The 72089-nt window shown below is 37.9% G+C and overlaps 1 long non-coding RNA gene across 1 annotated transcript; it reads right to left on the reverse strand.

Moving 5' to 3' along the window:
* Positions 1–30158: 30158 nt before the first annotated feature.
* Positions 30159–32000, reverse strand: LOC140893557 (uncharacterized). Its single transcript, XR_012153199.1, has 5 exons — positions 31786–32000; positions 31552–31699; positions 31382–31468; positions 30388–30598; positions 30159–30292 (listed from the first exon to the last, which is right to left on the reverse strand). It is a non-coding gene; the product is annotated as an uncharacterized lncRNA (long non-coding RNA).
* Positions 32001–72089: the final 40089 nt, after the last annotated feature.

Consider the following 72089-nt stretch of genomic DNA (forward strand, 5'->3'; position numbering starts at 1 on the left):
TAAAAGTAGTACTTACATTATACTCACCTGACAAGTCTAATTTGTAGGCATTATCATTTATCCGCTCCAAGACTTGGAAAGGTCCATCACCTCTAGGTAACAACTTAGAACGCCGCTTCTCCGAAAAATGCTCCTTCCGCAAATGCAACCAAACCCAATCACCTAGTTCAAATACAACCTTCTTTTTACCTTTATTTGCTTGCTTCGTGTATTGCAAGTTCTTTTTTTCAATGTTTGCCTTAACCTTTTCATGCAAATTTCGCACAAAAAACTCAGCTTTATTCTTGCCATCCATATTAACCATTTCACTCATAGGTAACGACATCAAATCCAATTGAGTCAATGGGTTAAATTCATACACAATTTCAAACGGTGAATACCTCGTAGTAGAATGCACACTACGATTATAAGCAAATTCAATAAATGGCAAACATTCTTCCCAACTCTTCAAATTATTTTTAATTATAGCATGCAACAAAGTTCCTAACGTCTTATTAACAACCTCAGTTTGACCATCCGTTTGAGGATGACATGTAGTCGAAAACAGTAATTTAGTACCAAGCTTGCACCATAATGTTTTCCAAAAGTAGCTCAAGAAACGAGTATCTCTATCAGAAACAATACTCCTAGGCATGCCATGCAATCTAACAATTTCATTAAAGAACAAGTCCGCAACATGAGATGCATCATCAGATTTATGACACGCAATGAAATGAGTCATCTTAAAAAATCTATCAACCACCACAAACACAGAATCCCTCCCCTTCTTAGACATTGGTAGTCCTAAAACAAAGTCCATAGAAATATCTACCCACGGTTCACTAGGAACAGGAAGTGGAGTATACAATCCATATGGTTGTGTCTTAGACTTAACATTCCTACAAGTCACACACTTCTCACAAATATTCTCAACATCATGCTTCATATGTGGCCAATAAAAATGTTCATGAAAAGTATCATAAGTTTTAGCCACACCAAAATGTCCCATCAAACCACCCCCATGTGATTCCCTAACAAGTAACTCATGTATGGACGATTTAGGCACACACAACTTATCTTCCTTAAACAAATATCCATCATGCACGAAAAATTTATCTTTTGGACCATGCAAACATGACGCATAATTCTCTCCAAAATCAAGATCACTAGCATATAACTCCTTCACATACTCAAATCCCAAAAACTTAGAATCTAGAGTAGATAAAAGCACATACCTTTGTGATATAGCGTCTGCTACCACGTTTTCCTTCCCTTGCTTATACTTGATAATGTAGGGAAAAGTTTCTACAAACGCCACCCACTTGGCATGTCTCTTGTTCAGATTTTGTTGTCCTTTGAGATGCTTCAACGACTCATGATCCATATGAATCACAAATTCTTTTGGCCTCAAATAATGCTGCCACGTCTCAAGCACGCGAACCAAGACATAAAACTCCTTGTCGTATGTAGGATAATTCAACGCTGCTCCACTTAGCTTCTCACTAAAGTATGCAATTGGTCGTCCACCTTGCATCAAGATACCGCCAATTCCTACACCTGATGCATCACATTCAATTTCAAAAGTATTAGCAAAATCAGGTAATACAAGTAAAGGAGCATTAATTAATTTTTGCTTAATAATATCAAAAGACTTCTCTTGCTCCTCGCCTCAATGGAATGGAACGTTCTTCTTGATCACCGCAGTCATAGGAGCCGTCAAAGTGCTGAAATATTTTACAAGTCTCCTATAGAAACTTGCAAGACCATGAAAACTCCGAACTTGACCAATAGAAGTAGGCGTTGTCCAATCTCGAATTGCACTTACCTTGTTCTCATCAACTTTGACACCTTGAGCACTCACAACAAAACCAAGAAACACAAGTTCTTTTGTACAAAACACACACTTTTTCAAATTAGCATACAAATGTTCATCTTTTAGTGTGATTAGCACAATTCTCAAGTGTTCAACATGTTCATTCAAGTTCTTACTATACACCAAAATATCATCAAAATACACCACAACAAATTTTCCAATATAAGCACGCAAAACATGATTCATCAACCTCATAAAAGTACTCGGTGCATTAGTTAACCCAAATGGCATAACCAACCACTCATACAATCCATACTTAGTTTTAAAGCAGTTTTCCATTCATCACCTTCTCTCATCCGAATTTGATGGTAACCACTCTTAAGATCAATTTTACTAAAGATGCTAGAACCATGCAATTCATCCAACATATCATCTAGTCTAGGAATAGGATGCCTATACTTGATGGTAATATTGTTAATGGCTCTACAATCAACACACATTCTCCATGAACCATCTTTCTTAGGTACTAACAAAACAGGTACAGCACAAGGAGACATAGACTCACGCACAAATCCCTTATCGAGAAGTTCACTTACCTGCCTTTGTAGCTCTTTTGTTTCCTCCGGATTACTCCTATAAGCTGAAAGATTCGGTAATGCACTTCCGGGCATAAGATCAATTTGATGCTCAATTCCCCTCAAAGGTAGTAATATTTGAGGTAGATCATCCGGAAATAGTTCTTCAAATTCCTGCAAGAGAGAAACAACACTGCTCGGAAGATTTCCGGCTATATCACTTGTGTTAAGGAGAATCTCCTTATAGAAAATCAACACAAGTGGAGTATGCACATGTAAAATCTCTCGCAACTCACTCTTTTGGGCCATATATTTTTTTTATCGGCCTCTTTCCTCTCATTTTTTTCTTCATCTTTTTTTCTTTCATTTTTTTTTCTAATGACATCTCACTTTTTTTTTCAATCTTTTTTTCGGTCTTTTCTCTCTTTTTCTTTTTTAAATGATCCTCCAATACTTGTTTTGGAGTCATAGGAAACAACACAACAGACTCTTTTTTCATAATAAAAGAATAACGATTCTTAAAACCATCATGTGTCACCTTCCTATCAAATTGCCCCGGTCTACCCAACAAGATATGACAGGTTTGCATAGGAACAACATCACACAACACTTCATCCTCATATTTACCAATTGAGAAAGGCACCACAACTCGCCTAGTCACTCTCACTTCAGAACTATCATTAAATCACTGCAATTTATATGGTTGAGGATGCTTTAAAATAGACAAACTCAATTTTTCAACAAGCTCACTACTCGTGACGTTGGTACAGCTACCCCCATCAATGATGACACTACACACTTTGTTTTTCACAAAGCATCTAGTATGAAACAAATTTTCCCTTTGATTTTATTCCTCCTCCTTTTGTTGCACATTCAATACTCTCCTAATTACCAACAACTCACCAACAACTGCATTACATCCCTCGTCATCGGGATCCTCCAACGCAGGCATATCATCATAATTCTCCTCCTCACTCTCCGATTCAATATCACCACCATCATTCACAATCATTATTTTTTTATTAGGACACTGACTAGCAATATGAACAAGACCTTGACATCTAAAGCATTTAATATCCCTAGAACGGTTATTGGGAGTTTCAAATTTACCTTGCACTCCTTGCTTTGGCGTTTCTTGCTTGGTATCAACTTTTGGTTTGGACACCGTCTTGACATCCTATCGTTTGCCAACGTTTGGACGCCAAGGTGTAGTAGCTCCACCACCCGAGGACACTCGACCAATGCCTCTCCTTTTAAGCTGTAGCTCCACTTTCATAGCTAATTGTACCATATCCTCAAGATCCACACAATGTCGTAGCTCCACTTGGTCTTGAATATCTCTATTCAAACCACACAGAAATCGAGCCATGGTTGCCTCACTATCCTCTTCAATGTTAGCCCGAATCATAGTAATCTCCAACTCCTTGGAGTAGTTCTCTACACTCCTCGAGCCTTGCTTCAAATTCTGCAATCGCTTAAACATATCACGATAATAGTAATTAGGAACAAACCTTTTCTTCATTATTTTCTTCATCTCTTCCGATGTTTCAACAGGCCTCTCACGATTTCTCCTCCTAGTTGTAACAAGCTGATCCCACCAAATTAGAGTATAGTCCACAAACTCAACAACCGCTAACTTTATTTTTTTCGAATCGCTGTAGTTGTGGCAATCAAATACCGATTCCACTCTCATCTCCCACCCCAAATAAGCCTCCGGATCAGATTTCCCATGAAACGATGGAATTTTCATCTTAATCCCACTAATATTCCCATCTTCTCTACCCCCTTCAGTATATCTCCCTTGCATTTCTTCTCTTCTATTTCTTCCATCCTCCTGACCTCGTCTATTCCTACCCGAATTCTCACCAAAACTCTCATCATCCTCACTAACTTCAAGTTTACTTATTCTTTCATGCATCGTTTCCATCTCAGCTCTCATTGCTTCCCTTATCATCGTACTCAAATCTTCCTTTGAAAAATTTTGACTGTTAGAACTCATCGTACCTGCAAGAAAAGTTAGTAATAAAATTCCTCACACAAATTCTCACAAATCCCTCCAAACGAATTCACTCAATCACTCTTTTTTTTTCACTCAAATATAAGAATAGCTTATGCTTTGTGACATTAAATATCAAACTCAAAAGTTTAAAACTTGTAAACACTTGTCAATCGACTCACGTAGATTGCACAAAAACAAGAAATTAACTTTATGAAGATTGAAATAGACTTGGCACCCAAGACTCACAAGACACAAGAAATTTTGACCACAAGTTATTTTGATTTCTTTTTTTTTATTTTTTTTTAATTTCGAATTTTCTCTTTTTTTTTTTTTTTGAATTTATAACTTGTAGCACAAGACACGAGACTTGGATAACAAGTTTGAAAGAATGGCACAGAAATTTGAGATGAGATAGATGAAGAATGAAGAACGAAGGATGACGAATGACGAACACGAAGAACACGAAGAACAGATGAAGATAAGATACTTACATGATTCAAAACCTTGGCTTTGATACCAAATGATATGAATTCTTAATTTATGGAAGGCAAACACGATTATATTAAAATCGTACCCTCAATCCAATAACAAAAGAAATCAAGAAATTGCCCAATCTTGAAAACAAGTAAAGGTTTTGGATTATTCACCTCTAGTTTACTTGAAACTAGCAACAAACAATCACGAAGAGAAAAACAATTGATTACAACGGGACCTTCAGAAAACCTGTTTCTGACAACCCACGAGGATAATCAATCGACAAACGCCACAAAGTTGAAAACTTTGATAAGTTTGATTTTTGGGTAAGCAAAAGCTTAATAAAATTCTAGAGAGAATTTTAATTGATAAATATCAAAATCTGAATTCTATATCAATAATGAATGTTTTTGTTGTATTTATAATACAACTACAAATAATAAAATATATTGCGAAATAACTCAAAAATATATCTAAAGATATGATAATATCTTCCTAAAAGTTTCCTAGTAGGAATAAAAGACTCAAAATAAGAAAATAATGCCAAAAATATCAAAAGTCTCGCACACACACAAATATGCCGAACTGTGTGTAAAAACACGAGGCGCGGGCGCGCAAGGATGACCCGCGGGCGCGCATAGCTCTATGTCCGTCAGGCGCGGGCGCACGTCAGGAAGGCACGGGCGCGCATGGGCTTCTGTCCATCCTCTTCAAAACTCACACAGACGCACGCGGGTGCGCATGCCTCTCGGGTCCTGTTACCTATTTTTGTGTTTTCTTTTATATTTTCTCCACTCTCTTGACTTCTTTGGACTTCAATAAGATTGTAACATTTACCAAAGTATTTTTCAGACATTCCAATGCTTTCTTGACAATTCATCATCAACGATTGAAGTGCTTCCTTGAACTTCTTAGCTCGACCTCTCGTAATTGGTCCTCGAGGCATCTCCAACGGCTTCTTAACCTTGTGATCAATATGCGAGCTATCCGTAATCGCATCAAACGTCCACCAATACTGCCGTGACTACTCTGATCATCACGATCCGCCATCTAAAAAAATTACCTCACGGTTATCTTATGCAGAATCTAAATTCCCAAGAATACTATGCATGCTCTGATACCATAAATGTAGTGACACTTACCGAGATCACCTACTAAACAAAACTTAGGCATGCAATTAACTCAATCAAACAGTAAACAAGAATAAGTTGCGGAAACCATAAACAATAATACAATCCCAAGAAAAGGAATCTGTAAATACCCAAATATTTATACAACCAAATCGAAAGTTGTATCAACCTAATACAACAGAAATAAAATCCTAGACGAAGCTCCAGCTGGCTAACCACTGCCTAGCCCCGCTTGGATCCACCCGCCTCGTCCAATCGCAAACCTGCCCCAAGGAATAGGGTGTCCAGAAAAACAGAGTACGAGACGTGAGCATAAAATGCTCAGCACGAGAGTATGAGTATACATGCATGCAAAGTGAACTCCCTATAAACTCGAGGTCAAGGATCAGATAATAAAGACAGATCGGGCCCTGGTATGTAGCACGCTGTGCCGTCACTTCTGGAGGTGGCTCCCATACCGAAATACCAGTGGATATGCCGGACCCAAATCGATGGAAGTTCAACCACTAACAGGATAGGGTAAAACCCTACTATAGACATCTCGAACGAGATAGCTCAATATGCAAATGTATGCAGCATAAATCAATGACATATAAATCATGCAGTCACATAATACATGCATACTCAGTCAGGATATCTCGAACAGTACTTTCTTACCTCACACCGAAGTCTAAACTAAGTTGGAAGAAGACAACCCCTAGCTACCTTAGGTCCAAGCCCCGACCCGGCCTGGTCTCAAGACTGACCCGACCTGGCCTCTCCCTTCAAGCCCGACCTGAACTGCTCTTGGTCAAGCCCGACCTGAACTGCTCCTTGACAAGCCTGACCTGAGCTGCACCTGGTCAAGCCCCGAGCTACTCCTTCCCGAACTCCCGAGCTACTCTTTCCTGAGCTCCCGAGCTACTCTTTCCCGAGCTCCCGAGCTACTCCTTGGTCCGAGTAGAACTAAGAAGTGAGATGAAATGATGTAAAATGACCGAACCCTCGACTCCTATTTATAAAGGATGAGCCGGGACAGGTGTCAACCTAGTGCATGACACCTGGCAGGACACTAATCGTGCTTTAGCTCCAGCCATGTGTTCATTCCCGACCTGAATACCATGTGTTCTTCCCATGACCGAACACTACCTTGGCCTTGCACATCACTTTCTTGAACAACCTAAGCCCCGACCCGAGCCAAGCACAAACACATGCCCGAGCCCTTGCTCCATGCCCGAGCCCCAAAGGAAAGACCCGAGCTCAAGACAAGCTCCATACCCGAGCCCTTGCTCCATGTCCGAGCCCTTGTTGATCAACCATGACCGACCCGAGCTACTCATGACCGACCCGCAAATCCATCAACCCTTACTCATTCTCATGCCATGTGTTCTTGACTTGTGCTCTTGTTAATAAAATATTTATTAGATCTAAACATAATTAAACATTTAATCTTGTAAATTGGAACTAGGCTACTACAGGTACAGTCTCAGAGCATTCGGCAATTTGGATGATTTAGATTCTCTAGGATTGCCGGAGACGAATAATTTGGGATTGCTGAAATCGGGAACGATTGCAAATTAGACTTGTATGGACAAGTTAGGTGATAACTTGACGGTGGAGACAAGTGAAGGAATTTGTAACTCCCTGGATAGTGTTCTTGTGATGATGTCTTAGTACCGTTGGGTTTGAGATCCAACAAAAATTGTGAACTCGTATGGGCATCAGTTGTCTGATCGTGAGGTATGACATTAGCTGGGATCTAGTTTTCGAGATCCAGTAGGTTGTATCACGAATATTTCAGCGAGTGATGTGCGATATCTCTGAAGTGACTGAGATAGTCAAGGATCGACTTAGCCAACGAGGTTTGCCTTTGGGGTAGAAGATTTCGCAAGATCGTGACGGATCAAATTTGTTCTTTCGAGTCAATGAGTCACATCCATGCAGACTGTTTGTCAAAGATATTGCGTTTTAGCAATGAACAACAATCAGAGGTGCTTTGTGTGACAAGTTACTTCGAGCGTAAGTGTTTTCCCGGAGTGACTAGGGAATAGATGAATTAGTCCTTTCAGCGCTAAGGCTGACGCTCTCAGCAAAGGAGCGATTTGACTGTTGAGAATCATTTGGGATTTAGTTTCCAGAGTCTTTATGATCAACCGTGGTAGGTTAGGACAAGCGATGATGGTATCACCAGAGACTCCGAGTTGAGTTATATCAGGCGCATGTAACTGTCAAGTTTCGAGACGGAACAGGAAATGTTTCCATATGTCTGTGTAGTGTGGAATGTCCCAGTCGAGCATATTGGTGGGAGCTTGCCTTAGTCTTGATGTGTGCACAGTGTTTGCGAATATGTATAACTATCAGGAGGATGTCTATCGATTGAATTCGTGGGTGAATAACCTATGGTTGAGATGATTTAGACCATCAAAGGTGTAATAACTTCTATTTCAATGTATGCGTGGCTTCACAGACCAATGGTTAAAGATGACTTAGTGTCATTATCGATGAGTGATGATGGTTTTCATCAAGGCATGGTGTTGAGTTATACTAAGAAACGTGAACTATGATTCGCACTGGACATGGTATTGGATTCCCAGTATTGCTTGGGAAGCTCATTGCTTCGGTCGGGCATGGGAAGGATGACCAGTTTGGGAATCGTGATAAGCAGTTATATTGAATTATGACTTTGTGGCAACTAGATTCTCTTGAGGATAAATTCGGACATTGTTGTGTCAGCACAGTGTTGGGAATGATGTTTCCTGACTAGAGGTGTTGAGCACCGAGAACTTTTGGAACCATTAGATGGTTAGATCTAGCTGGTAATTCGACGAATGCAGTAAACCAGTCAGGTTATGCTTATTCTTCATCAGTCTAAGATATCCCTTGGGATGATGATCTTGATCAAGCGGGTGTTTGTATCCTTTGTGGTTAGAGAGATCGTGGTCAGTATAGAAGACGTATCAGTGTTGTGATACATTAGTGCCAAGAAAGTTTGAATGTCAACCAACAGCGCAGTAATCTTCAGTTGGGAGGATGTTAATGCGGTTCAGCATTAATGGAGCTTGCAGGAATTCGACGAGAGTCTGAGAGTATCGAAGGATATTTCGACCAGGCACTCGAGCAAGGGTTTCTAGTACGTTCTCGAGGTTTTACCCTAGATTTCGGGGACAAAATCTTTTAAGGGGGGGGGGGGGGAGAATGTAGTGACCCGTATCCAGAATTAATGATTAATGAGTAATTAATCATGCAATCATGTTTTGATTTATTAATACATGATTAAGGAAGTCTCTATTGAATTAACGGACTTCAGAAATTGATTCAAAATGATCGAAAATGGCCCGAAGGGTGACCAAGAACGGAAGCAACATTCATGAACGGAAGCAACGTTCTGGCAGTAATGTCATCAGTGATGTCAAAAATATTACGTCATTGCTTACGCACTTGATGGGACATCGGAAGCAACGATGGGGATCGGAAGCAACGTTCGTCAGGCAGAACGGATGCAACGTTGAGTAACGGACGTTCAGTTCCGTGTCTATAAATAGAGGGTCCGAGAATTCATTTCTTGCACCTCTTTCCTCTCTTCTCTCTCAATTACTTAGCCTTATAACTCAGATCTAGGGAGATATAGGCATCCTATTGGGATTCCGGAAGTGGCATAGCGATCCAGGCATCGTAGCGGAGCTGTGGCCTAGTTTTGAGGCAATTGTCATCATTGGGCTGATGACGGACGCAGGTATAGCTATGGTCTCCATAAATTATTTAGGAGTATGCAATAGCTTAGTTAAGGCTTTATGAGCTTAATTAATGATGCATGGGTATTTGCATTATAGAGCTGATGTAGGCTTGGAACCTAGAGTGGGACTGCTAGGACTGCCTGTAGAAAGGTACGTAAGTACTGACTGAGATAGCCAGCGTGTTTTGAATGCTTCTATGTTGCATTTTTGTGTCATATTATTATGCGGCATGTGCATATCATATTGTGTCTGTACATCTTTTGAGATGAGCTATGGAGGGCCGCTCAGCCCTGTTCGGACGGTTGATGTCGAGCGCTCCGCTACCGACGGGTTAGCCGGCACTGGCATCTGTAAGACACGGTCTACGTCCGATAGGAATGAGCAGTGTACACAGGGTTTGCTCCCCGGGTTGTACCACTCATTTCCTAGGCGCCATTACTGAGCAGTTGTATACAGTTATCCCAGATATGGATACCCTGTCATTTGCATGCATCATATTCGTATGTTTTACCCGTGCTTTCGTATTGAGCTTAGAGCTCACGTCCAGTATTTTCTGTGTATCTTGGACACCCTATTCGACGGGGCAGGTGTAGGTGCAGGATTGAGCACCAGGAGCTTGGAGTAGCCAGTGATCAGTGAAGACAGCAGGATTAGCTGTAGGTTTTGCCCTTTAGGCATATTTATTCGATTGGGTTGTATAAACGAATTTCTTTAACCGGTTGTATTCTTCCGATCTGTTTTTATTTAAGTCTTCCGCAGCGATTTATTTTAATGCATGCTTAATTATGCTCTTAACTCTGATTAGGTAGTGGATCCGATTTGGGTCGCTACAGAAATTGAGTTGTTCTACTAGGAGTTCTTGTTTAGGCAGTGTATAAGTCCTAAACTGGATCGGGGTTTTGCAAATTACTTGTAAAATTCAAAGTCTTCTAGTGATATCATTCCGAGGTGGAAGAAGGGGTGACGTAGGAGTATTTGAAATCTCTGAACATCCATAAATATTTGCTTGCGTTATTTCAGTTTACTCACTATAATCACCTAACCTAAACTGATACATACTCAGTGTTCAAATCTGTAATTTGACATATTTTCGCACATACTCTTGTTTGTCAAATTACATTGGACATCAAGATAATCTTATAATTCAGTCACTAAACCGATCGAGTTCAATGATTTTACACTAGTTTGTTTATAAGTATATTCACCCCCCTCTACACTTGTAACCGATCCTATCATTCCTTCTCCTTCTTTTCTTTATTCGTGCAGGCCTATTTCTTCTTTGCCACTTCCTTTTCTCTTTTAATATTTTTTCTTTTTTTTAAAAAAAATTCTTTATATATACGTTTCAATTTACATATATTTTTTAAGTTTAGCTTAGTTTTTATTTTTTTATTTTTTTTCTATACAAATGTATTATTATTTTTTTAAAATTATTATATAGGTATGCTACTATTGTTATATACACTTGCACATATATACACGATTTTTTTCTTTTTAAGTTTTGTTTTGTTTTCTCTTTAATTTTTTTTAAAAATTATTATTATTATATGCATACTTATATATACACGTTTATATATATATGAGAAATTTTCAGCTGCCCAACCATGTTTTTCCACTTAGTCCGCGACCACTAAAACCCGTGGTTTTTGTTTTTTTTTCGCATCACTAAAACCTACTACCGGGTTTTATTGGTCGTGGACCAAGCGAGAAAACATGGTTGGGCAGCTGAAAATTTCTCAATATATATATATATATATATATATATATATATTTATAATTTTAAGTCTTTTTTTTAGTTCTACATATATATAATCTTATATATTTTTTAGTTTTATTATTATTTGTTTTATATATGCACATATTTTATTGTTATTATATATGATTATTCTTACTGTTATTATTAATACACTTACGCAATTTCTATTTTTTTTTTGTTTTTTGTTTTTGCTTTATTATTGTTATTATATTATTATTAACATTATTGTTATTATTATATACACTTGTTATATATACACGTTTTAATTATATAAATATATATATATTAAGATTTTATTTTATTTTTTGTTTTCGTTTACGTTTTAGTTTTTTTAAAAAAAATTTATTTTATTATTATTATTTAATATTATTTATATATGAAAATGTTATGTACACACATGATACGTATATATATATTTTTTATCTTCACATTTTTATTTTATTAATATTACTATCTTTTAGTTACATATATATAATCATATGTACATTTTTTATTATAATATTAATTATTATTCTTACTGTGATGCCTACGTATTTTTTTTTCTTTTATTATTATTGTTATGAATTTAGTCATATACGTATACATATATATCTGATTACCTTTATTACTAGTTTACAATTATTTATATACACGTTTTCAAAACATTATTATTATTTACAATCTTATACGTATTTAAGTTGTTATTTATTATTATTTTTTTATATTATTATTTACATATACACATGTGTTCACAATCTTTTTTGTTTTTGTTTTTGTTTTTGTTTTTTGTTTTAGGTAGCACAATGTTCTTCTTTAGGGATGGCAACGGGCCGGGTTTGGGCAAACCCGAGACCCGCCCCGCCAACCCGTGGAACCGCCCCGCCCCGTGGACCCAACGGGGTTCAATCCGGGTTAGACCCGTTGGATCCGCCAAATTAAATATAATTTAAATTTTATTAAATAAAAAATTAATTAAGTTAAAAATTTAACAAATCATCATTAAATTTATTTTTTAAATTTATATTAATAATATTTAGGACAAAAAAATATTTCCACGAGTTAAAATATATTATTTTTTATTTAATTAATAATTAATAACAAAAGAAAAATCATAATAATATATTTTCATATTAAAAATATCATAATATATTTAAATTCAAAAATATTATAAACTCAAATTAGGGATAAAATATTGATTATGTAATATAAATAATATAATTATATATTATTAATATATATACATGTATATTTTATATTTATATTTAATATATATATTTGGCGGGGCGGGTTCGGGGCGGGTCCGGCCAAACCCGAAACCCGCCCCGGTCCCGCATGTGGACCCGCTTGGCCGGTTCTAAACCCGCCCCGCCGGGCCGGATTCAATATGGGACCGGGTTTAGACCCGATCCATTGCCATCCCTAGTCTTCTTCAAAGACATCTTCTTCTTCCGACTCCCAATGCTTGATGATTCTTGATGAAGAAAATCAACCCGAAAAAAAAGGCACTATTTTGGTTGTTGACGAGCCCGTGGCTCGTCGTTATGCAAAACCATGGCCGCGATTGACTAACTTAATTTATGCTCCCGAGTGGTCCATCGAGACTCCTTTAATCAAGAATTCCAAAGTTTGGGCTTTGAGGGAACTCACCATCAGCAATTGCAAGAGCATATTTCATTGCCATCATTGGGAAGACGTATTATTGAAGGCAAGGCAAGGTGGGACAACACATTCCAATTTATTGGTGAATTTCATTACATCAAAGGTTTATTGGGAGTGGACTGAAGATATTCTTAGCCGATGTGATCATAGGCTTCGAGCAGCGCAAATATACGACCCGGTTTATGCTTCGTTATTCACATATGATCGAGATCCCAACATTTTGAAGGCATTTTGCGAGGCGTGGCGTCCACTCAACAATACACTATTGACTTCACTTGGCGAATTATCTATATCTTTGTGGGATTTTCATTCTTTGTTGGGCCTCTCCATCACAAGACATATATATATGATGAAGTCATTCGATGTCATTCGATGTGTCAAAGAATTCACTAGCATTGATGAAGAGGATATTAGACTTTTTTTTTTAATCTTGCGGCTGCACATCACATACTTCGAGAGATTTCAAAAGGTGGGTCAGGTCCAATCAACTCAAGATGGTGGAAGCCCATAATTTGAAGGCTTGGTGATTTGAAGAAGTGAAGGAAAAAAATATCATTCACTTTCTTGAAGAGACAACGATGAATGTTTTCCAGTGCCCAACCACTTCATAAGATTGAGAAAGAAGATACTTCGATTGAAAATATTTCTTCTTTCGATGATGACGTTATAAAAAATTTGAACACGTCGATGATCCATCTTGAAGTTTCCTAAGAATACTTGAAGATTTTTTTTTTTGCGATCTTTTGATTGTGTTTAACTTTCACTAAAAATATGAAGCATATTATTATTTCATGTGAAAAAAAAGTTCATGACTGTACTCAGAATATATCTAAGTTGCCTACGTACCCAATATAGAGATCAAGTCATAACGTAATTCAAAAATTTGATTGTTTGAGATGGGAGGTGTCGTGCACAGTTTATACTCATGCGGGCCAGGAGTATATATTTCTTAACCATTCTAGACTAGGTGGGGATTTAATATTTTATTCACATAAAATACCATAAGTGGGAGAAATACAGTTTAACCACATGAATTCACTATTGGTGGGTTACATAACAGTTTAGCCACGTGTAATACCTTTTGTGGAGTACATAATAGTTTAACCACATGTAATACCTTTGGTGGATACCATTCACAATTTATACTCTTGTGGGTCAGGAGTATTTCTTCTTTTTTTTTTTTTTTGCTTTTTTTTTCAATTTTTATATATATAAATTTATATATTTTTTATTTTTTATATTTTTTTATGCGTAGTAACGCTTCAAGAATTTCCCATTTATGAGACCAATCCTTAAACCATCTTCGGCCACTAGTCTGTATGCATCATTAGTATACACTTCTTTGACAACATACGGACCCTCCCACTTTGATGTAAACTTTTTCCGAGTTCGATGAATTGTGATGATAGGCCTTCTCATTGTAAGTACCAAATCACCGGCTTGAAATGAGCGCGAACACACTTTCTTGTTGAAATCTCTAGAGAGACGAGCTTGGTAGCATTCAAGTCCTTGTTGGGATTCAAATATTTTCTCTTTGAGTACTTCTAATTCATGGATCTTTTGGCGAACGACATGGAAAGAATCACATTCGATTCGGTGACATGAAGCTACACTCTCTTTATAATCTTTATCTTGATAATATTTGAAACATTGGTGCCACGTAGAAAGAACTATACCATTTTCATGAATCCATGGTCGGTCGAGCAACATTTTGTATGATGTTTTGGCATCTATGACATGAAATAATATACTTGAGGTGGTGTTTTCCATTTTTGCATTATCGTGTCTTTCATCATCATTCCATGAGACTTCGACTTGGTTTGCAGTTGCACTATATTCTTCAAGTGTGATTTTTCCTTGGCGAGATAACTGCATAAATTTATCTTTGAAAATAAAGCAATCATGAATAGGGTGTCCAATAAAACGATGATATTTGCAATATTTTGGGTCATCCACTCGTTCAGCCTCTTCAGGTCGCTTCATTTCTGGCAATTCAATCAAATTTTATTTAACCAAATAATCAAATATCCCAAAAACATAGGAGTCAAGAAAAGGGTACTGCTTTGCTTGCATCTCTTTCAAGGTCAGCAATCTCTTATCTCTTTCTCCAAATGTTTCCTTCATTTGGTTGCTCTTATCACTTGTGCTTCTCTTGAATTTGATGGGCTTTGCATTAACTGCCATAGATTCTTTGGTCAAGGTCTTGGTGAAATACTCATCACCTTTCTTGGAAATTTTTGTTCCTCTTGCTCTATGATATTCTTGAGTTGGAGGCCCTTCCGCTCCACTTGTAGTTATGCTCAACTCCATGTCATGGGCTCGAGTAGATAATTCTTCAAATATCTTTGGCTGGATTCCTTGAAGGATATATCGAAATCCCCAATGCATACCTTGGATGCACATCTCAATTGCAGAAGATTCATACAATCGATCTTTGTAGTTAAGGCTCAAATTTCTCCATCGATTGATAAAGTCAATGACGGTCTCTTCTTTCCATTGTCGCGAGTTTGTTAGTTCGATCATGCTAACTATTCGTTGAGTACTATAGAAGCGATTGAGAAATTCTTGCTCTAGCTATTTCCAACTATTGATCAAGCAATGGATCCAGATCAGTGTACCAATCAAACGCATTTCCTTTTAGTGAGCGGACAAATTGTTTGACCAGGTAATCTTCGTATGTCCCAGCATTGTTACATGTCTCGAAGAAATGAGCCACATGCTGCTTTGGGTTTCTTTTGCCATCGAATTGCTGAAACTTTGGAGGTTGGTAACCAGTGGGCATCCTCAAGTCATCGATCTTTTGTGAGTATGGCTTGGCATAGGTGAGAGATGACTTGTAGCTTCCGTCAAGTTTTTCTTTGATAGCATCCATGATGAAGTTTTTTAACTGGTCCATGGGAACTGAACCATCAGGTGAAAAATTTAAGCCTCTAGTATGCTCCTTTTTTTTTCTTCAATGAGGACTCAGTTTCACCATTAGTTTCATCTTATTTGTCCATGTGACTTGCATCAGTATGGTCTACCTTTTCCATCAAGTTCATAATTTCAGAGTCCTGTTCTTGAACATGTCTCGAGAGTCCCTCAATTGCCTTCGTCAGATTTGCTATTTGATCTTCTAAAGTTATGGCATTTGTCAACATCACGGGTGCTATGTCCGAGCTTTGATGGGTCTCTAAGAAACGATCTTGCTCATAAGATTCTTGTAATTACTTAGACATGCTTCTTGTGATGACTCCAAGACTTCCAGTTGATTTTGTAGCAGACCGAGCGCAGCCAATTTTTTCCCAACCCGAGAGTTGGGTTAGGGGGGGGGGGGGGGCGAACGGTCTGCTCTTTTTGACCGACCTCGCGCACCCCCCTTTGAAAAAAAAAATTGTTTGATCTTATTCCTTCCTTGTTTAATTAATGATGTTTAATTACTAATTTCCCTAAGAATGAGATTAGCAACCCAAGGCCCCACAACAGGTGGTATCAGAGCTGACGTTGCTCTTGGACCTAGATTGAACTGTAGTGAGTGAGCGGGGTAGATTGAGTTTTCAATCTGATTTTTTATCTATTCTTGAAGCATGTTTATTATCTGAACTGATTTACAGCTTTGAGAATTGCATGCTACCTGCTTATATGATTTGGATGGAAGCATGTCTTGACTGAAACTAAATCAGAACTCAATCTCTTGAGAAGGCATTATCCTGCTAATCAGAGGAGGACTGAAATAGAGTTATTATATCTGATATTGTGTGTACTAATCTGTTTCTTAATCAGTTATGCCTCGAAGACCAGTGACTAGACAGACTGACCCAACTACGTTGCCAGAACAGGCACTGATGGAACCGACAGTGCCACAAGCAACTGAAGCACTGAGAGTAGAACCGATAGTTCCACCGACAACAGAAATGCCTAGAACTGAACAAGGTAGTACTTCGAGAGATATGGGGGATATGACTGCTACTCCGATGGAAACTCTGTTGAAACGCTTTCAGTCGTTTAAACCGCCAACACTGAAAGGAACTGAGAACTCTGTGGAATGTGAGAGTTGGCTCGAGGATATTGAAGAATTATTTGAATTCCTTGATTATGCAGACAATCGTCGAGTCAAACTTGTTATACACCAACTACATGAAGTTGCCAAAGGTTGGTGGATAGCAACACGAAGAGCACTAGAGCATCGAGGTACGGTCATTACATGGGCTGTTTTTAAAACTGCTTTCTATCAACGATTCTTCCCAGTATCTTATAGGAAGGATAAAGGAGCGGAATTTGCTAGCTTGCGGCAAGGGCAATTGAACATTGAACAATATGTTGCCAAATTTACGAGTCTGTTGAAATTTTCTCCCCATATAGCAAACAGTGATGAAGCTCAAGATGACCAATTCATTAACGGGTTGAATCCAGATGTTTTTACTCTTGTGAATGCGGGATGACCGAATAATTTTTTTGATGCTCTTGATCTTGCAAAGGAGGCTGAAGCTGGGTTATTAAGGCAACGAGGAGCACCGTTTGTGCCAGCACCAGCTATACATGTACCAATTGCTGATCAGCCACATATTCCACCACCACCTTGATTTGAAGGAGGATGTTCTAGTAGTGGTAAGAAGAATTTCTTTAAAGGGAAAGCAAAACAGTTTAAGAGGTCTGGAGGTAGTTCTTCAAGCTCGATTGGATCTAAACCGTACAAAGCTGGACAGAAGTCTAGTGGTTCTGAGGTGTATTGTTCAAAGTGTGGAGGTCGTCATGTCAGCGACCAGTGTCGAGGAGTTTTTGGCAGTTGTCATATCTGTAATCAGACTGGACATTTTGCGAGGGTCTGCCCACAGCGGGGTGTTGGAGGTTCACAAGGTGCGGGATCATCGAGATCAGTGGCTCAATCTGCATCTTTTGTTCATTCATTCTAACCATTGACTAAGCAGCAAGGTATAGGAGGAGGAAGTCAGACTGTGAGTCAACCTCCAAGACAACAAGCTCGAGTGTTTGCACTAACTGAAGAGCAAGCACAAGATGCACCTGATGATGTGATTGCAGGTAACTGCTCTATTTATGGTTACCCTGCTTATGTGTTATTTGATACGGGTGCATCACACACATTTATTTCTGAGCAATTTGTTGCATTACATGAATTGCATGTTGAACCCTTAGCTACTGTAGTGTCTATTTCATCACCTTTGGGAAGATGTATTATATCAGTAAAATCTGTATGAAATTGTACATTGCAGTTTGAGGGTCGTGATATTGAGCTAGATTGTATTGTTCTTGGTTTATCTGATTTTGATTGTATAATCGGTATCGATATGTTAACCAAGTACAGAGCGACAGTGGACTGTTTTCAGAAGATTGTGAGGTTTCGATCAGAGATGGCTGATGAGTGGAAATTTTATGGTAAGGGATCACGAGCCAGAATTCCTTTGATATTTGTTCTTTATATGACTGATTTATTGCAGAAAGGGGCAGAAGGATTTCTTATTTACGCAGTTGATGTATTGAAAACTAGCTCGAAATTGGCTGATTTACCAGTGGTTAGTGAGTTCGCTGATGTTTTCCCTGACGAGATTCCGGGATTGCTCTGTTTCGAGAGGTAGACTTCAGCATAGAATTGATGCCAGGTACACAACCAATATCGAAAGCACCTTACCGTATGACACCAATTGAATTGAAAGAACTGAAAGAACAACTAGAATATCTTTTAGCCAAATGATACATTAGACCGAGTGTTTCTCTTTGGGGCGCTCTGGTATTCTTTGTCAGAAATAAAGACGGATCGATGAGGTTATGTATTGACTTCCGGCAATTGAATAAAGCAAAGGTAAAGAATCGCTATCCTTTACCTAGAATCGATGACTTGTTTGATCAATTGCAGGGTTCGTCAGTATATTCGAAGATTGATTTGAGATCCGGTTATCATCAATTGAGGGTAAGAGATGAAGATATCCCTAAGACTGCTTTTCAAACGAGGTATGGTCATTATGAATTCATTGTTATGCCTTTTGGTTTGACCAATGCCCCGGAAGTATTCATGGGATTGATGAATAGAGTATTTCAAAAGAATTTAGATGACTTCGTGATTATATTTATCGATGATATTTTGATATACTCTAAGAATCTGTGTGATCATGCTGATCATTTGAGAATTGTATTGAAAATTTTACGAGAAGAGAAATGGTATGCCAAGTTGTCAAAATATGAGTTTTGGTTGCGGAAAGTTGTTTTCTTAGTCATATTATTTCAGGAGATGGTATTTCAGTTGATCCGAGAAAAGTTGAAGCAGTGATCAGTTTGTAGAGACCGACATCTGTGCCAGAAATTCAAAGTTTAATGGGCTTAGCAGGATATTACCGTCGATTTATCAAAGACTTCTTGTCTATTGCAAAGCCTATTACTCAGCTTACACGTAAGAATACACCATTTGTTTGGTCTGAAGCTTGTGAAGTTAGTTTCCTTGAGCTGAAGAAAAGATTGACTACAGCACCAGTCTTGACAATCCCTTCAGGTATTGGTGATTTTGTTGTGTATTTTGATGCTTCTCATCAAGGTTTGGGATGTGTTTTGATGCAGAGGGGACATTTTGTTGCGTATGCCTCACGACAACTGAAACCACATGAAGTTAGATATCCAATTCATGATTTTGAATTGGTAGCTATCGCCTTTGCATTAAAGATCTGGCGACATTACCTGTATGGTGAAAAGTTTGAGATATTTTCTGATCATAAGAGTTTGAAGTATCTGTTTTCACAATTTGAACTGAATATGCGACAAATAAGTTGGCTCAATTTAATGAAAGACTTCGATTGTGTAATCAAATATTATCCAGGAAAGTCAAATGCAGCAGCGGATGCCCTAAGTAGAAAGGTATGTGCTTTATCCTTGTCTACTATAGGTGTATATCATTTGATTGAATATTGCTGTAGTTCTGGATTAATATTTGAGACAGATAGAAGACCAATGAGAATTTGTGCTATCAGTGCTGAGCCTGAATTGTTGATTCGAATCAAAGAAGCACATAAATCAGACTTAAGTGTTCAGAAGTCGATTGAAATGATCAAAACAGGGCATCAATCCGAGTATAAGGTCAGTAATGATGATATTCTGTATGTGAATAACCGAATTGTTGTTCCCGGTCTTTCAGATTTGAGACAGAATATTTTGAAGGAAGCTCATTGTAGTCGATTTAGTGTACGTCCTGGAGGCAGAAAAATGTACAATGACTTGAAGAATCAGTACTGGTGGAAACAAATGAAGTCTGATGTGACTGAATTTGTATCTAAATGTTTGAATTGCCAATAGGTGAAGGCTGAGAGAAAGAATCCTGGAGGTCTATTGCATAGTTTATCGATTCCTGAATGGAAATGAGATCACATTTCCATGGATTTTGTGACGAAGTTACCCCGATCATCCCGAGGATGTGATGCTATTTGGGTGATCATTGATAGGTTGACGAAATCTGCATGTTTAATTCCATATCGAATGACATATCGTCATGATCAAATGGCAGATTTATATGTTCGAGAAGTGGTACGATTACATGGTGTGCCAAAGTCGATTGTATCTGATCGTGATCCTAGATTTACGTCGCACTTTTGGCATAGCCTACAGCAAGCTTTAGGTACGCGTTTACATTTGAGTACCGCTTATCATCCTCAAACCGATGGAGAATCTGAACGAACTATTCAAACTCTTGAGGATATGCTTAGAGCTGTAGTACTTGATTTTGGTACTACATGGTAAGATTCCATACCACTTGTGGAGTTTTCTTATAACAACAATTATCAGACGAGTATAGAGATGGCTCCATTTGAAGCATTGTATGGGAAGAAGTGTCGATCGCCATTGTATTGGGATTATGTGTCAGAGGTGCCTGAATTGGGACCGGATATGATCAAACAGATGAATAAGAAAGTAAAGTTGATACAACAGAGAATGAGAACAGCGCAGCATAGACAAGCCAGATATGCGAATATTCGACGACGGCCTTTATGTTTCGAACAGGGGGATAGAGTGTTCTTGAAGATTTCACCGTTCAGGGGCACAGTCAGATTTGGAAAGTGAGGAAAGTTATCTCCATGATTTATTGCGCCGTATGAGATATTCGAGAAGATAGGCAATCTTGCTTATCGACTCGCTCTTCCTACATCTTTGTCTGGTATCCACGATGTATTTCATGTCTCGATGCTTCAAAAGTATCAACCTGACGAGTCTTATATCTTGCAACCTGATGAAGCTGAATTGGATAAAACTCTTAGTTATTTTGAACAACCGATTCAAATACTTGATCGAAAGAAAAAGAAACTCCGAAACAAGACCATTCCATTGGTGAAAATTCAATGGAGTCGGCACGGAGTTGAAGAGGCGACGTGGGAAGTTGAAAAGATATGAAGCAGAGATTTCCCTATCTATTCCACTGATGTGAGTTCTTATTTAGTTTTTTGTTATTCCTTATTCTTATGTGTATACAGACTGCATATCTTGACTGTTTATGAATGATAAGTGCATTTTATGCACTTAATTTATATATGATTTGACTTGGATTTTGTGATGTATCGAGTGAATATTATGCGTATTTGTTGTTGTTTTTGTGAGTTGCAAGGATTTGAAGAAAAGTAGCAAGAAGAAGCGGAAAGCCGAATTACGGGACAACAAACTTCAGAAAATTACTGGGAATGTTACAGAAATTTAAATCCGATCTCTACCGTCAAATTAAAGTTTAGGATGTTTTAAAGTTGCTGTCAAAATTTCAGCTTGATCCGACGGCTAGAAATTAAGTTATGATTTTTACAAAATTACTGCGCAGATGGTGAAATGGAAGAACAAGTAGCGCCCCAGCTCTAGTTTTCCAGCGCTCCAGCGCCCGTAAATTCATGTCCCGAGTGCCCCAGCTCTGTCTTTTGAGCGCTCCAGCGCTATACGTCCATCATTGAAAAATAAAATACGAAACTTGAGCGCCCCAACACCGAATTATTAGCGCTCCAGCGCTGCGCAGTCTCCAAAAATATGGAAAGTCTTTAATCGAGTTTTAAAAGGGATTTTATGACTTATTCTGTGGGATACAAGGGTTTAGAGAGTTTTCAGAGCATAGAGATGACTATTGAGAGTTTTGAAGTGCACAAGAGCTCGAGAATTTGATACGAAGACAGAAGACGGCGGCAACCAGCGACGGAAAAGCTTAATTTTACTTCGTTCTAGTTTTCCTTTAAACTTTATTTTTCTAGTTTGATGGATTATTTGAAGAACAAGTTTTGTTTGATCTTTGAATTTGTTATGAACTAATTTCTTAGTCTAGAGGTAGACGGATCTTGACTAAAAACCATGATTGAGATATTTTGATTTATATATTTGAATTCTTCGCACTGTTTTATTTGTGTTTTCCTGATTTTAATGCTTTCAATTTACTGGCCATAGATTGAATGATAATTGATTTAGAATCTATCACTCGAGAGAGGAGATTTTGAATACGACGTAGGAAAATACATCTTTGGTGTTTATACTGTTCGAGAGGCATATAACTCCATAGAAGTTATTAGAAGAATTCTTGTGCTCTTTACCGGATTTAATAGTTAAACTTAGATAGACATATTGAGTTTGCTATTGAATACGAATTTCTGCTTGACACTCGAGAGAGGTAGTAGAAAATAATAAGAATTCTTGGCTAATAAACTAGAAGAATTGATAATTGAACAATCATTAGAAATAAATTGTGGTGGACAGTCAAGTGAAGTCGAACCTCTAACATTCATCGCTTATTGAATTTTACTCTCGTGAACTCGTGGTTATTTAGTTTTGTTTCTTGCAAATTTTAGTTTTATAAAAATCAAACCATTTTCGTAGCTCAACATAGGATTATGATTTTATTAGTTGCAAATATTTGATATAATATCATTTATTCATTCTCCGTGGGATCGACTTGGACTTAATTCCTATATTATTACTTGACATCGTGCGCTTGTGAGCGAAAAACACGCAACAAGTTTTTGGCGCTGTTGACGATGGGAGTTGATGGTGAGAAGGTGATCTTTAATGTTTATAAAGAGGTTAAAAATTCATCCATGGAAAAAGTGTTCATGATTGAACAATCAAAGAAGATGGAATGTTGCTGCAAAGTTGTTAGTGCTGTAGAATTGCCAAGAGAGAATGATCCGAAGGTAGCAAAGAAGAAGAAGAGAAAGAAAGCAAAGATCAAGAAGATTGTTGAATATGTTTGGAGGGTGAAAGAAAAGGAAAAGACCTCCAACAAAGTGGAACTGGGCTAGAATCAGAATATAGTCGGGCTATGGACTATAAACTAAGCGCTTCTTGGGAGGCAACTCAAGCGATTTTTTTTATTTGCTTTATTGTTTCTTTTATTTTAGTTGTTTTCATTTTTATTATTTTTTATCATGAGGAAACTAGACATCAATAATGATTTTGAATTGTGTAGGTGAAAAAGTATGGAGCTTAAAGAGTTTAGGAGCCACCCCTGATGAAGAGTTTTGAGTGATTAAGATGGTGCCGAGTACTGACGCTTGGTGCCTAAGGTATGTGTCCCTTGTTTTTATTGAATACTGTACATTTAGGACAATGCACAATTTAAGTTTGGGGGGATGTTTAAAAATTGTGAAAATCTGAAATTTTTTATGAGTTAGTAGGAGTTGAAGGCATGATGTTGTAATTGTATTGGCCTATGATGAAAATAAATTTTGTGTGCTGAAAAAGTTTGTGTTAGCTATATTTAATCTTGAGTTCTCACATTTATGCACGAATGCCATGATTTTCGATACTCCTAGCAATTAAAAAAAAATTATGTGGATTTGTGATGTGGATTAGAGGAATTGATTCTTAACTCTTGTGATTTTTGCTTGAAACTGAGATAAATTTTTATAAACACATAAGTGATTTAGGTGTTTTTTTCGAATCTATTGAGTTTTTTTTAGCCATTCTATATTCATGAAAAATCCACAACAAATTGAGTAGCTAAAAAGTTCAAAGAAAAGTAATGGCGGAGAAAGTAAGGTGAGGAGAGGCCTAAAAAAAAAAGAATTGAAATTCTAGTCCAAATACAAGGCATAAAGATGGAGATATATGGAGTAGAAGAAAGCCAAGACTAATGTCTGGCAATGCAAATTAAAAAAATTTAGCTACTCATAATCCTGCACAAATTGAAAATATTCAATTTCCTTTACTTTGCATCATGAGTACTTGTTTACATTGATATATATATGGATGCTTATCTCCTGCTGATTATATTTGAGCCTAATGTTAACCGAAAAAGTCCTGTTGATCTGTGTGAGTAAAAATTAAACTTGGTTGAGAGCATTTTGAAACTTGAGGGCGGAGTTAATGATTTTATGAAGCTTACGGATTGCATGATTTTACCGAAATTTAGGTGGGTAGATGAGATTGGCAAATCACACACTCACAAAAACTCTTGAGAAAATTAGCCGACATGTGTATTGAATCTTGGAATGTATAAATTCGGAGGTCGACTATATTGCTCATTACTGTTTTGCTCGGGACTAGCAAAAGTCTAAGTTTGGGGGATTTGATAAGTGCATTTTATGCACTTAATTTATATATGATTTGACTTGAATTTTGTGATGTATCGAATGAATATTATGTGTATTTGTTGTTGTTTTTGTGAGTTGCAAGGATTTGAAGAAAAGTAGCAAGAAGAAGCGGAAAGCCAAATTACGGGACAACAAACTTCAGAAAATTACTGGGAATGTTACAGTCATTCAAATCCGATCTCCACCGTTCAAATTGAAGTTAGGATGTTTTAGAGTTGCTGTCAAAATTTTAGCTCGATCCGACGGCTAGAACTTAAGTTATGATTTTTACAAAACTGCTGCGCAGATGGTGAAATGGAAGAACAAGTAGCGCCCCAGCTCTAGTTTTCCAATGCTCCAGCGCCCATAAATTCATGTCCCGAGCGCCCCAGCTCCGTCTTTTGAGCGCTCCAGCGCTATACGTCCGTCATTGAAAAATAAAATACGAAACTTGAGCACCCCAACGCCGAATTATTAGCGCTCCAGCGCTGCGCAGTCTCCAAAAATATGGAAAGTCTTTAATCGAGTTTTAAAAGGGATTTTATGCCTTATTCTGTGGGATACGAGAGTTTAGAGAGTTTTCAGAGCATAGAGACGACTATTGAGAGTTTTGAAGTGCACAAGAGCTCGAGAATTTGATACGAAGACAGAAGACGGCGGCAACCAGCGACGGAAAAGCTTAATTTAACTTCGTTCTAGTTTTCCTTTAAACTCTATTTTTCTAGTTTGATGGATTATTTGAAGAACAAGTTTTGTTTGATCTTTGAATTTGTTATAAACTAATTTCTTAGTCTAGAGGTAGACGGATCTTGACTGGAAACCATGATTGAGATATTTTGATTTATAAATTTGAATTCTTCGCACAGTTTATTTGTGTTTTCCTGATTTTAATGCTTTCAATTTACTGGCCATAGATTGAATGATATGATTTAGAATCTATCACTCGAGAGAGAAGATTTTGAATACGACATAGGAAAATACATCTTTGGTGTTTATACTGTTTGAGAGGCATATAACTCCATAGAAGTTATTAGAAGAATTCTTGTGCTCTTTACCGGATTTAATAGTTAAACTTAGATAGACATATTGAGTTTGCTATTGAATACGAATTTCTGCTTGACACTCGAGAGAGGTAGTAGAAAATAATAGGAATTCTTGGCTAATAAACTAGAAGAATTGATAATTGAACAATCATTAGAAATAAATTGTGGTGGACAGTCAAGTGAAGTCGAACCTCTAACATTCATCTCTTATTGAATTTTACTCTCGTGAACTCGTGGTTATTTAGTTTTGTTTCTTGCAAATTTTAGTTTTATAAAAATCAAACCATTTTCGTAGCTCTACATAGGATTATGATTTTATTAGTTGCAAATATTTGATATAATATCATTTATTCATTCTCCGTGGGATCGATTTGAACTTAATTCCTATATTATTACTTGACATCGTGCGCTGGCGAGCGAAAAACATGCAACAATGAATTCGAGGACGAACTCATGCCTTAGTGGGGGAGAAATGTAAGGCCCGGGATTACTTGATTTAATCCGAGATTATTTAATTTTAATCCGGGAATATTTAATTTGAGAATTTTTAGAATTTAGATTTAAATTCTAATATTCTTAAATTATTTAAGATTGAAATTGAATTTACATAATGGCCGAGAACCGAATTGCAAATACTGAAGAATTGAGGGGTTAAAATGCAATTTGGCTTGAATATATCTGATTTGCCTTGATTAGTCAGCATATATACGTGTACTTTGCATATTCTTCAGACATTTCAGAAGCAAGAAGTCGAGACCTTCTCTTTTCCTTTGATTTTTGATTTTCAAAACCTCGTATCTTTTGATCCGATTGTCCGATTTTAATTCCAAAAATAGCATTGCGATCCTTAAAACGAGGGCTTCGATTTGATGTAAGTATCTTTGTGTTTTAGAATGTTTTGAAGATTGATATATGCTGGAGATCAGAATTCTTTTATGTATGCATGTTCTTGAGATTATGTATTGTATCGTAGCGAAACCGAATCGAAGAAAGAGCGTCGTATGAGTTTAATATGTTTTCCAGCAAATGTTTCGAAAGTTAGGCATTTGATGTTTCTGAGTTTTGATGTTATTTAGATGGTATATCGTGTATATGAAGTTGTATTAATGATAGAATGGTTTCGATGTTTTGTCGGTTATCGATTTTCAATCGCTACGCCGTCGATTTATGATTTGAGGCTGTTTCGGTGTCCTATGATTGAGCTGAGGCTCTCATAATGTCATAACTGATGTTTCTTGGTTATAATCATTATATTTCATATTAGTAAGAGCTTGATCAACTCGTGAAGTCCGCCTTCGAACCGAAGACGTTTTGCTTGAGGTTTGAAGTTGTTCTTCAAGGATCAAATGATGTTTTGATCAGATTTTGGAATGATAGAATGAAATGAAGTTTGATATGAATGTTTTGATGTTATATTTCAGATTTGAAGTGTTCAAACCCGACAACATAATAAGCTATAAGACGACATTGCAAGTCAGGGATTTGAAACTCGAGAATGAAGCTTCTTGAGTTATCCCGCCAAAATCACATACTTATTTATTGCTTGTATTTAGATTATTGATGTTGTCGATTCATATCAGGTAGTGGATCTTTATTTGATATGATATGATATGATATAATATGAGATATGAGTTGATTCTTATGCCAAGGTCTGAGGCGACCTTATTTTTGAGTCTGATGAGACGACGATAGATGGATATCTATGTCAAGATCGTATACGAATCTTGATGGCAAAGAGTGTGATAGGAATCAATTCTTTATATATGCGTTTACTCTAGTCTCGAGTTGAAATGTTTAGAGTCGATATGTTTTTATTTAACGCGTATATATGTTGATTATACTGAGATTGTATTCTCACCGGATGCTTCCAGCTGTTGTCTTGTTTTGTATGTGTGCATGACAACAGATGGGGCAGGAGCTGGCCAAAGTCGCCGAGGGTAGCTCATGAGAGAGTATAGATATGTGGACTCGGGTTGTGTAGCTGATGAACTTGGAAGACTAGCAAGAAAGTTAGGAAATATTTATGAATGTTGTTCTTGAGATGTTGTTGTACACTTGTATAAGTTTATGGTTTTTGTGAGATTCCAAACTTATAGATTGATGTATCAACTTGTTATAAACATGTTTAGATCTTGTTCTATGTATGTCTACATGTTTTGGGACATCATTATGTTGAATTGGAGGGGTTGAAAGGATCAAATTTTGCTGTAAAAAACCAGAGAAAAAGACTGCTCAGAGTTGTGCTCGGTCTGCTCTTTTTAGCAGACCGAGCGCAGCCCATTTTTCCCCAACCCGAGAGTTGGGTTAGGGGGGGCGAACGGTCTGCTCTTTTTGACCGACCCCGCGCACCCCCCTTTGAAAAAAAAAATAAATTTGTTTGATCTTATTCCTTCCTTGTTTAATTGACAAGAAAAATGCTAAAAGACAACGGATTTTATCCGTTGTCGTAGGGGGTCTAAAACCGTTGTAACTGATAGTGTTGTCAAAACTGCGCACCTGCGACAACGGATAAAATCCGTTGTCGTTTCCCTCAAAGACAACGGATTTGTGTCTACGACAACGGATAAAATTCGTTGTCGTTTCCCTCAAAGACAACGGATAAAATCCGTTGTCTTTGAGAAGAACGACAACGGATAAATCCGTTGTCGTAGGGGCGCAATTTTGACAACACCATCAGTTACAACGGTTTTAGACCCCCTACAAAAACGAATTTTATCCGTTGTCGTTTTCTATATAAAAAACAAAAAAAATAAAATTTTTTATATAAATTATAATATTATAAATAATCCAAAATTTAAAATTTCATAAATAAAATTTAATATACAATTTTTTTAGTATTACAAATCACTCGAAATTAAAATTCTAATTCAATACACACTACAAATCGAAGTATCGGACGTCTTGCCTCATTACAGCCTTCAAACCTCTTGTTCTCAATCTCTGGAACAACACAATCCAAGAAAAAGAAAAAAAAAATTTGTCAGCTTAGCCACGTATGTATTGAAAATCTAGAAACAATGAAACTAATTAACATCACTGTAAAGAAGAATTTTTTTGACATATATTTTGCATCTCGCAATATCCCAGAATACAGTAGAGAATTAACTTGGATAAGTACTTAATCTGTATCAATTTACTAAATAACAAGGGGACACTAAAATCTTGGTCCACCCCTTGGTAAAAACTTCAGATCATAAACACAAGATCTAAATCCACTATGCAAAGCAAATAAAGGTTTTACCACCATGCAACTATGCAAATTACCATCTTTCTCAACTCAACTTAATGTTTAAGAGTGATTAACCATTAAATAAGGGCAGAGGGGCCAGGCATAACATAAACATATATTTTTAATTCTTATTATCACTAGTCACTAGATAATAAAACTGTAAGTTAGAAAGAAAGAGAATGTGATTCATATTCTCTACATCACAAAAAGAGATATACTAAAAGGTTGCAAAATCACAAATACTCAGCAAACAGACAGCAGATTTTAGTTTGCTCCGGTTGTGATTTCCCCTGCCATTTACCAAGTAATGTCAATATCTTTTTGGCCTTTCTCGTACCTCTCTCTCTATCACATTTTTATGGTCAAGAACAAAGAAGTTCAAATGGACAGCCAATATCATGTGAAAAGAGACTGAGAAAAAAATTAGAAACACCTCAAAAAGTCAAAAAGTGCATGTATGACAGCTTCTGATAAAGTTCATGCACTTGCCCATGGTGGCGGGGCCAAAACAACGACACATCCAAAATTTACAATTTTCTCCTTTTTCCTAGATGCCATGAATCACAAGCATAAAAATTTATGATACAAACAATCGATTTTTTAATTACTAATGTTAGTGCGTCTAATGATTAATGTCTCTGGTTCGATAAGGATGGAGAGATTAATGTATTATTAGGTAATTTAAGCCATTAATGACTCAATTACACATCAACAATTTTTTAAATCAATTTAATTAGCGGTTAGAACATTAATTTAAATAGCATTATAATAACCCATCGAATTTTAGCTTAGTCTTTATTATTTAGTTATATCTAAAAAATGTAATTACATATTAAAAAGGTTAAATAATTTAATATTAATTTTGGTTTCTGGCTGCAGTCTTCTCTCAATAAATATCAGCCCTTCTCCACTCTATCCAGTATCCACAATGACACTCTTCACCACTTGTACACATAGATACTAAATATCCATGGGGAAGGATCTAGAGGCAGAGCATGGGGCAGGCAACGGGGTTACAAATCATATTCTATTGCATCAGAGAGGTTATTACAAATCCTCTTACACCAATACTGGCACTCGCTTCCCAACAGATATAAGCAGATCTCACTATCTTCCTTTCTAAATCACACTTGTCTAATGCCAACAATGCTAAACAAGGTACTATATCATTTGCATATACACTCATACTCACTGCCCTTGAGAATGGGACACCCCGTCCAAAACTAAGAATAAATGAAGGGTCAGAGTATGGATAGCTTACAATTTTTGCGATAACCACTTCACTTGAATAAGAACTTCAAATGTGTAAGAGCTTTTAAATTGCCTTCCAATAGCATGCAAGCGAAGACCATCTTCCCCAAATACATACTCAATGGAGTTTAGAGCACCACTGATGAGATTGCGAATCAAAGCCATAACTTGCTCCAAGCTGCAGCCTTTGGGTTTGACAAAATAAATACCATCAGCAGGTGGTAAATATACTCCCTATACCTTAATTAGTCCCTTGTACGTCAATAGAAGTAACAATTACCTCTAATGAGTCTTGCTAGTGTGGACGTCATCAATTCCAAAAATAATTTCTTCTTTACATCTATTGTCAGCAAGGAATGCCAAATTCTTTATGGCGCAAACAACATTGACCCTAATGGCATATTCCATTGACTTTGAAAGCAAATCCTGCTTATCAAATCTGCCTGGCCTCAGAAGTGCCGGGTCGATGAGATCTGGCCTGTTGCTAGCACCTATTATGAATAAGTTCTATTGAACCCCACAAATGGAAGAAGGAAATAAAGAAGGAAAATCAACTAAAAAATAGAGGTGGAAATGAAAATGTAAAGCAAATGAAGTGAAGCACTACAACAAAACTGAGAATAATCATTCAAAACATCAATTTCTACGAGCATCAAGACATAAATAAATCATATTGGCAACCACATGACTGATACAAACTATAAATATAATAGCAAATAAAACTTCATGTCATTGTTAGGGTAACTGGATACGTAGCTGATGTTAGTCTCGGTATCAATAGGAAATTTTCTTCACATTAGGTCTGTGGGAATTCCAATTATGTTCCAAAAGGATTGTTATTACCCTTACTGAGAAACAACTGTCCATAACACCCCCAGAATCTCCAGAGTCACCTCAGGCAGGTGCAAGAGAGTTGAGTTCCAAAAAATATATAACACACAGGCGAGCTGTTCTGACTTAAAACAAGATGGTTGAATTCAACAAGATAGTTCTTAATTTAAACAATTTTACGTGTAGTTAAGGTGCACCTGAGGATATAATACGAGCACTTTATACCTTCTGAAAAATTTATCGGATCTTTTTCTCTGACTCTCCAATGTACATGTTTATCAATTCAGGTCCCTTCACACTCAGAAAGTTCACGAAACATTCGGTGGAAACAGCTTTTGCTAGTAATGTTTGAAATAAAACTAGAAAAAAATTATACAATTGTCTAAGAACCTATCAGATACATCGAAATGGAAAAAATTGGGGATGCTCGAAGGAGGTCCTACCTTTCCAGTCCCCAGAGGATCATAAAGAAGAACCCCTGATCGTTTATGCAAACCAGATGGAAATAAATCCTTACGAAGAAAATGAAGCTGGCAATTTAAATCCATAAAATTGAGTATCAAAACAAGCTAAAGGATCAAGTAAAACGAAGTCGAATTGGTCCTAGGGTCACCTGCTACCTCCCGTCGGCCAACAAAACACCTAAACCACCGAGAGATCGGCCAAAGATGGCGATGTGAAGGTGAGGCCACAACTGGGAGTTTGCAACTCGCGCTCCTTTCTCTGAAACTTGGGTATCAACATGTAGATCTCGACGAGATCTGCTCAAGAATGCGATTGATTGAAAGTTTCCAATAGCAAGTAAAAGAGAACCAAGAAAAAAGTTTGAAATATACGTATATAATACCTTCATAATTAATCACCTTACATCTCCCGAATTCCAGAAGTTACGAGATTCGAAGTAAAACCAAGAAAGCTTAAACGAGATCGACAATCACTTGGTACAGATCCAACTGTGAATAGATCTTCCAGTCACATAGAGTCGGGCTCCTAATTCGAGATTCAAGACTTAGATCGAAGCTTCAAGTAATGGGCTTGGTGGAAGAGGGTCGGCCGAACTAATTCTCGGTGGCGGGTGTTGGCGGAGGTGTTGAAGAGGGAAGAAGGAAAGTGACGGCTGAGGGTTAGGTTTAGGCATTTAATTTTTTCTCTTTCTTATCTACAGTACGTAATAAATTGACACTAGTTTTGTAATCCGTTGTCAATGAACCTAAAAAAATAACGCTCAAATACAACGGTTTTTAAAAACCGTTGTCTTTTAGCGTGTTTTTAACAAAAACAACGGTTTTTGTAAAATCGTTGTCGTTGACACAAAAAAAATATTTAATAGACAACGGTTTTTGTAAAACCGTTGTGTATGGCCGTGTTTTTATTATCAAAGACAACGGTTTTTAAAACGGTTTTTGGAAACCGTTGTATTTGATAAGAAAAACACGCTCATTCACAACGGTTTCTATTAAAACCGTTGTTAAATGTCTAACAACAACGATTTTATAAAAATCGTTGTATTTTTTGTGTTGTGTATTTGATGTTTAATCGTTGTATTTTTTGTGTTGTGTATTTGATGTTTTTGGGAAGGTGATGATAACTGTATTTGATGTAAATATTTAATATACCTATTTCTCATGTTTTTGGGAAGGTGATGATAACTATATAACCTCTTTCCCACATTTTTTTCCCAACGTAATTGAAGGGTGCAGTTAAGTTTTGTTTTGTTTTTATTTTTTTGTAATTGTTTTTTGTATTCATACCAAGAGATCATGCTATGACCCTCTTACATAATAAATAGGTATAGATACTTTATATTAACTAGTGAAAAGTGTCATTTTTATTTATTTTTATTTTGTTTATTCTTTTTATTTTCTCTCTCTTCATTTATTCTTATTCTTTTTCTCCCTTTCTTTAATCCTTGTATTTTGTTTTCTGAAAAGTACTTTTTCTATTTTTTATTTAAGTGTTTCACTTTTTCCTCTCTCTTTTTATTTTCTTATTTTTATTATAATAATAATAATAATAATAATAATAATTATTATTATTATTATTAATTTTATCTTATCCAGGTTTATTTCTATAAAATTTAATCTTAGCATTGTATGTTTTAACAGTTATTTATATATACATACAAACATTCAATTTTGATGAAATAAAATGTTAAATTTTATATGATAAAATCTTTAATATTTTTCTATTTTATTAAAGAACAGGCCCTCAAAAAAACTGAATTCCAATTAATTGGTTTAGTCTTAGAGAAAATTATCTTTATACCCTAATAATTTACTTCATGAAATGCCAAACATTTAGATATATTAGTCATTTACGCCGTATACAGCCCGTAGCCACGTTTCTTAGAATCCATTGAGAAAGGCGGCTCGATGATGAATCGACAGATTCTTCTAGATCTCAATTTCTCATCCCCGAATTTATGGAAATCACGGTTTCATGGTCGGATCGGTAGATCGAGGATTATCGAAACGGGAAGGACGATGGATTCTTCTACATCTCAAATTCCCAGCTCGGACGGATTCTTCATGACAGAAATCGTAATGTAATTGTAGGTTAAAATAAAGAGTCAGTGTTGTCTGTGGTGTCACAACATCAACGACAACACAGGGCAGCAGAAAATAAACAAAAATAAATAACACAAAAAATTAATTTTGCACGAGTATAAAAACTCGTGCAGGTGTCTTAGGGCTAAATATCACTAGTAAACGTAAGATCTGTCTTACAAAATAATCCTAGTGATTTTACGAAAAGACATTAAATCCTAAATTTCTCAACAAGTTGAGAAATCAAACTTGCATCATAAATAAATCACAGTAAAAACAATAGATGCAACTCCCGTAGCCTAAATTTGAAGAGACACAAAATATCTTCAAACAACACTATTCCCACAGTGTTGTCTCTGATGTCTTCAACACGAACGGCGACACGAGGACATGCAACAATGATGGTTGCAAACTTTTCTTCAGAATTCTTCAAGATCTTCCTTGAATTCTTCAGAGTATGCGCAGAGTATTTTTCGTCTGAAGCTCTCTCTTTTCTTGTGCGTGGAAATCTTCTTTTATAGATAAGAATCCAAATCTTGAAGATTGCCTTAGATAGAGTCCTACATAAATAAGGAAACTAATTTTAGTAGAAAATAAACTCTATCAAATCTTTTAAATCAAATCTTGATAATATCGAATTATATTATGTCAAATAATCACCTTATCAAGATCTAATTTAAACTTTGGCAAATATATCATTAACATATTCGAAAATATACACTCAATATTTACCAAATATCCTATCTTGTCTAGAAAGCAAAATCTTATAATTTCTAATTAATTAGGGCCGAAATATTCAAGGAATAAAATTCATTTCAATCTCCCCTTTTTGCTTTATGGACAACACATTGCACAAGTGTGAGATAATCATAAACTCCCCCTGAGTTTAAAAATCTTCTCCCCTTGAATTTTAAAGTCTCCCCTTGAAATGTTGTCCTTCGTGTCGTAACACGGTGGATAACATGGACAATAACCCATGGGATTTTTTAATTCATATAACAGAGCATAAGTAGGGTAGAAGATATTAGTCTAGTTAACATATATGAGCAATTAAGGCACGTAACTAGAACGAACAAAAACAGATATAAATAGAAAATTAAAGCTAAGATGAGATAAGGAAAAAATATGGGGTGACACCAATCAATCCAAAATTGATCAATCTCAGATCCCTCTTGATCTTCATTGTCCTCATCCTCATCGTCCTTAGTCTCAGACGGACCAGCCTCATCTTGTGCATTCTCTCCCCCTTTTTTGCCAGAAATACCAAATCTTTGTACGACAATCATCTAACAAGGCTCCATAAAGATCCAAGTCCTCCTGGGCTTGGGCAGTATTCTTCGCAACATGAGCCATGAGAGCCTAAATGATAGTGAGAGAGGAATCCAGAATGGATTGTAGAGGCACAGTTTCTTCAGGTTGTTCAGTGTTGTCTCCCGTGTTGGCAACACCGGGAACAGCATCAACATGAGTAACAGCAACAGTAGATTCAGACCAAGGAAGGTCAAGGTCAAACTTTCTCTTCCCTCTTATTAAAGCAGCTTCAACCTGCAGATCTTCAGTCAGTTCAGAGATACCTTCACCAATATCACAAAGAAAACCTTGAAACTCCAAAATTCCATATATCAAATATGGAAAAGGCACTTGATGGATTTTAAGCTTCCATCTGCAAACTGGAGTATAGTCTTGAATATGAGCTTTGCTAAAAAAGGAAAGTGCTCTCAGTCTCTATAGAAAATGACACAAACACTTGTGGTCGAGTCACCACAGTGGAGCTTGTAGAAAGCATCCAATTGCGTAAGATAGAGTAAAAGAATGTGAACTGTGCAACAGAGAGTTGTCTAGAAAACTTTTGAGCAAACCACCGATGAGTAAGCAGTAGCTTCATGAATATTAGGGTGGTTCCCTTCTTCAACATCCGGTGTGTCATAAAGAGTATTGATTATGGCTGGGTTAACTCAAAAAGCTTTTCTCTCACAAAAATTTCAGCACTGGTTTCCTACTGTAGAGCACCACTGGAGTAAAACTATAAAATAGCTTTTGGGCCTTTCAAAAATTCAACCAAATTGATCCTTCCATAGGCATCCACATCGATATTCTTCTCATCAATCAGCCTCGATTCACATACAAGAGCTACACAGCAGAATCTTCTTCAAAGTAGAACTTGTAGAAAAAGACAATAGTCAAATAAAACTCAGCAGCATCCGTGTTGTCTGTGATGTTGGCAACACCATCAACAACACCAGCATCAACATCATCTTCCTCGGAAAACTTGATTCCTCACTAGCTTAATCATCAAACTCATCTTTAAATGTGGAGGAATTATCAGATACATTGGGCCTGATTGCAGCAAATTATTCCAGCATCTATCTATCAAGCTCATCATCGGAAGGTTGAGCAAAAACAACCACAGTAATATCAGCATTTCCTTGCTTTAGAATGTCCAGAACTTAAGACTAGGAAGCTTCATCATCATCATAAAAGACAATTTTCTCAGTAGCAATAGAAGGAACAAAAACATCAAATTCAGTCATCAATCGATACTCGGCCAATAAGGCTTCATAGTATACACTGTATTCCTTCTTCTGACTTATTTTCTTCACTACATGATCCATAAAAGATTGTACAACAGCATGAGTAATCTGCAGAAAATCAGTTGTGGGAGCAGTGTTGCGCGCAGTGTTGGCAACACGAGGCACAACATCAAATTCAGACCAAGTTAGGTCTATTTCTCCTTTCAGCAAAATATGAGCAGCCTTCAATTCTTAACCAACCAGAGACAAAGACTCATCAATGTCTCAGATAAAGCCATATTATTCCAGAATCCCAAAGATGAGGGATGGAAAAGCCAAATTTGTGGACTTTGTCAACCTCCGTCAGCAAATTGGAATATGAACTTGAATATCAACTTCACCAAACTTGAAAGGACATCAAGTTCCAACTGCAAAAGTACCACACCTTGTACTTGATTACCACAATAGATTTGGTTGAAGGAGTCTCGTTCTTCACAACACTAATTGATTTTCAGCAGAACCCCTTTCTCTTCAACATCAAAAGTGCGATATAGAGCATTGATAAAAACTGGATCAAACTCTATTCGTCCATGCACAAACACTCTGCCAAACTTGGTAGATTGCTCAGCATCTACACTAGCAGCGAGTTTTGTAAAGAGTTCCAAAACAGGCTTTCGACTGTGATGAACAAAAGCAAAAATAGTAGCAAAAAGACCTCGAGTCTTGAACAAACTCAACCAAATTCTGCCTCTTGCAAGCATCCAGATCAATCTTTTTCTCTTCAATGAACTCATGGTTGACATACAGATGTCAATCAACAGTAGAAGCTTCTGAATATAACTTGTGAGATAAGGAAAGTGACATGTCACAATCTGCATAAACAGTGTTGCCTCCAGTGTTGGCAACACCATTCACAACATCATCACCAGCAAAATCTTTAGTATTCGCTTCATCAAATTCATCATCTTCAGAGATGGAAGATGCACTACCAGAAATATTAGGCCTATTATCTGCAAGTTTCTGTTGCATATCTGCATCAGGTTCTTCCTCAATAACAGCAGAAGTAGGCACATGTTTGGAAAAACCAAAAAATAAAAAGATAATATGATTAGCACATAATGCAGATAAGCTTAAAGTCAATCAAAGCGAGAGAATGTAGGAAGGCAATTTGATGACTGCAAAGACTAATTAAGCATAAGAATGATCAAATCCACGAGTAATATATGCTTAAAAGAAATCCATTGGTCAGTAAAAAGAAATTCAAACAATCAAACATTCACCTTCTAACAAACTCATCCAGAAACACTTACCAATGAAAATTCTTATGGGTAAAATTTTTCAAATCGAGGAAATAAAATCCAACCCAATTATGAAAATAATCCGAGATTGAAAGCAATCAAAAATTCCCATAAATAACTCCACATCGGCTCAACTCCACTAAATCATTGTTAATCACAAAAATTCAATTTTCAGTAGATAGAGTATTTCACCAAATTTGTTCGTTTAGAACGTCAAACCCTGAACAGAAAATATTCACAATTCTGAATGCATATGCATGTCTTATTTTATGCCTAAAATAGAATGTAACATAAAAATAAAATGCAACCACATGAACATGATATGTTCACAAGTGTAGTGTTGTCTCTCGTGTTGACAACATCATCAACAACATCATAGTTTTTTAAAAAGTATTTGAAACTTACACACTTGATTACCCTTGATTTCAGAAAATTTCCAGAAGTGGTAGCATGCACACTAAAAGAACAGTCTTCATTGGACTCAATTAGGTAGCTTTTTCCATTTTCTTCCGATTATTGATAAAGTTTGTACATTGACATTGGTCATCAAACTTATTAAAAATCTGAACACTGAATTTGTGAAACCACCTTTCATATGGGACAAGAAAATGGAATACACGTATATCCCTCAACTACTTAGTGGTTTAGTCAGAGTTCCATAAACAAGGGTTAGTGTGTTTAAAAATTTTACTGAAAAACTTGGTGCCTGTCGAATTACTGTAATAGAGATTAAAACACTACACACCACAAAGTGAATGCAGAATGCCTAAAATCCTAAACATGCATGAAAAAGAAAAACAGTGTTGTCTATGGTGTTTTAACACCGAGGACAATATTAGTAAATGGTTATAATGCACACATGCTGAGAGACCTCCGAAGAGTAGAGAATCTCTCGAAATCTAAAACTTTTGTGAATATAACTATCAGTTGGTTATTAGTTCCAACAAAATTCATTCGGATCACACTTTTTTCTACCAAATCTCGAATAAAGTGACGCCGACTGTCAATGGGTTTTGTGCGAGAGTGTTGAACTGGGTTTTCTGAAATGTCAATCTCACTCAAATTATCACAATAAAAAATGGGGGTTCACTTTTAAATTCATAATCCTCTATCATTTGGTTCATCCAAAGGAGTTGTGAACAAAAACTTCTATTTTCAAGATAAAAACACCCTCCCATAGTGCATGTTCTATCATTCAAAACCCCAGCACATAAACACACTGTAAAACCAAAAAGAATGATATTTATCTCCCTATTGTACCACAATCTCAAATCCAAGGTGTCGGAGATGTATCTTAAGATACATTTTACTTCTTTTAAAAGTGTGACCTTAGGATCAGATTGGTACCTAGCACATAAACCCACACTAAACATGATATCAGCATGAATTGCAGTTAAGTAAAAAAAACTTCCAATCACGATGTGGTACATGGTGTTGGCAACACCGGCCGCAATACCATTCTTACCCAACTTTTCACTAGATTCTATTGGTGTTTTCATGTTTTTAGTGTTCTCATTACAGAAATTTTTCACCAAAATTTTGACATACTTTCTTTGGGACAGAAAAATACCATCATGTATTTTCTTAACATCAAAACCAAGAAAATAACTCAACTCAAATACCATGCTTAATTCAAAGATGGAAGACATGCATTCAACAAAATCATCAACATGCTTTTGAGAAGAAGCACAAAAAAAAATGATGTCATCCACAAAAACTTGGCAAACAGGTATTTCACCTTTGGACTTTTGAATAAAAAAGGTTTTATCAACCTTACCTCGTTTGAAGCCAATTTCAAGAAGATATTCAATCAACCTTACCTCGTTTGTGGACATGAAACTCACGCATACTAACCCAATCACCTTGAGGTAGTCCACTTTGTCCTTCATCCGAGTTTGCATTGTTCCAGAAGCATCTTCAAAAGTCTGTGATGATAGATGATTCGTCTGTATTTTTCTTGAAATGTCCTTACCATAATTTATCAAAACAACATAATCATTTCTTGGTTGATTATCCTCAGTTTCAGTCACTGTTAGACCCGGTGTTGTACTTGATGTTTCAACATCAAAGACAACACTTGGATCTTTCAATGGACTGAAAATTTCCAACAGATCATCCTTAGTAATTTTTTCTTCGATATCTGCAAAATCATCAAAATCTTCATTAATAGATTCCATAACTCTTATAGTTCTCAGATTAAACATTCTATATGCACGATTAATCGAAACATATTCAAGAACCAAACATTTGTCAATTTTGGAATCAAATTTGGTTAAGTGATCTCTTTCATTCAAAACAAAACAAATACAACCAGAAACATGAGAGTATTTAAGGTTTGGCCTCTTTCCCATGAGAATCTCATAGGAAGTTATAGTAGAACCACTCCTTAAGTATACTCGATTCAATACATGACAAGCTGTATCCACGACATCTGCCCAAAATATTTTTGAGATATTCTTTGAACTCAGCATCACCCTAGCCATCTCCTTCAATGTCATATTCTTTCTTTTGACCATGCCATTGTGTTGAGGAATTTTTGGGGCAGAAAACTCATGTGATATTCCTTTCTTGTCACAAAAATATAAAAAGTTCTCAAAAATCTTACCATGTTCGGTTCTGATCCTTCCAACCTTCAAGTTATGCAGGTTAGTAATCTTTGTGAGTAAATTCTTAGAAATATCAAATGTATCTGACTTCTCTCTGAAGAATCTTACGCATGTAAAACGTGAGAAGTCATCAACACACACAAAAGAAAACTTATTACCTCCATAGCTTTCCAGTTCCATAGGATCCATTAAATCCAAATGCAAAAGTTCAAGACACCGTGTTGTTCTAAAGTGTTGTAACACGAGGTGCAACACGAGAGTTTTCTTACCTATTTGGCATGCACCACAACACATATGGAACTCCAGAATTCAAAATAAGCATACCTTGGACAGCTTCATACTTACACAGATTTTTCAATGTCTCCAAATTTACATGACACAACTTTTGGTGCAATAAATCAATATCATCCACTTTCATGTAGTTGCAGACACGTTCCTCTCCAAATTGGTAGTAATCTGCTGATCTTGTACCTATCAAAACACATATGTTAGCATAATCAAAAACTTCACAAGTATTTTTATCAAACTTGAAATGAAAATCATCATCACACAATTGAATAAAAGATATCAAATTTGAGTTTAGTCCCTTGACATGTAGAACATTGTGAAACTTTGAAAATCCTTCCATGTTTGGTGTTCCTTTGCCAACAATCCTTCCTTTTGCACCACCTCCGTAACTCACTTTACCACATCTTTGTTCAATACAGTCCATGAGATGTTCTTTCGAACCTTTCATGTGACGTGAGCTTCCACTATGAAAGTACCAGTAACCTGCAAAGTTAGTTTTCAAGGAAGTAGAAACATCAAAATACTGAAAATCAAACTTTGGTACCCAAATTTTCTTTGTTGTGGGTCTGTTTTTGGTGGTGTTGCTCCTGGTGTTGTGCAACACGGGGGGCAACATCAGCTTTGACTTCCAATGCATGCAGTCATTCCTGATCTTGAAACAAAACAACCTGATGTGATCTAGTTTGAAATAGTAATGACACATAAAATGTCGCTTCTATTGCTTTGGCTTTTGAGGAGGAACACGCTCTTTTGATGAAAAATTCTTAAATGGCGGAGCGACAATGGGTGTGCAAGAAGTATTGCTACCTTCTTTCACAAACACAGTTGGTTTTGATGATTCTCCAACTTCAAACACTCTGTTAACTAATCCTAGACCAACCTTACCATTTTTACCCATTATAAAATCAAGCTTAGATGTACTTGAATTAAACTTAGCAAGATTTAGAGTTACCTTTTCAAGCTCCCCCTTATCCTTGCAGAATTCAAGATTTTTCTTACCTAGAATCACTTCAAGCTTGGCCAGGGCAGACTTCAAATTAGAATTTTCTTTAGAGAGAGTTGTGTTCAACTTGTTCTATTTGATCCAATCAGCATACAACTCCTCATAAAGATTCTGTACACACTTTAGAATTATATCATCAGTGACAGCTTCCTGATCACCAAAATTACCAAGAGTAGATGTATTCAAGCAAACTGATTTTTCACTGGTGTTGCGACTTGGTGTTGCAACACCGGAGGCAACACCCAATGGGTTGACTTGAAAACACCTCTTTTATTTCGACAATGCAGCCAGGGAGGTATGATCTTCTTCATTATTCTGTTCTTGATCTCTGTCAGAGTCATCATCACTCAAGAACATAGCCATACCTTTGTGGAATCTATTTGCACATTCAATTGCATAGTGTCCATATCCATTGCATTCCCTGCATTGTACATAATCAAAATTCTTGGTATTAGATTCATAATTAACAACATACCTTGGTCGAAATGGTTCTCGAGTAGGTGACACCCTCAACAGATTTTCAGGAGCAAGAAAACTAGGGTGCTTAGATTGTTGTCCAAATTTATGTTTGTCTTTTCTCTTCAAATAATCTTCAAACTTCTAGGTTATCAAAGAAATTGAATCTTCACATAAATTTGACATATTGACTTCCGGTGGTCGGAATCTGACGTCAACAACCGGCACGTCCATGATAAACCTACAAAACAAAAATAACCAGAATCTCTCTTAGTAAAGTCAAGAGTTGGCTCTGATGCCACTTGACAGAAATCGTAATGTAATTGCAGGTTAAAATAAAGAGTCAGTGTTGTCTGTGGTGTCACAACATCAACGACAACACAGGGCAGCGGAAAATAAACAAAAATAAATAACACAAGAAATTAATTTTGCACGAGTATAAAAACTCGTGCGGGTGCCTTAGGGCTAAATATCACTAGTAAACGTAAGATCAGTCTTACAAAATAATCCTAGTGATTTTACGAAAAAAACATTAAATCCTAAATTTCTCAACAAGTTGAGAAATCAAACTTGCATCATAAATAAATCACAGTAAAAACAATAGATGCAACTCCTGTAGCCTAAATTTGAAGAGACACAAAATATCTTCGAACAACACTATTCCCACAGTGTTGTCTCTGATGTCTTCAACACGAACGGAGACACGGGGACATGCAACAACGATGGTTGCAAACTTTGCTTCAGAATTCTTCAAGATCTTCCTAGAATTCTTCAGAGTATGCGCAGAGTATTTTTCGTCTGAAGCTCTCTCTTTTCTTGTGCGTGGAAATCTCCTTTTATAGATAAATATCCAAATCTTGAATATTGCCTTAGATAGAGTCCTAAATAAATAAGGAAACTAGTTTTAGTAGGAAATAAGCTCTATCAAATCTTGTAAATCAAATCTTGATAATATCGAATTATATTATGTCAAATAATCACCTTATCAAGATCTAGTTTAAACTTTGGCAAATATATCATTAACATATTCGAAAATATACACTCAATATTTACCAAATATCCTATCTTGTCTAGAAAGAAAAATCTTATAATTTCCAATTAATTAGGGCCAAAATATTCAAGGAATAAAATTTCTTTCACTTCAATATCTCAATTTTCCAACCCGAAATTTATGAAAATCACGGTTTCCAGGTCGGATCGATAGATCAAGGGTTATCAAAATGGGGAGGACAATGGATTCTTCAAGATCTCAATTTTCCAGCCCCGAATTTATAAAAATCAAGGTTTCGTGGTCGCAATCTGTTGCCAAAGGCTCGATCAGGAATCCACTCATTCTCTTACATCTCAATTTTACATATTGGACTATTTGCGATCGGATAGGTAGATCGAGTGTTATCGAATTTTCAAAGTAACAATTGAACTACCCCGCCACAGATGCGTATGTCTCTTGGTACCTATATTAGGTGCATCATTGTTCTGACTTCCTATTGTTAGGACTTGGTCAAATTAGCTTTATCTTGTTTAATAGTTTGTTAGCAGTGGGCTCCTTGTTTTTCGTATTTTTTTTGTTTGCTCTGTATGGCTATTTATAGCTTATTTATTTCTCATTCAATAACACACAGAGTACCTTCCATAATTTATTGTTCTCTGAATTCTTCTACTGTTAATTTATCTTTATCATATGGTATCAGAGCCTCGCAAGAGGCTCGATAAGAAGCAGCAGTCTTCTAAAGGTTTTTAAGCAACGACAATGGCAACAGAGGGTGCTTTTGTTCAACCAGCTGTGCCGAGGTTTGATGGTCACTAAGATCACTAGGCGTTGCTTATGGAAAATTTTCTTAGATCAAAGGAATATTGGGGTGTCGTAGAAAATGGAGTTTCTGCCGCAGTAGAAGGTGTGACTAACTGAGGCACAAAAGAAAATATGTGATGAGCAGAGGTTGAAGGATCTTAAGGCTAAGAACTATTTGTTTCAAGCCTTAGATCGCTCTATTTTGGAGACCATCATCAACAAAGACACGTCAAAGAATATCTGGGACTCTATGAAGTAGAAATATCAAGGGACAACACGAGTCAAACGTGCACATCTACAAGCATTGCGAAGGGAGTATGAAATTGTTCACATGAAGGAAGAATAATCTGTGAATGAGTACATTGCTCGTGTCCTTGTCATCACCAACAAGATGAAAGCGAATGGTGAAGATTTGAAACATGGAGCTATTGTGGAAAAGATCCTGAGATCAATGACACCCAAATTTAATTATGTGGTGTGTGCAATTGAAGAATCCAAGGATACGAGTATGTTGTCAATTCATGAGCTACAAAGTAGTTTGCTTGTGCATGAACAACGCATGAGTAATCCTGTACATGAAGAACACGCTCTGAAGGTGACTCATGGAAACCAATATGCTGGACGAGGACGAGGGCGTGGGAGTTTTGGAGGCAGAGGTCGCGTAAGACGCAGACAAAGCCTTGATAAAGCCATGGTGGAATGTTATGCTTGCCACAAACTTGGTCATTTTCAGTGGGAGTGCAATAAAGGTATGGCCAATTTTGTGGAGAGTCAAACAGAAAGTGAAGAACATATGTTGTTGATGTCTTGTGTTGAAGAAAATGAGCAACACAAAAAAGACAAGTGGTTTCTTGATTCTGGGTACAGCAATCACATGTGTGGAAAAAGAGAATATTTTTCTGACCTTGATGAAAAATTCACAGATTCGGTGACGCTGGGAAATAATTCGAACATGGTGGTCCATGGGAAGGGCAATATAAGGCTGGAAATTGATGGAGTTGTTAGCATCATCTCGGGAGTTTTTTATGTTCCAGAATTGACAAATAATCTGCTGAGTCTGGGACAATTGCAAGAAAAGCGGCTGAGCATTATGTTTCAACAAGGGCAATGCAAAATATATCATCCCGAAAAAGGTTTGATCATAAAAGCTAATATGTCTGCAAATCGAATGTTTATCTTGCATGCCATCACTTTGCCTACAGGACCCACTTGTTTTAACACAGTCACAGAAGATGTGGCACAGTTGTGGCATTGCAGGTTTGGGCATTTAAGCTTCAAAGGCTTACAAATTTTGCAGTAAAGACAAATGGTGACAGGTTTACCATTATTTAAGCCACCCTCGAAGTTGTGCAAAGATTGTCTTGTGGGAAAACAACATCGGGACTCATTCCCAATGAAAAGTTCTTGGAGAGCATCACAATTTTACAACTTGTTCATGCTGACATTTGCGGACCAATTAAACCAGCCTCAAATAGCAAGAAAAAGTATTTAATTACTTTTATTGATGATTTTAGCCGAAAAACATGGGTGTATTTTTTGGCAGAAAAATCAGAAGCGTTCACTGTTTTTAAGAGCTTCAAGATACATGTCGAGAAAGCAACCGATATGTCTATAAAAGGGCTGCGTACAGATCGTGGTGGAGAATTTACATCTCAAGAATTCAATAATTTTTGCAATGAACATGGAATCCAAAGACAATTGACAGCTGCATATTCACCGCAACAAAATGGAGTTGCCGAACGGAAGAATCGAACTATCATGAATTTGGTACATAGCATGCTGTCTGAAAAGAAAGTACCCAAAACCTTCTGGCCAGAAGCAGTAAATTGGGTTGTGCATGTTTTGAATCGTAGTCCAACACTGGATGTGAAGGATAAAACACCTGAAGAAGCGTGGAGCGGACTTAAGCCATCAGTTCAACACTTCAGAATTTTTGGATGTGTCACTTATGCTCACATTCCTGATAGTTCGAGAACTAAATTAGACGCAAAAAGCTTGAGTTGTGTTTTTCTTGGACTCAGCAAGGAATCAAAGGCATACAGGCTCTATGATCCAATCTCACAAAGGATTATAGTGAGCAGAGATGTAATTTTTGAAGAATGCGAAGAGTGGGAATGGAACAAGCAAAATGATTCAGCTGTTTTTTGCGAGTTGGAATGGGAAGATGATGAAAAGGCTGTGAATGAAGAATCTTTTGTAGAAGAATATACTACTGATGCACAATCCGAAGAGTCTCTTCCCACTAACCAAGAAACTCCTCCAAATCGTGTGGAAAGAAGGGGTAGAAGGCACTCAGCTTGGTTGACAGATTATGTATCAGGTGAAGGCTTGTCTGATGAAGAGGCAGCAACATTTTTTTCTTCAAATACAGCAGCTGCCGATCCACTTAATTATGAAGAAGCTGTGAAGAGTGAAAAATGGAGGAATGCCATGGCAACTGAGATTGAAGCAATTGAGAAAAATGGCACATGGGAACTAATCGATCGACCTAAAGGCGTCAAAACAGTTGGTGTAAAGTGGGTTTACAAGACTAAAATTAATGAAAAGGGAGAAGTTGACAAGTTTAAGGCAAGGTTGGTCGTAAAAGGATATGCTCAAAAATATGGTATAAATTACACAGAAGTGTTTGCTCCAGTGGCTCGTATGGAGACTGTTCGATTGGTAATTGATTTAGCAGCACAAAAAGGGTAGGCCATTCATCAATTAGATGTGAAGTCTGCCTTTTTACATGGAGAACTAGTTGAAGATGTTTTTATTGAGCAACCATGTGGTTATGTTCAAAAGGGAAATGAGGATAAAGTTTACAAGCTTAAAAAGGCTCTTTATGGGCTTAAACAAGCTCCACGTGCTTGGTACAGTCGAATTGAAGCATATTTCATAAAGGAAGGATTTCAAAAATGTGTTTTTGAGCATACCCTTTTTGTTAAACAAAACATGGAGGGCGGCATGATCATTGTAAGTTTATATGTTGATGATCTTCTTTTTACAGGAAATGACGAGTTGATGTTTATCGAGTTCAAGAAATCGATGAAGCATGAGTTTGAAATGACCGATCTTGGCAAAATGAAATTTTTTTTGGGTCTCGAAGTCTTGCAGAAACCTGGTGGAATTTTTATCGGTCAAAGAAAATATGCTCAGGAGGTGTTGCAGCGTTTTGAAATGAATCACAGCAATTTTGTTCAAACTCCAATGGTTCCTGGTTTCAAACTTTGCAAAGATGAAGGAGGAATTAAGGTGGACATTACTCATTTCAAACAAATTGTTGGTTGTCTTATGTATCTTACAACAACTCGTCCAGACATGATGTTTGCCATAAGTCTCTTGAGCAGATATATGGAGAAACCTACTCAGCTTCACTTGCAGCTAGCGAAGAGAGTGTTGCGGTATTTACAAGGAACAACTGAGTATGGAATTTTCTATAAGAAGGGAGGAAATGAAGGTCTTATAGCATACACTGATAGTGATTATGCGGGTGACTTGGATGACAGAAAGAGTACATCAGGATATGTTTTTCTCTTTGGTTCAGGAGCTGTATCATGGTCATCTAAGAAACAGCCTATTGTGAGTCTGTCAACCACTGAAGCCGAGTTTATTGCTGCTGCTGCTTGTGCTTGTCAAGCAATTTGGTTAAAAAGGTTGCTCAAAACGTTGGATCAGACTCAGCAAGAGAAAAACACTATCTATTGTGATAGTTGTAACACCCGGTATTTTAATACGTAAATTCGCATGCATAATTAGGAAATTTATTTATTTAAAATTTTAGATTTATGGGTTAAATTATGATGTGAATTATTTGTGCATGTTTTAAGATTTATTTTCAAGCATTTAACCCATAATTTGAGATTTTTATGATTTTTAGTATTTAAATTATTTTATCGCGTAAACGGGACCATGGACGGACGAGATGACAACTTTCTATCCAATTTATTTCATGAGCATTTTTAGAGCCCAAAAATATTATTTTGAGTTTTATTTCCTCAAAATTATCAGTATTTAATTTTATATATTTTTAGGAGTCCGTTTTTATTCAAAATAAGCCAAAATAATGACTTTTTACTATCTTTAAAATTTCCTTAATTATATATTTCGTGATTTTATTAAAGTTATCAGATTTTAAATATTATTTAGAGCTTTTAAGTTATATATTTTATATTTAAAATCCTTATTAATATTTTTAATTATTCCAAAACTCTATTTTAATTAATTACACCCTAACCTACCCCAACCCTACGTTGAATCCTTCAGCCGCCACCCCCTCCCTTGTTCTTCATCTCCTTCATCGTGCCAGGCCAAAAAACTTCTTAGGAGATCGATTTTAAGCTTCCAAAGTGGTTGATCATCGTCCCGTCGTCCCGGAATCGTCATCTACGCCTACTTCTCTTCAATCTTCGGTGCTAGGCATGTTTCCTTTCGATTGTTTTTATGCCATATCAGTGTTTATGTGTGTGTGTGTGTGATTATCAGAATTATTCAAGAAATTTTCAGAAAAATCGATTGGTTTTGTTGTTATGCGCCTTGTTCTTGGATGGGTTGAATCATGCTCACGTTTTTTTAGCCATGGGTGCGTCCAGCTACTGGCCAGGGGTTCCTAGGCTGTGTGAGGGTGGTTTGGACTCGAGTGGCTCGAGTGGTTCAAGCCAAACGAGCCCAGGAAAGGGCTGGTGCAAGATCGGCCTTGTGTGTGCGCAGGTTAGGGTTCGATGGAAGGGGGTTCGGCCTCTATGCGTGAGGCTGCATGGGGTCGGGGCCTTGGTCAAGTTAGGACCGCCCAGACGTGGGCTACGTCTGGGCGGCAGAGCTCCGGCCAGGGGCAGCCGGAGCAGGCCAGCAGCAGCCATGGAGTGGCTGCTGCTCGCGGTCAAGAGGCATAGAGGAGGGGCGACGGGTTTAGGGTTTCAGTGACGCGTCCGGGTTGGGTTGGTGGTCAGGGTCAAGTCAGTGGGTCTTGGGTTATGTTAGTTGGGTCCGGGTCCGGGTCAAGTTAGTTGGGCTCGGGTATTTTATTTTTAAGTTAATTAATAAGTCTAAGTGTTTAATTAGGCTAATTAGTTTAATTAAATTAATGGGCTATATTAAATTTTTCTTAGTGGGCTTAAATAATTAATTTAAGTTAGTCCACTAATTTTTATGGGCTTTAGAGCCCATGGAAATTATTGGGCCAGTCTTTGGGCTTTTGGGCCCATTGGGCCAGAATAGAGTGTTATTGGGCCAGGAAATTTTTATTGGGCTTAGAAATGTGTTAATGGGCTTAGGTATGTTAATGGGTCAGTCTCAGTGTTAATGGGCCAGAATTTAAGAAATTGGGCTTGAGTGTTAGGGCCAGCAGTTCAGTACAACCCATGAGAAATTGCATGTGTCCTGAATATATATTTAATTATTTTTATGCATGGAAGTTATTTTTAATATTTATATATTAGTATGAAATTAAATTAAATATATATGAAGGACACACATTTTATTTAAGTACATGCATTCATGAAATAATTTTTTTTATGCATGATTTAATGTCTAAGGTTGAGCATAAGAAAATAATTTTATGTTGGAAGTTGAAGTAGTGTGACAATTTAAGGGGGATTCGTCCCCATATGTGAACGATTGAAGGGCAGTTTACTGCCAATTTAAGAGGTGATTCGTCACCGCCACGTACGTTGGTTTACCACACTGATCAGTATTTAATGTATGTATGGTTACACTATGGATACAACCTTTCGATGTTAGAAAATATTTTGCTCAACAATGTTTATGTATTATTATGATATTCAAGTTTAATTTAAGTTTATGTTATGTTCATGATATTTTTAAGCATGCTCATTCATGTATATGTTATGTATTAGTATTAAAGTGATTTAAATTATTTTAAACCCTTGTTATGTTAGCATGTTGGGCCTCTAGGCTCACTACACTGATATGGTGCAGGTGAGTACGTAGAGGAGGATGTAGTACCCACCGGAGGCAAGGACCTATGAGCGGACATGCAGTGACCCCGTGACCGTTGTCTGAGTCTATATGCATGTTTCGAATATTTTATCATGTTATACATTTTTATTTATTTTCAGTAATTGACACTATTGTATGTTTTTATTTAAATATTTTCAGTGCAGGTAAACTTTAATTTATTTTGCTTTTGTCAGTATTTTATTAAATGCATGACTCAGATATTTAATTTATAAAATATTAAAGTTTCGAATTGTTGCACTATTTTATTCAAGTTATTTATTTTAAAAAAAACTACTTATTTTGTGCATATATGTATGGGCATGTATGTATATATTTTTACTTAGTAAGTATATAAAAAAAAAAATTCCGCATATTTATTTACATTTAGAGAGTTAGGGTCGTTTCAGTTGGTATCAAAGCACGGTCCTTGGAGGGGTCATTACTGCTATGCGAGCTCAGAAATCCACGTTACCAATCTGTAAGTTTTAAGTGTTTATATCATGATTTAATTTTAAGAATTTAAGTTAGCATTAATGTTAAAGAACTTAGCTATGCATGGCGATTTACGTAGAGATATATGTGGTGGTGCAGAATGCCTCCCAGACCTGTGAACAGACGTGAGGGATCTCCACCTCCACCCCAGGATCCACTTGCAGCATTGGAGCAGGCCAATGCTAATATGATGGCAGGGATTACTGCTCTGTTGGAGCAGCAGGCTACACGTCCTAGACTGTCCCACGAGGAGGACGTAGCTGAGCGGTTCCAGAAGAAGGGACCGAAGGAGTTCACTGGTACCACCGATCCATTGGTGGCTGAGGGGTGGATTCGCTCTTTGGAGTCCATCTTTGCATACATGGGGATTACTGACGCCGACATGGTGAACTGTGCGACTTATATGATGAAGGGAGATGCAGCTCTTTGGTGGGAGGGTGCTTCCAGGGGAGTACATCTTCCTACATTGACTTGGGCGGAGTTTAAGCGTATCTTCTACGCCAAGTATTTCATGGAGGATGTGCGCAGTCGTATGATCCGGGAGTTTATGAGTCTCCGACAGGGGGACAGGTCAGTGGTTGAGTATGTGAGACAGTTCGAGAGGGGCTGTCATTTTGTGCCTCTGATTTCAGACAGTCCACCGGAGAAGATGAGGCAGTTTGTGGAGGGACTGAAGGCGGATATCAAGCATGACGTATGTATGATGGACGTCGCTACATATGAGGCGGCAGTTAGTAGAGCACTGAGGTCAGAGGAGGGTAGGAGAGAGATACAGCGAGAGCAGCAGGGGAAGAGATAGATTCAGTCTGGATTTCAGCGACCATCTTTGCAGCCTCCTGCGAAGAAGCAGTATACTGGGCCGTCTAAGGGCCCGAACCAGCAGCAGAGACCACAGCAGCCGAGGGGCGGGGCCCCTAATACTGGAGGTTTTCCTACTTGCCCGAAGTGTCAGAAGATGCATTCGGGACCTTGTCTTCTGGGAGCAGGAGTTTGTTTCCACTGTAGAGAGCCAGGGCACCAGATAGCTAATTTCCCGAGGAAGAAGAACACCACTGGTAGAGTGTTCGTTATGCAGGCAGAGGAGGCAGACCCAGACACCTCCTTGATCACCGTTATATCTTACCCCTAGTATTTTATAATTTCTTCCTTTGGTTAAGAATTTCGATTTTTCTTTGTGAAATAATTTGTATTTGGGATTATTCTATCTGCATGTTAGAATAAGAAGCATGTTTTACTTGTGATTAGAATTAAGGGTTATTAGTAACTTATCTTTGGGGGAAAGTTTAGTAGTGGTATGAAATTGTTGGGATTCTTCTGCGTGCAGGGAGAATTCTAGTTGGAGGCAACTCCACGTGCTAGATTCAAGGGCTACGCATTAGTTTATCTCCCTGGGGTTTATCAGACGGATAGGCATCATACCTGAGATTGTTTACAGTGGTTATGATGTCACTATGCCGTCAGGACAGATTATTTCTACCTCTAGTGTCATTCGAGAACTGGAGTTGGAGCTTCAGGGGCACTCCATTCGCGCAGATGTGGTGGTTTTGCCGTTGAGTGGATTTGATTTGATATTGGGTATGGACTGGTTGACAGTCAATGGAGCTTCGATTGACTTTCGTCAAAGATCAGTGTCAGTGAAACCATCAGAAGGCGACCCGTTTACCTTCCATGCATCTCAGAGCAGTGATATTCCTCAGGTGATATCTCTTATTCAGGCGAGGAAGCTGTTGAAACGGGGTTGCCAAGGTTTTCTATCAAGTATTGTCACGGCCTCAGGACCATCTAGCAGATCATTATCAGAGATAGAGGTGGTTCGTGACTTTTCGGACGTCTTTCCGGAGGATGTTGCAGGAATTCCACCAGTGAGAGATGTGGAGTTCAGCATCGACTTAGTGCCAGACACCGTGCCTATCTCTAAGAAACCATACAGACTTACTCCTACCGAGATGAAAGAGTTGAAGGAGCAGATACAAGAGTTATTAGAGAAAGGCTTTGTTCGTCCTAGCTTTTCTCCATGGGGAGCTCCAGTATTATTTGTGAAGAAGAAGGATGACAGTATGAGATTGTGCATCGATTATCGAGAGCTCAACAGGGTCACAGTGAAGAATAAGTACCCACTGCCGAGAATAGAGGACCTATTTGATCAGTTACAGGGAGCTTTGGTGTTCTCCAAGATCGACCTGCGATCTGGTTATCATCAGCTGCGAGTTAGAGATGCAGATGTGTCCAAGACTGCTTTCCAGACACGTTATGGGCATTACGAATTCTTAGTGATGCCATTTGGGATGACCAATGCTCCAGCGGTTTTCATGGATCTCATGAACCGGGTTTTTTAGCCGTATCTTGATCAGTTCATCATAGTCTTCATTGATAATATCTTGATCTACTCTAGGAGCGTTGAGGAGCATAGGCAGCATCCACAGACAGCCTTGCAGACTTTGAGGGAGCATCGTTTGTATGCCAAGTTCAGCAAGTGCGAGTTTTGGCTCGAGCAGGTGGCATTTCTTGGCCACATTATTTCGAGAGATGGGATTGCAGTGGATCAGTCGAAGGTTGAGGCAGTGCAGAAATGGAGTATTCCGAGGAATGCTTCGGAGATTCGCAGTTTCTTGGGTTTGGCAGGATATTATAGGAAGTTCATCAAGGGTTTTTCCTCTATTGCAGTACCCTTGACTTCCTTAACCAAGAAGAACGCGAAGTTTATTTGGAGTTCAGACTGTCAGAGGAGCTTCGATCAGCTGAAGGAAGCACTCACTACTGCACCGGTTTTAGCGATGACAGTACCACACGAGGAGTTAGTGGTGTACACCGACGCGTCTATGCTAGGTTTAGGCGCAGTAATTATGCATTGTGGTAAGGTTATTGCTTATGCGTCGAGGCAGTTGAAGATTCATGAGCAGAACTACCCGACACATGACTTGGAGTTAGCAGCAGTGGTCTTCGCTTTGAAAATCTGTAGGCACTATCTGTATGGCGAGAAGTGCAAGATTTTCACTGATCACAAGAGCCTCAAGTACTTCTTCACTTAGAAGGAGTTGAACATGAGGCAACGGATATGGTTGGAGTTGGTTAAGGATTACGACTGTGACATTAGCTACCATCCGGGTAAAGCTAATGTAGTGGCCGATGCTTTGAGTCGGAAGTCGTCAGTGGTATCGTGTTTGTCAGTGCAGTTACCACTGCAGAGTGAGATTCAGAGGTTTGATTTGGAGTTTTACTCGAGTGTTCATGCACCGAGCTTGTCAGTGTTGACGGTGCAGCCGATTTTACGGGATCGGATCAGAGAGGGACAGTCTACTGATGAGGAGTTGCAGCGTTGGAGACAGAGAGATGAGGCCAAGGGTGGTCTTCTGTATACAGTTGTGGATGACATTGTTCAGTACCGTGGTAGGATGTGGGTACGGAACGTCGATCAGTTGACAGCTGAGATTCTAGCAGAGGCTCACACATCTCCGTACTCCATTCACCCCGGAAGTACGAAGATGTATCGAGATTTGCAACTATTGTATTGGTGGCCCGGGATCAAGAGAGACATCGGGAGAGTTGTGTCAGAGTGCTTGACTTGTCAGCAGGTCAAGGCTGAGCATCAGCGTCCAACAAGACTTTTTAGACCTCTTCCTATTTCGGAATGGAAATGGGAGAACATTACGATGGACTTTGTAGTTGGTTTACCGAGGAGTGCCAGAGGTTGCACAGCTATTTGGGTGATCGTGGATAGACTCACCAAGTCAGCTCATTTCTTACCGGTGAGGACTACTTACTCGTTGACACAGTATGCAGAGCTTTACATAAAGGAGATTGTTAGACTGCATGGCATACCAGTGTCGATAGTATCAGACAGAGATCCGAGATTTACGTCTGCGTTTTGGAAGAGTTTGCACACTACATTGGGGACTAGACTTTGTTCAGTACAGTGTTCCATCCCCAGACAGATGGACAGTCTGAGAGGGTGATACAGATTCTTGAGGATTTACTGAGAGCCTGTGTCATCGATTTTCAGGGCTCATGGGAGACGAGATTGCCGTTAGTGGAGTTTACCTATAACAACAGTTTTCAGTCGTCTATAGTTATGGCTCCTTATGCAGCATTGTACGGGAGGAGATGCAGATCTCCTGTGCATTGGGATGAGATTGGTGAGAGGATTTTACTTGGTCCTGAGATCGTGCAGCAGACAGCTGACATTGTGACTCAGATTCGGGATCGAATGAGGACTGCTTAGAGTCGTCAGAAGAGTTACGCAGATACTCGACGACGAGAGTTGGAGTTCACAGTAGGTGATCACGTGTTTCTGAGAGTGTCACCTATGAAGGGAGTGGTACGATTTGGCCGGAGAGGGAAGCTTAATCCAAGGTATATAGGGCCATTCGAAATCTTGGAGAGAGTTGGCATGTTGGCCTACCGTTTAGCTCTACCGCCAGGGCTTGCAGCAGTGCACAACGTCTTCCATGTATCCATGCTTCGGAGATATGTCTCTAACCCATCGCATGTGTTGGATTTCGAGCCCTTGCAGTTGCCACCTGATCTAGTTTATGAGGAGAGGCCAGTACGGATCTTGGCTAGGGAGGAGCGGAGACTTAGGACGCGAGTCATACCGATGGTCAGAGTCCAGTGGCTGAATCACTCGGAGGAGGAAGCTACTTGGGAGACCGAGGCAGACATGAGGACTCGCTACCCAGAGTTGTTCGGGTAAGTACTTTAATTTCGAGGACGAAATCCAATTTAAGGGGGGGAGAATTGTAACACCCGGTATTTTAATACGTAAATTCGCATGCATAATTAGGAAATTTATTTATTTAAAATTTTAGATTTATGGGTTAAATTATGATGTGAATTATTTGTGCATGTTTTAAGATTTATTTTCAAGCATTTAACCCATAATTTGAGATTTTTATGATTTTTAGTATTTAAATTATTTTATCGCGTAGACGGGCCTATGGACGGATGAGATGACAACTTTCTATCCAATTTATTTCATGAGCATTTTTAGAGCCCAAAAATATTATTTTGAGTTTTATTTCCTCAAAATTATCAGTATTTAATTTTATATATTTTTAGGAGTCCGTTTTTATTCAAAATAAGCTAAAATAATGACTTTTTACTATCTTTAAAATTCCCTTAATTATATATTTCGGGATTTTATTAAAGTTATCAGATTTTAAATATTATTTAGAGCTTTTAAGTTATATATTTCATATTTAAAATCCTTATTAATATTTTTAATTATTCCAAAACTCTATTTTAATTAATTACACCCTAACCTACCCCAACCCTACGTTCAATCCTTCAGCCACCACCCCCTCCCTTGTTCTTCATCTCCTTCATCGTGCCAGGCCAGAAAACTTCTTAGGAGATCGATTTTAAGCTTCAAAGGTGGTTGATCATCATCCCGTCGTCCCGGAATCGTCATCTACGCCTACTTCTCTTCAATCTTCGGTGCTAGGCATGTTTCCTTTCGATTTTTTTTATGCCATATCAGTGTTTATGCGTGTGTGTGTGTGATTATCAGAATTATTCAAGAAATTTTCAGAAAAATCGATTGGTTTTGTTGTTATGCGCCTTGTTCTTGGATGGGTTGAATCATGCTCACGTTTTTTTAGCCATGGGTGCGTCCAGCTGCTGGCCAGGGGTTCCTAGGCTGTGTGAGGGTGGTTTGGACTCGAGTGGCTCGAGTGGTTCGAGCCAAACGAGCCCAAGAAAGGGCTGGTGCAAGATCGGCCTTGTGTGTGCGCAGGTTAGGGTTCGATGGAAGGGGGTTCGGCCTCTATGCGTGGGGCTGCATGGGGTCGGGGCCTTGGTCAAGTTAGGACCGCCTAGACATGGGCTACGTCTGGGCGGCGGAGCTCCGGCCAGGGGCGGCCGGAGCAGGCCGGCAGCAGCCATGGAGTGGCTGCTGCTCGCGGCCGAGAGGCATAGAGGAGGGGCGACGGGTTTAGGGTTTCAGTGATGGGTCCGGGTCGGGTTGGTGGTTCGGGTCAAGTCAGTGGGTCTTGGGTTATGTTAGTTGGGTCCGGGTCCGGGTCCGGGTCAAGTTAGTTGGGCTCGGGTATTTTATTTTTAAGTTAATTAATAAGTCTAAGTGTTTAATTGGGCTAATTAGTTTAATTAAATTAATGGGCTATATTAAATTTTTCTTAGTGGGCTTAAATAATTAATTTAAGTTAGTCCACTAATTTTTATGGGCTTTAGATCCCATGGAAATTATTGGGTCAGTCTTTGGACTTTTGGGCCCATTGGGCCAAAATAGAGTGTTATTGGGCCAGGAAATTTTTATTGGGCTTAGAAATGTGTTAATGGGCTTAAGTATGTTAATGGGCCAGTCTCAGTGTTAATGGGCCAGAATTTAAGAAATTGGGCTTGAGTGTTAGGGCCAGCAGTTCAGTACAACCCATGAGAAATTGCATGTGTCCTGAATATATATTTAATTATTTTTATGCATGGAAGTTATTTTTAATATTTATATGTTAGTATGAAATTAAATTAAATATATATGAAGGACACACATTTTATTTAAGTACATGCATTCATGAAATAATTTTTTTTTTGCATGATTTAATGTCTAAGGTTGAGCATAAGAAAATAATTTTATGTTGGAAGTTGAAGTAGTGTGACAATTTAAGGGGGATTCGTCCCCATATGTGAACTATTGAAGGGCAGTTTACTGCCAATTTAAGAGGTGATTCGTCACCGCCACGTACGTTGGTTTACCATGCTGATCAGTATTTAATGTATGTATGGTTACACTATGGATACAACCTTTCGATGTTAGAAAATACTTTGCTCAACAATGTTTATGTATTATTATGATATTCAAGTTTAATTTAAGTTTATGTTATGTTCATGATATTTTTAAGCATGCTCATTCATGTATATGTTATGTATTAGTATTAAAGTGATTTAAATTATTTTAAACTCTTGTTATGTTAGCATGTTGGGCATCTAGGCTCACTACACTGATATGGTGCAGGTGAGTACGTAGAGGAGGATGTAGTACCCACCGGCGGCAAGGACCTATGAGCGGACATGCAGTGATCCCGTGACCGTTGTCTGAGTCTATATGCATGTTTCGAATATTTTATCATGTTATACATTTTTATTTATTTTCAGTAATTGACACTATTGTATGTTTTTATTTAAATATTTTCAGTGCAGGTAAACTTTAATTTATTTTGCTTTTGTCAGTATTTTATTAAATGCATGACTCAGATATTTAATTTATGAAATATTAAAGTTTCGAATTGTTGCACAATTTTATTCAAGTTATTTATTTTAAAAAAAAAACAACTTATTTTGTGCATATATGTATGGGCATGTATGTACATATTTTTACTTAGTAAGTATAAAAAAAAAATTCCGCATATTTATTTATATTTAGAGAGTTAAGGTCGTTTCAATAGTAGTTCAGCAATCAAGCTTTCAAGAAACCCAGTAATGCATGGTCGCAGCAAGCATATAGATGTTCGTTTTCATTTCCTTCGACAATATGTACAGACAGGAATGATAGAGCTAGTTCATTGCAATACTTTGGAACAAATAGCTGATGTGATGACAAAGCCTCTCAAGTTGGATGATTTTGTAAAGCTGCGTGCTATGCTTGGAGTCTGTGCAGAGAACAGCATAAACTAAATGCCTACAGCATTTAGTTTAAGGGAGGAAATGTTAGGAATTGGTCAAATTAGCTTTATCTTGTTTAATAGTTTGTTAGCAGTGGGCTCCTTGTTTTTCGTATTTTTTCTGTTTGCTCTGTATGGCTATTTATAGCTTATTTATTTCTCATTCAATAACACACGGAGTACCATCCATAATTTATTGTTCTCTGAATTCTTCTACTGTTAATTTATCTTTATCACCTATGGTTCTTTCTTTTGCTTTTACTTTCCATATTCAAGATTTCCCGTAAGAATATCAAATTTTTGCAGAAAAAAAAAGCCATACAGATCCTGCTGCTAACACAACGCCAACGACACCCAAATGAATTAGTGTTGGCGAAGCATGTAAGTTCCTCGAGACATGAACATCTTTCAAGATGGCACAAGACTCCTCAGTGTACGTTCAACAATATATTTAATTTGAAGCATAGGATGCCTTTGAAACCAGAAATTTGGTAGAATTGCTTCGTATTGTTTGGTAGATATGTACAAAGATAAATAAAAAAATATCTCCTATTCAATATAATATTGTAATTCAATTGCAATTGAAAAACTTAAAAGATTTCGAGTTACATCTAAATTCTAATATTGTAATTCTATTGTAATTGAAAAACTTAAAAGATTTGGAGTTACTTTAGAACTGCAATTCTCTCTCCCTTTATATTCAGACGTCCTTCCACCCAAAAATTATTCAGTCTTCGTGGATGCATGTGTCCTTTCTTCCTACTCTTCTCAACAACACAAATTTGACATAACACTTTAGAATCAACAAAGGTAAGCGCTTCGATTGCTTTAAATTATGTACGTTCTAACTTAAGTTTTTCAAAATAGGTTTAACTATTTTTGTGGACAAAACATTTTCCATGCAGATTTTTATAGCGTCTTTGTTGATTTACTTACTTGATGAACTTATTTCGTATTGAAATTTTTATAATCCATGTTAATTGCCTAAATTTTTTTATTGTCATATAAAAGTGATTTCATGTAGATATAATAATGTACACGAAATCCTTCAAAATCTAAACAACGAGATGCACATCTTTCCAACCGTCGCACAAATTATCATTGACAAAGACACGAGAGAATGGTTCACAAAAATGCGAATGAATCCACCATGAATTTATTTGATGTGGCCATAATTCCACATGGTATGATATCTAAAACCTAATTCAATATTGTTAAAAATTTGAATTTGTTTTAATTGTCCATTTGTTTTACATTATTCTTTTATGATAATCTTATATTCTTATTATTCAAAGTGTATTTTATATGTTTATTCAAATAAACATAACTTATATTCTAATCTAATATATAAAAGAAAAAACTTTTTATTGGTATATTGATTTTCATAATTTTTTACATTTTCTATGTTACACGTACTATAATTGATTCAAGATGTTAATTCAACGGTCATCCAACAAACATGTCGTCTGGATCCAATTCTTTTTGACACATTTCCAAAAACTTTTGAGCATGGCAGTAGTAGCACAAATAATACTGAGATGCAAGCGATGACAACTGTATTTTTTACTGAAGAAGGTATTTTTTTGACACTTTTCACATTATTTCAACTTCCAACTTACAGTATTAAATAATGTTCTATGAATCACAAACATCCACCGACCTATTATAATTATACTATTTCATTGTTATACATATACAACTAATCATGATATTTTCAACATTTTCATAATGCTAGGAATTTTTCCAATCATAGTGGAACAAACATCATGTTTAGAACTAATACGTGATTGTGGAACACAATCAAATTTTGAGGAGCAGAGTACAAGATCAAATCAAGATCAGGTTATTGATTGCGTAATACCTGAATTACATAATATATGTCCCTTATGTCCACATCGATACCACAACCTTGCTAGAAGTTTAAATTTAAATGAACAATACGCGCAATGGCAACTGTCGCGAACCACAACCTGCCTATACTGTCAAACTTTGTTATTGACCGGCTAAATCGGTATGATTAAAAATTAACTGGCAAGCGCAACATGTCAAATTATAATATAGTGTACAAAGGTCCAGATGTCGAACCCACAGGGACTGTATATATATATATGAATATCAAAATATATTTATTTCTACTTAATCTAGACTAATCAAAGAGAGAGATTTCAAATTTTAAACTAAAAATAAAAATTGCAATTAAAATTTAATTAATTAAAACGCAGCAGAAAACTTTGGATTAATTCAAATATAGAAAAAGTTCGATCAAGGACTCACGTAGGTACCAGACAATTCATGTAACAAGCAGTCGATCTAAGACATCAGACTTAATCTTAATTCACGGGAATTTTCCTAATTTGTTCGAATGACTATTTCTAGAACAATCAAACATATTCAAATATTGATGAACTAATCTTTCGTAATTCTAATCAAATTTAAATGCATGAATAACTTGTTGGAACACGCGTTCTTTGATCACACAGATGTGATACCCGGATCAGCGGAAGTTTAAAAATTTTATTTTTTCGATATGGAACGATTCCATATCGTGGGTATCAAATCCAAACGATTAAAATCTTGCAAGTAAAAATAAAATCACAATTAAATATTTTTACCTCTTCAAGCTAAGGCTTGATTATGGACTCCAACAGATTTAATCTGTTCTTGTTGTAAATCCCGGGAACCGATGACTCGCTCGATCAATCTCCGAAATTAGGTCCACGAATAGAAAACAGAAACTCTCTGATTGATTGCACTAGAAATCAATCAGATGTTTATCATAGAGAATAAACAGATTTGATCTGTCAATTCAGAAAGTGACTTTTCAAAAAAATCACAGACTGAATTTTCTCAAAAAGAGAAGAGGAGAATTCGAAATTCCCCTTATAATATAAAGTGTGATTTTCAAAAACTTCTTGATCAAAAGTTGTGATTTTCGAAACCTACACACACACACACATATATATATATATAATTTTTAGACTGGATTAAGTTATAATTGTATTAGGACACTAACTCCTTAGGGCCCACAATCCATAACTTAAGCCCAACAAGCCAAGCCCGTTATTATAGAAATTAATATAAAATTCATCATGACTCCGATTGATAAACCGATTTCACCAATGTACACAGAAACCATTTTTGCACCTTTTAAAGTCAAGATAATTTTTCTGAATCCGAATTCAGTGATTTCCAAAAATGTTCATCCCTATGTCATTTTAGGAAATTCCACTCCCTTTAGTTAAGAAGTCCAACTTCTCTTTCATTAAATTTAACTCTTTAAATTTAACTATCTCAACGGGGTTTAGTAATCCATTACTTGTGTGACCCTCAATGGTTCTGGGATACAGCTAGATGTGGGCTCACAACTCCTTGTGACTCGGAACAACGATTTCCGACTTACCCAATGAATCATGGTAAGAGCGTCTAGCAACATCGCCCCATTATTCCCTAGGTATCACTGATAGTGCCTGCAAGAACTAGTAAGTTTTGGTTAGCGTACAGTACAATCCCTTCATCCATATATCCCGATCGAATCAACAACCATTGGTACATCGAGAGTCGTTCGAGATTCGATAACTATGCAACGCATCTTGAAGATCAAATAGTGACATCGCATGTGCTACTAGAAAACCAAGTAACCTAAATCACATCGAGTACTCTGGCCAGAGATTTGTCACACTAATATCTCCTCAGATCGCATAGGATATCCACACTCGCAAGCGTGTGGTGAATCCTTGACAACAAAGCATCGACTCCTATATGTGTCGTAACTGTACCCAATCCTGACACCTGATGACCCCATAGAGTCGGTAAACGAGTCAAAGTACAGTACTAGCATATAGAGTCTCAATGATGTTTCAAGTAGTAAGGACTAATGGTGTACAACCAAAACCGCGGACTTATCCACTCAAATAATAATAACCACTTGGAAAGTTCGAATAGGGTAGTTCGATCATTCATCATATGAATATCCATTTACATGCTTTGAACATCTCCATGTTCATTACCAATGAAACGTGGTACTTTGCATCACAAATGCTAGTCTCAATCTCGAGCAATCCTTATCCTTATTAGCGGACGGCTCAATTGACTAGGAACTGCTTAGAATATACAGTGACTATAAGATGTTTTTCATAATAGTGATCTCTCTTTATTCACTATCTCATCTTACTTACACTATAGTATATTCAAGGTCTTTATCAAAACAACAATAGTATATCACAATATAATAATATGAAGAAAGATTAAGAAAATGCCATTAATTAATGTAAATTATATTAAATAAAGATTGTTTATACATAGAGTCATAAAAGCCCTTAGCCACAAGTTGGCTAACTGGGCACCCACTCTTTCAATCTTCCATTTGCCCTAAAGCCAACTAGTCATACTACGTAATCCCATTGTTTCGCGATGTTTGTCAAACAATGGTCCTGGCAAGGGCTTAGTAAGTGGATCAGCGATATTTTCTGTAGAGGTCACTCTCTCGACAGTGATGTCTCCTCTTTCCACAATCTCCTGGATGATGTGGTATTTCCTCAGTACGTGTTTGGATCTTTGATGAGACCTTGGTTCCTTTGCCTGAGCAACGGCACCAGTGTTTTCACAGTACACCGAAACTGGACCAACAGCTTCAGGAATTACGCCCAACTCTTGGATGAAATTCCTCATCCAAACGGCCTCTTTAGCAGCAGCTGATGCTACAATGTATTCTGCCTCAGTGATGGAATCCGCTGTGGTGTCCTGCTTGGAACTCTTCCAAGAGACAGCACCGCCATTGAGCATGAATACAAATCCAGAGGTTGACTTCGAGTCATCCACGTCGCTTTGGAAGCTAGAGTCGGTATAGCCTTCCAATTTCAATTCTCTTCCTCCATAAACCATGAATATATTCTTAGTCCTTCTCAAGTACTTAAGAATATCCTTCACGGCTTTCCAATGCATTTGACCGGGGTTGGCCTGATATTTGCTCGTGACACTCAGAGCAAAGGCTACATCCGGTCTGGTAGATATCATCCCATACATAATACTACCTATGGCTGATGCATATAGTATGTGTGTCATTTTCTCTATCTCTTTATCAGTCTTGGGACACATAGACTTGGATAGAGAAACTTCATGACACATAGGTAGATGTCCTCTCTTGGACTCATCCATTGAAAACCTTTTCAATATAGTGTCGATGTAGGTTGCTTGAGTGAGTCCTATCATTCTCTTAGATCTATCTCTATAGATCTGTATCCCTAGAATATAGGAGGCCTCACCCAAATCCTTCATCGAGAATCTACCTGATAACTATATCTTTGTTGACTGCAACATCCCTACGTCATTCCCAATGAGTAGGATGTCATCAACATAAAGCACTAAGAACGTCACCGCATCCTTAACTACTTTCTTGTACACGCACGGTTCCTCCGAGTTTTTGATGAAACCAAAGTCCTTTATTGTTTCATCAAATTTCTGGTTCCAACTTCTTGATGCTTGTTTGAGACCATAAATTGATCTCTGAAGCTTGCATACCTTATGCTCGATTCCCATGGATGTGAATCCCTCGGGCTGCATCATATAGATTTCTTCCTTAATGTTTCCATTAAGAAATGCAGTCTTCACATCCATTTGCCATATCTCATAGTCATACCATGCTGCTATGTCAATAAGGATTCTTATGGACTTGAACATTGCGACTGGTGAAAAGGTTTCATCATAGTCAACTCCTTGTCTTTGAGTATAACCTTTTGCTACCAATCGTGCCTTGTAGGTTAATACCTTACCATCAGTCTCAAGTTTTCTCTTGTAGATCCATTTACACCCTATTGGAACAATTCCATCGGGAGGATCTACTAAAGATCAAACTTGGTTTGTATGCATCGAGTCTATTTCCGACTGCATAGCTTCAAGCCATAAATTCGAATCTGCATCAGAAATTGCTTCCTTGAAGTTTCTTGGATCACATCCAATGTCGGGTTCACTTTGATCCCCTTCAAGAAGAATAACATATCGAATAGGAGGTCTAGAAGTCCTCTCGGATCTCCTAGGTATAGGCGTGTCCACTGAAGGTTCTTGAGGTGTGGGATCGTTATTTTGTATCTCGGGTTCTTCTCGAATTTCTTTGAGTTCCATCATCTTACCTTTCTTATCTAATAAGAACTCATTCTCCATGAAGGTTGTAGTACCCCGTAACCGAAATTGGTAATTAAGAGATTAATTATGTTAATTAAACCAATTTGGTATCTGAAGGATCGGAAGCTCCGAAGGTGAGATCGGAAGCTCCGATCAGGATCGGAAGCTCCGATCAGGATCGGAAGCTCTGATCGATATTACGTCATGCATGACGTGTGGCAGGATCGGAAACTCCGATTGGGATCGGAAGCTCCGATCGCCCTATCCGAAGTCGACCAGTGAGATTTTGACATGTGGCAGATAAGGATGTTCCGAAGCTCCGATGGCAGGATCGGAAGTTCCGATCGAGGATCGGAGGTTTCGATCAATGCCTATAAATATAAGGTCCGAGGCATTCATTTCTTGCCAATTCCGAATTCTCTCCTTCACCCTCGTGGTCCTATTTTAAGACTTTGGGTACTCTTATTCTAGAGTTGGAGTAGGATATTTGTTTTAGTATAGTCAGACAGTGTCTGACATAGTAGCGGAGCAGTGCTCATGTTATAGAGCCGTGTTCGAGGATGTGGATTCGCAGTAGGTGAGTGCCCTAGTTGCGGGATAGTCGCCATCAGTGGGCTGACAACGGACGCAGGTATAGCTATGGTCTCCTTAAATTATTTAGGAGTATGCAATAGCTTAGTTAAGGTTTTTAGCGCTTATTGAATGATGCATGGGTATTTGCATTTTAGACTTGATGATAGGCTTGGAACCAAGAGTGGGACTACTAGGACTGCCTTAGAAAGGTACGTAAGTACTGACTGAGATTGCCAGCGGATATGCATGCTTATATGTTGCATTTATGTGTTTGCATGTTATTATTGTATTGCGGCATGTGCATATCATCTTGTGCCTGTACATCTGTATATCTTTCGAGATGAGCCAGTTAGGGTTGCTCAGCCCTGTTAGGATGTTTGATATCGAGTACCCTTAGGTACTGATACCTCGAGGACTCCGCGGTTCGCGTCCGGGATTCAGGAATGAGTGGTCGCACACAGTGGTTAGCTACCCCGATGTGACGAGCTTATATCCCAGGCGCCAGTTTGAGCAGTTTGTATACAGTTATCCCAGATATGGATACCCGGTCATTTGCATGCATCATATTTGTATGTTTATCCGTGCTTTCGTATTGAGCTTAGAGCTCACGTCCAGTATTTTCTGTGTATCTGGATACCCTATTCGATGGGGCAGGTATAGGTGCAGGATTGAGCACCAGGAGCCTGGAGTAGCTAGTGACCTTGAAGACAGCAGGATTAGCTGTAGGTTTTTATCTAAAGTAATTCGATTGGGTTGTATAAATCGTGTTTGATTAGCCGGTAGTATTCTGCCGGTCTACTTGTATTTAGTCTTCCGCAGCAATTTGATTTAATGCATGCTTAATTATGCTCTTAACTCTGATTAGGTAGTGGATCCGGGTCGAGTCGCTACATTTATGGTATCAGAGCACTGCATGCAAGGGACTTAGGAAATTGATAATAAGACTTCTTGATTATCCTTGTAGGATTGATTGAGGCTAGCGAAAGAAGATTTGGTTCTTCATTGCCAAGGTTTGCGGCAGAAGTTTTTACTATAAGGAATGCAACAGTGATGAGAACACCAGTAGTAGCATATCGATAGATAGACTGACTGTTGTGGACGGTTCATCATTCGATGCATTGGGATGTTGATCGAAGAACATATGGATTCCAGCCAGGGAAGACTGGAAGAGAAGATCGGTTATATTGCGTCAGATACCTCTGAGGGCTTTTTGGAACGAATGGTGTTTAGTAATCCATGTGGTTCCAGTCCTTGAAGATTCTCCACTCGTAGTTGGAGAGATTGTCAGATAGACCTTCACCAGAGAATGCCTCGAGTGTCTAAAGCATGACAGGTTTCGAGAGTGAGGTCTTTAACCTCGTGCAGAACATGGTTTTGTCGGTATGCTTGTATCGATGCTTTTGGTAGGCATACGGAAAACTTCATGTTCAAAACATGATTTAGATACAAGAAGAACGCTGATGGTAGATCGTGAGCAGAAGAAGTCGACTGACATGCACTGACGCAAAGCATAGCTGGTTAGCTATCACGTGCCATTTCTCCGGAGTTCTTCGCTGGAGGACATGTAGAGAGACTTGGACGGAAGTATGCTTGTATCGATGCTTGTGTCGATTGGAAGCTTCATGCTCAAGGAGTGAAGACAAGTTCGACGATTTTAAATACTGTATTGATGTATTTGTAAACAGTATTTCAGTTGTAATGAATCATCAGAATTTGGTTGTATTAGTTCAAGTTATTGGATGTACATTTTGTTTTGAATACTGTATGTATTACATGGGATTGTAATAAAGGAAATTGTACATAACTTGAAGTAATGATACATGTTTTACTTATTCAAAGATTCGTGTTTGATTACAAGTAATTTTACTAAGTTTGGCTTGGAATTAGTTGAGTAATCAACTAGGATAGCTCATGGATTTTGAGTAAGTCAACGGTAACGGATTGACATGGGGTTAGTCTAGGTGTTTTTCTAGGGCTGACCTAATTAGTCGTTTGACTGGGTTAGTGCCATTAATGAGGTAATTCATCTGGGGGCATGGAAATATTGATCTTGTTTGGAATTTTGAGTTTTGTTCTAAGTTGTTTCCTTAGGACAGTAGTCTGATTGACCTTCATAGGTTGAGACTTCATGATGATGGGATTTCATCGGGATACCAAGTCGAGTATATGCCGGGAGTTGTGGAATAGGACCATGACTAGACATGATGGAGCGCGACCCTATGCCAGTGTTACTCTGGGAGTCTTTCGTACTTTGGAGAATGCCTGGAAGCCTTCGTGCTTCAGGATTTGGCGGTGGAAAGGCTACTTAGTCTAGAGTTTTGGCAACAGCCACGACGGGGTATGACATTGGATTGGATGTCTGGTTAGGTATCGGCGGTATAGATATCGTCTGACTGTCGTCAGAGATATTGGTTTGCAGTTTTTGTCATAAGAACCAGTCTTGGAGGGATTTCCTTGACAAAGTGCGTAATCTAAGCAGACAGTTTTAGTCTATTGGATACTGCTAGACTAGTGGATCTAGTCGGTGTTTGGATGCTCTGGTGATAAGGGCTATTCAGGAGTTGTGTTAGTGAATTTCCTAGAGCATTTGACTCGGGGATGAGTATTTTTCGGCAAGGATAGTTTTCTTCAGTGATATATTATATCTGATGCTAAGGATTGTAAATGGCTATTTGAAGCGTGAGGAAAGCGTGACTTATACCAGTGTACACTTGGTGGTGCTTCTAGGTGGTACATTTTGACAGGTTACCTCAGTCTCGATTTGTTGCAATCTTAGCGAGAGATATAATTAACAGGAGCATGTTCAGCGTTATCTGGAATCTTTCGGACTTGTATTGTGATTTGAGTTGAACAAGTCCTTATGATAATCTTGAACGAGTATAGACAGTGGTTAGTATGTCTAGACGGATGCCGGCTCGGCACTGGTGATTACTCGTGGTTATTGTCTGATTCTGACAAATATGAGTGGTTGAATCAGCTGTGATTCTTCTGATTCCAAGTATTTGGGATCTGCGGACGTGTGGCAGGGAGATCATCGATATTGATCATCCATGAGAGTTCATTGATCTGTGATCGTCTGACTAAGGTCGATATCGTCAGGAAGATCAAGAGCTACAATAGATTGACTTGATCGATCATATTATTCCAATCAGTGTTGATTGGGATGTAGTGAATCAATAAGTGCTGGAAATAGTACTTTAAGTATTGTATGCTTGATATAGCGATTCAAGTGTATTTAGGGGATTCTTCATCGCTAAGGATCTTCCGGAATGCGGAGATCTGGACTTTTGGATTCTATGGATCACGAAAGTGTTCATAGGGTGGCTCTTGTGATCGTAGTTCGTTGACAGCGTTGCTGAGATTACCATGGGCGGATTTTGATTTGAGCATTGCTTGGTTTTAGCAATGATTGATTCAGCATGGGAAATAGGATTCAGTGATTGTCCAAGGATTGTCAGTGAACAAATTTTAAAGACTGTTAATCGGAATGATTAGTTTGGGTGCTTCCAGTGGATTTCTTGAGGTTTGTTCTTTGGAGGCACATCACGCTAAGTTAAGTATTCATCCGGGGAAGCAACAGGTTGTGCAAAGATCTACTTACTCGGTTCGAATGAAAGGGAATGAAACGCTATGTTTATCAACTTGTCTCGAGATATTTGGTGTGTCAGCAGGTCAAGGCAGAGCACCGACGACCTGGAGGTTTGCTTCACAGTCTGCCTATTCCTGAGTGGGAAATGGGAGTTATCACGATGGACTCTTTGTGACCCATTTCCGGTATCCTTGAGGAATTGTGATGCTATCTGGGTTGTGGTGGACCGACTCACCAAGTCAGCGCATTTCATTTTCTGTAGCCGAGAGTACAATGTGGATTGTTTTGACTCAGTTATGTATTCAAGAGATCGATCAACTTCATGGAGTGCCTATGAGCATTATCAGTGATCGAGGCCCCAGGTTTACTTCCAGATTTTGGGGGAGGGTTCGACGTGTAATGGGCATTAATCTCAGTTTGAGTAATACATATCATCCGGAGATAGATGGTCAGTCAGAGCGCACAATCCTTACTTTGAAGGATATGCTGCGAGCATGTGTTATAGATTTTGGTTCAGTCTGTCCGGATCAGTGCCATTGATTGAGTTCGCATACAAAAAACAGCTATCATAGTAGCTTTTGGATGACACCATTTGAGGCGTTGTACGGACGACATTGTCATACTCCACCCTTCTAGGGGAGAAGTGGGGGAGAGACAGACTGAAGGACTGGAGTTAGTCCAACAGTTAGCAGACATAGTTGATCACACCAAGAAACGGATTAAGAGTGCACAGGATCGTCGGGACAGCTATGCCAGATACTAAGTGTGAGCCTTTGCAGCTTGATGCTGGGGGAGAAAGTAACTCTGAGAATGTCACCTTTCTGCAGGATTCTCAGATTTGGCCTTAAGGGCAAGTTATCTCCTAGGTTTATGGTTCGTTCGAGAGCATTGGCAATTTGGATTATCGGCTAGCTTTGCTATCTTATTTTCCCAGTATTCACAACGTATTTCACGTATCTCTGTTGCGACGATATGTGGTGGATCAGTCTCATATTCTGCAGCGGTCTGAGGTTCAAGAGGATATTGATTTGATTTACGTGGAAAGACCTACTCGTATCTTGGATCATAAGGATAAGGTCTTGCGTAATAAAGTTATTCCTCTAATTGATAGTTCAATGACGACATTGAAGTACTGAGGAAGCTATTTGAGAACTTGAGAGCAGGATGTGTTCAGAACATCCTGATTTGTTTTCATTCGGTACTTAAGATCTGATTTCGAGGACGAAATATCTTAAGTGGGGGAGAATGTAGTACCCCGTAACCGAAATTGGTAATTAAGAGATTAATTATGTTAATTAAACCAATTTGGTATCTGAAGGATCGGAAGCTCCAAAGGTGAGATCGGAAGCTCCGATCGATATTATGTCATGCATGACGTGTGGCAGGATCGGAAACTCCAATTGGGATCGGAAGCTCCGATCGCCCTATCCGAAGTCGACCAGTGAGATTTTGACATGTGGCAGATAAGGATGTTCGGAAGCTCCGATGGCAGGATCGGACGTTCCGATCAAGGATCGGAAGTTTTGATCGAGGATCGGAGGTTCCGATCAATGCCTATAAATATAAGGTCCGAGGCATTCATTTCTTGCCAATTCCGAATTCTCTCCTTCGCCCTCGTGGTCCTATTTTAAGACTTTGGGTACTCTTATTCTAGAGTTGGAGTAGGATATTTGTTTTAGTATAGTCAGACAGTGTCTGACATAGTAGCGGAGCAGTGCTCATGTTATAGAGTCATGTTCGAGGCTGTGGATTCGCAGCAGGGGAGTGCCCTAGTTGCGGGATAGTCGCCATCAGTGGGCTGACGACGGACGCAGGTATAGCTATGGTCTCCTTAAATTATTTAGGAGTATGCAATAGCTTAGTTAAGGCTTTTAGCGCTTATTGAATGATGCATGGGTATTTACATTGTAGACTTGATGATAGGCTTGGAACCTAGAGTGGGACTACTAGGACTGCCTTAAAAAGGTACGTAAGTACTGAATGAGATTGCCAGCGGATATGCATGCTTATATGTTGCATTTATGTGTTTGCATGTTATTATTGTTATGCGGCATGTGCATATCATCTTGTGCCTGTACATCTGTATATCTTTCGAGATGAGCCAGTTAGGGTTGCTCAGCCCTGTTAGGACGTTTGATATCGAGTAACCTTAGGTACTGATACCTCGAGGACTCCGCGGTCCGCGTTCGGAATTCGGGAATGAGTGGTCGCACACAGTGGTTAGCTACCCCGATGTGACGAGCTTATATCCCAGGCGCCAGTTTGAGCAGTTTGTATACAGTTATCCCAGATATGGATACCCGGTCATTTGCATGCATCATATTTGTATGTTTATCCGTGCTTTCGTATTGAGCTTAGAGCTCACGTCCAGTATTTTCTGTGTATCTGGATACCCTATTCGATGGGGCAGGTATAGGTGCAGGATTGAGCACCAGGAGCCTGGAGTAGCAAGTGACCTTGAAGACAGCAGGATTAGCTATAGGTTTTTATCTAAAGTAATTCGATTGGGTTGTATAAATCAAGTTTGATTAGCCGGTTGTATTCTGCCGGTCTACTTGTATTTAGTCTTCCGCAGCAATTTGATTTAATTCATGCTTAATTATGCTCTTAACTCTGATTAGGTTGTGGATCCGGGTCGGGTCGCTACAAAGGTGGCATTCCTCGAAACAAACACTTTTGTTTCAGTAGGATGATAGAAATAATATCCGATTGAATTCTTCGGATATCCTACAAAATAACATAAGATGGATCGAATATCCAACTTATCTCCCACTGTCTGCTTCACGTAAGCAGGACATCCCCAAATCCTTAAGTACGAATACTTAGGAGCTTTGCCATTCCATAACTCGTATGGAGTTTTATTCACTGCTTTGGTGTGAACATTGTTCAACAACAATACCGTCATTTCAAGTGCATAGCCCCAAAACGAAGGAGGGAGCTCAGTGAAGCTCATCATAGATCGAACCATGTCCAACAAAGTTCGATTGCAACGCTCCGAGACACCATTCAGCTAAGGTGTCATAGGAGGAGTCCACTGAGAGAGAATCTCATTCTCTTTTAGATAGCTCAAAAACTCGGTACTTAAGTATTCTCCACCTCGATCCGATCGAAGTGCTTTAATACTTTTACCTTGTTTGTTTTCTACTTCATCCTTGAATTCTTTGAACTTTTCAAATGATTCAGACTAATATTTCATTAAATATAAATACCCATACCTAGAATAATCATCAGTAAAGGTAATGAAGTAGGTGTGACCAAATTTAGTACCGATACTAAATGGTCCGCAAATATCTGTATGGATCAAATCCAACAGATTTTGACTACGCTCAGGCTTCCCTTTGAAAGAAGATTTAGTCATTTTTCCTTTTAGGCAGGACTCACAAGTAGGTAGAGAGTTAATATCAGACATATCAAACATTCCCTCTCCCACTAGCTTGTTCATCCTCCTTGAGGAAATATGACCTAGCCTAGCATGCCAAAGGTTTGCCGGGTTTTGACTATCGATTTTCCTTTTGTTTGTTGTTATCGGTTTATCAACATAATCAACTGGAACGTCTTTTAATTTTAAGTTATATAGATCGTTTTTAAATTGTCCATTTCAAATCAAACATTCATTCTTGTAAATATTGCAAATCTCATTCGCAAATTTTTAAGAAATATCTTCTCTATCAAGAATAGAAAAAGAAATAATGTTTTAATGAAATCTTGGTACAAATAAAAACATCTCTCTCAAAATATAGCTTAAAATTGTTTTTTTCAAAATTAAACAAATGTTTCCCATAGCTTTTGGATTCAACTCTGGAACCATTCCCGAGCCTTAACTGGGTCTCACCCATCCTAAGCTTACGACTTCTAGTCATCATCTGCAACTTATTGCAAATGTGAGATCTACATCTGGTATCCAATACCCAAGAAATAGTATTAATTGAAACATTTATAAAATATATCCTTTGTAGTTCGTAACTACTCGATATACATTCTTTGCAGTTGCGCTTCCAGTAACCGGGTTTCTTGCAGTGATGGCAAACTTATTTAAACTTTTCCATCTTTGCATGTAACATTTGGCCTTGAGATCATGGTCCTACCATTTCTCTAGTTCGGCCAACCTTTCCGCAGTTACATCAGCCGGGGCTGTTTTCGGAGGAGCCTTTTCTAGCACTTAGAAAATCTTTTCCGAGCTCAGGACAATCTTAACTTATGGAACCATTCCTTATAGTTTGCACCAGAAAGTTTGTTTTGTTCGAGAATTGAAACATGTGGATTACGAAGATTCATCATAATGATATACTGAGATGAAACAAACAATAATCGATGATTGCTTAATTAATTTACTA

The sequence above is a fragment of the Henckelia pumila genome, chromosome 3, assembly GCF_033568475.1.
Source record: "Henckelia pumila isolate YLH828 chromosome 3, ASM3356847v2, whole genome shotgun sequence".
NCBI lineage: Eukaryota > Viridiplantae > Streptophyta > Magnoliopsida > Lamiales > Gesneriaceae > Henckelia > Henckelia pumila.